The following is a 69,679-nucleotide window of genomic DNA, read 5'->3' as shown; positions in this document are numbered from 1 at the left end:
GTGAACCCTGTGACCATGAAGGTGGCAGAAGAGGGAGGTGGCTTTTCATACCTCCTGTGTCACTCTTCCACACTTTGAGGACTGCTTTCCCTGGCCAAGCAAATACCAAATTGTCAGATTAAACCCTTTTCTGACCAAAAGATGGGGCAACTGAGAGGTGTTTTAAACATTTTTATTCCATTTTCAGTCTCATGTGAAGAGTGAGACAATACAGATGTTATCATTCACACCATCACAATCAGAAGCCAACTAATTCTTAATTACAATATAAGTGTTTCTTGGCCTATCAGCTTTTGCCACACCATACTGCAAATGCCTTTAAGCCAGTCATCTAAAACTACCCCTGGTGGGTCCTACTACAGTGGATCTTTCATAATTCTGTTTCTCTAAAGTACTTAATCCTTTTTGCAAGGCCAAAGGAATTTAAGAATTTTCTACAGATCCATTTCCCACACCAAATTAAGCAATAACAGCACTGTCCAGCCTAGCAGTTGAGCAGCACTTGTCTCAGAGCAAGACCCCAGATGCCTTTGCAGGTTTTCCAGGTTGGCTGACTGCGAGGAAGCTGCAGCACCCTGCAACATGCGGTCAGAAAAGCACGTTGCCTTTCTCAAAAGGAAACTTGGCATCATCAGCAAACTTTTCCTGAATTCTGACATCCCCCCCAAGTTGTGGGTGAGACCCCAGGGCTGCCCAGGAAGGCTGGAGGCTGCTCATTGCTCAAGGCCATTGCAGCACAGCTGGGAACAGTGGTGAAGAAAGAGGAGCAGGCTCGGTTCTGGATCTGCTGGTGGGGCTTTGGGGTGTGCTCTGGAGCCTGGGGCTCCCACATGAGCTGGGAGGGGTGGGAAGAAACCCTCCAGAAGCCCTGATAAATTGAGAACGAGCTTGTGGATAAGGATGGGAGAGATGGGGATGATTCTCCAGCATTATCTGCTGGAGGAACGCTAAGCCTGGAGTGCCAGGATCATCCTGCACACCATCAGTCCACTCCTTTCACTCCTCAGAGGCCAGTGTCACCATCATCCCCTCCCACTGCACCCACCCCATCTCCTCCCAGTAGCTCTGCCATCTCCCCTTTGGAGGGCACAATGCTTCCCCCAGAAATCCAGGTGGGATCCTGCCCTTGTGCCTGGGGCAAGCAGCCAGGATGGAATTTGGGTCTCTGCTTAGAGACTGCTGAGGTGGGGTCAGGGAGAGAAACCTGGCCCCATCAGGACTGCTGCAAAGTGCTTTGTTCTCTTCTGGGCCCAGGTGAACATCTCTGAGAAAGGCAGGGATTTAATCTGCCGTTCATCTTCCAAGGGGCCACTGACCCGGGCCGTCTACCACAACGCCAAGGTCACCCTCTTCCCCATCCTGATGTTCTTCTGGAGAAGGTACCTATCCATCCCCTCTCTCCCAAGGCGGAGGAGGCCCTGGGGATGCCACCCTTTCTCTCCAGCCACTTGTTCCTTTGCCATGCTGAAAACGCAGACCAGACGCTCCCTAGGATCTCAGCTGGAATTGTCTCCTTGGAGCTTCGCTGTCCCCGGTGTTTCTCACGCAGGTTCTGCACCTGGAAGGTGATGAGGAGCTTTGGGGCCTACCGAGGTCAGGAGATCAGGAGCTCTGGGATCCATCAGGAGCTTTCAGCTCACCAAGGGGGACTGGAGCTCCTGGTTCCAACAGGAGGAGAGGAGCTCCTGGGGCCACAAGGAGGGCAGGGTTCCAGCCTCTTCACCCCCTCCAAAACACGCAAGATCCCCGGTCCCAAGAAGCTGGTGCCCATTCCCTCTACTACACATTATACTCTAGATTTGTTCTTCCAGTGCAGAAACACCCAGACCTGACATCTTTTAAATTCCTCTGAAAAGATCCCCTCCTTCACCCGTCTTTGAGGGTGTATGTGGTGCAGGCCTGCTGGGAAAATGGACTGGAATTTTTTTTTTTCCTGTCAGGATCAGTCAAAACTGTCCAGCAGGATTTTAGAAATTTTCTTTGGTGAAAAGGGAAATGAGCACAGAGACTTCCAAAGCAAAGAACTGTTGCATAATTCCTATTTATTTCAATAGCCAAGTTAAAAATACTCAAGCACACCCCCTGAAACAGAAATAAAAACCCCCAATCTTTCAGGCTGCAAGCCAAATGGGAGCAGGAAAAAGAGAGCAACTGTGCAGCCAAACACCAGGCACACTGGCATTCCATGGAGGGTTCTTTGAATATCTGGAATGGAGAATAAGCTCCATCAGGGTTTGAGATGACATCTCCAGGGAAAGAGATGTTTTTTCTTCCTCATCCCCTTGTTTAGTTTCAATACACTGAAAAACTCTAAACTGGAAAACACACAGTGATGCTGAGCGCTGTCAGCCTGCCTGACAGCCCGCTCCTTGGCTGAATATTCATTTGGAAATTGTCTAATTGATTTTTGATTAAAGGGGAAACCAAAATAGGCACATACTAATCTCGCTTTGACGGATGAGTGGGCGTCAGCAAGCTGCTGTTCTGCTCCCTCTCATTTATCACTGTCAAGTTCTGGCTAAAAAGCAGCAGAGTTCAAGGATTTGGATGCCTCCAGGCAGGTGCCTGAGCTCCTGCTCTGCAGCAGGGCTGAGGTGACAGAGCCCTGTGCCCCAGCAATGCCAAGCCATGCCTGTAGCTCAAACCACCTCACCCCTTGGCTATTCCCATGGGCAGCATCCAGCCTTCAGCTTGGCTCTCCACCTTGTTACAGAGCCTCACTGCTCTTCCAGGACCTCCTCAAACATAGTTGTTTTAATGCAAAAGTCACCAAAAAAAAAAAAAAAAAAAAGTCAAACAGAAAAACCTCATGTATCACACATGTATTCCAAGCTGGTGATAAGCCAGAAACCTTGTGTTACAGTGGAGTTATCCAGGACAAGGACAGTGTTTGCCAGGGTCTTCATGGAGCAGAGAGTGACATTTAAACCAATTCAGATTAGAGATAGGAAGCCGTTTTTTACACTAGAGGGTGGTAAAACACTGGTATAAGTTTTCCAAAGAAGCCGTGGCATCCCCATCCCTGGAAATATTCAGGATCAGGTTGGATGGGGCTCTGATCAGCCTGCTCTAGTGGAAGGTGTTGGGGGCTGCACTCGATGGCTTTGAAAGGTCCCTTCCAACACAAATTATTGTGTGTTTATATCAGTGCAAACTGCTGCAAGGTTTGGGAGAGTCCCAGGCAGCACAGCCTGTGTTTAACTGCACTCAGAGGGTGACTGCACTGGGAGTTGCTCTGGCCAGGTAGAAAAGACCCTGATCTCTCCAGAATGGACATTAAACCCACAGGCAGTGTCCCTGGGACAGCACTTCCCAATCCCCCACTGCTTGCTGCATCTCGCAGGGACAAGTGAGACATGGGGTCAGAAAAAACAAGAAAATTTTTAACAGGAGCCAGGCAGAAAAAAAAAAATCCCTCAGCTTACCTGGCATGTGGGGGAAAAGATGTGTGACCCAAAATAGCTGCTTCTGTCTGTGCTGATGTCCACACCAGCTCCCAAGACACTTTTCTGCACCTTATGCTTTCACCAATGACCTTTGTCTAAAGGTCTTGCTTTTTAAACCTTCAGGTAAAAACTTGCTTTTGAGCTGTCAAAAAAAAAAATTGTTTCGTTGCCTTTTAAAAAGCACTGAAATTGGCGAGGACAACACCTGTAAATGCAGAAAAAACCTCCTCTCCTACTGCTTTATTTTGAGGGATGTACAGACACGGTTTGAGAAGGGCTGGGTGGTGGCAGGCAGGGACCATCTGCCATCACCAGGCATCACTGTAGCACTGTCCACAGGGAACTCCTGGGACAAGCTGCCCAGGCAGGCACAAAGCCTGGCACACCTCATTTTTTCTAGAAAAAAAACAAAATTTCCACTTTGTTTTCTCAGTGATCCATGGATGTGGTGGAGAATGCTTCAGCTTGGCAGGTGAGAAATGCATAAGCTGAACTAGTAAAGAGTGTCCAAAGAAATTTGAGGACAAACCTCCTAATGAGCCTGTATTAAAAAAAAAAAATATATATATATATATATATCTCCCATTTCTGCCACCCTGCCTTGCCACAGAACCATAGTGGGACATGTCACCCCTACTCTGCAGCCCCCAAACTGTTTCAACATCGAGGAGATCTCAAGTCCTCGCTCAGCCATCCTTCCCTGTGCTCTGGGCAAGCCCCAAATGATTTTGGGGGTGGGCAGCACTGCTTTCCCCCATCATTTGCCATCAGTGCACTTCTCATGTCTCTTCCCTCACCAGTGTGAAAAACGCCAGTCACTTGGTTTTTAAAATTTTTAGAGTTTAATAAAAATAAAATGGTTATAAAAATAATAATACAATTAGAGTAATAAAGTTTAGAGTTAGGACAATTACAAAACAATAAAAAGCAAAGAATTACAGACGTCTGGATGCTCTTGGACACTAAGTCAAAGCATGACTTGTGAACATAGGAATCACCCTTAAACCAATACACTTGTTGCATATTCATATATCCTTCATGGTTATGCATACATTCTATTCTAAACAAGAAACTCTGTCTGTTGTATGTCAGCTGTTTCCTTTAATCCCCTGGTGTCTTCAGGTCTGAGCAAGGCCTGAAGAAATTTGCTTCTTTTGATAAGAAAACCATAAATTCCTCTCCTTTGGAAGATTTAGGTGTTCCTCAAAGCAAGTATCTCATTCCTAAAAAAACCCCAAAACTTCTCCCACATACATAATCTCTATTTTAACATTATATTGGAACCTAAAACTATATTCAACACACTACTTAAGAGAATTAATACAGCATAACTTTCTAACATTACACATATAATATTCATTGTAACATTTGCAAAAAGCCAATCATAAAATACGCATTTTTCACACCAGGTAAAAAGGCTGTCCTTATCTTCATGCTGAAAGAAGGCCTTGAGCTCCTGCTACCACAACTCCAGAAGAAAACTGAGTCTCCAGAGGAGCAAAAAGGTGGGAAAGCACAGAATGGAGCAGCCTCAGCCTCCTGAGGGCTGCAGGGATGGGAGCTGGGCTGGAGGGCTCCCTGCAGCAGCCGTGGTGGGAACTTTGTGTTTTCCCTCAGCTGCAGACCCCAGTGGGGAGAATAGGCTCTTGTTCAGTGTCTTGGTTTGAAAAGACAGGAGTCTGTGAAGGAAGGCAAGAGCCTCCTGTGCAATGGAAAAGGTAAACCCCCTCCCTCTGAATTACCAACATTTCAAAATTAAAAGGCTCTCGGGCAAAGATATGGGAATGGGAATAACAGTTCTTTACTAAGAAAAAAACAAACTAAATTTAAAAAATGTAATTAGTGCCAACAAAACTAGTGATGGAGTCAGAAACCTGACACCCTGTGGAGTCAGGGTGTTGGGAATAGTCCAGTTAAATGGTGGCTGCTCCTCCTGGAGTGGCAGATTAAATGCTGCTGAAGGGGTGATCTCTAGAAGGGTGGAGTTTTCTCTGAAGGTCTGGTGTGGAGTAGATGGACCTGGTCTTCCTCTGGGGATCCAGCAGGTAAGAAGCTGATTCTCTGGGAATCCAGCAAAGGGCTGCCCTGGTGTCTCAAAAATGCTGATTTTATGCAGGTAGGAATGCTTGGCTTGTCCATCTGGGTGGAGCATCTCACAATGGGATGGTGCAATTTTACCAATCATGCAGTGAGTCATTCAATGGTCTATCAGCAGAAGATACCTCCCCGGAGGGAGACTTTGTTCTGGAAGAGATAAGAAAACAGCCAAACCTCCAACAGATGGCAATAGAATACATGCTGATCTTACAAGCCAGGACACTCAGTGAGCTTGCCCCGCAGGGCAGGTAGGTGGTCCCAGAGGTGCTCACCTCCTCCAGACCCCACCAGCACAGCCTGTGGCTCCCTCCAGCCACAGGGGTTTGTGCAGGATGCTGGGCAGCCCCACCATCTCCATAACAGTCACAGAAACTCCTGCTGCATTTTCCATGCCCAGAACTCCTCCCTGAGAGCATCCCTGATCCCTCCCTGTGCCCAGAACTCCTCTCTGGGAGCATCTCTGATCCCTCTCCATGCCCAGAACTCCTCCTTGGAAGCATCCCTGATCCCTCTCCATGCTCAGAATTCCTCCCTGATCCTTCTCCATGCCCAGAACTCCTCCCTGGGCACACACAGCCCTGTGCTGTTCCCTAATCACCCTCACCCTACCTTCAGCAACAGCAGCCACTGATGCAGCAACTCTTCCTTCCCTGCAGGAACTAAGGGAAGCTCAGCCCTCCCAAAACAACACGCACACAGGTGTGATCCAAGGAAGCTGAGCAGCCTGGACACAGGGAATAGTTTGCACTCAGCAATAAGACCTAAAAATAAAGCAACTCACAGCATCCTTCAGTTTACCTGGTGACAGCACAGCAGCTCACAGCTCTCAGCCGTGGCAGGGACATGCTGTGACACAGGTTTCCAGCTGAAACACCACACAAATCTCCTTCCTCACATGGATCTGTAAAATGCACCTCAGCTCCTCACCTTCCCACACAAATGAAATACTTCCTGTGGGTAGCAAGGCTGAGAGAGCCCGTTTGGCTCACTTAGCTGGGTGCTGAAATGGGGCCTGTTTTGCCAAAGCCTTTCTGATTTTCCAGAAAAAATCAGCTCATGCCTGACTGGGGCTTCAGCATGCTTTTTTTTTTTTTGATGAGGTTTGGTTGTTTTGTTTGTTTGTTTTTTTTAAGCCAGTGTGTGTTTACAAAGCACTAACCAAATCATAGCAAGGGCCTTAATTTTCCCCAGGTGAAACTGGGTCACAGTGACTTTGCCAAGTCACCAGAAAGCTGCAGAAATCACAAATATTCTTTGGACCTCATGAAGAAAAGACCACAACCTTTATCAGTTTGTCAGAGGCAAGCTTTGTCATTTTGAGTTATTTTTATCCACCCTTAAATCCCAGATCCCATCCTGGGAATAACACCAGGTGCATTTTAAGGCAGAGGACATGTTTCATATTTGTCAGTTATGATTTGTCAGTTATGATCAACACTTTGCCTCTGGAAGATCAAAAATGCCCAAACCCAAGAACATTTATTTAACTGAAGGGCCTGGGAAGCTGATACCATTCCTATAACATGTAATATGACCAACTCTCAGAACTGCTGTGCTGGAAGTTGATTTTTCCCTGAAAGCTTTCCCGCACAAAGTCTTGCTGTGCTTTTGTGAGCTTTTCACCAACACTCCCGAGCCCAGCTGAGCCCAGGCTCTCTAAGGCCTCACAGATGTGCCTGAAGCTCAGCACAGCAAAAACAAAGCCTAAGAACAGCCTTCACTCCACTGCTTCTGTGGGCTGCTTTGTGGGTTTGTTTCTCAGAGCAGCAGATGAGCCACGGAGAGCTGGGAGCATCCCTGTGCACACAAGCATGTACATCCTCAGCATTCCAGAGCCAGGATAGGGAGCACCTCCTCCCATCACTCTGGGCTGAGCCAGCTGTCCTGGGGAGCCCCAGCAGAGGGAAAAGGCAGAGGCACAGCAAAAGCAGGCAGGACAGCAGGGCAATGAAGCATGTGGGGCCAAATCACACCCTTGGGTACTGTTCATGGGCTGCAAACCTGCCCGAGGCAAAGGCAGGCAGCACCTCCCAGGTGGACACTGATGTGGGGCATCCCACAGCACTAATTTTGGCAGCTGCTTCTGCCCTCAGCTCCCCAGGACACCTCCATGCTTGGGCTGTGCCCCAGACATTGCCACACCACCCAGCTGCAGCAGCACCCAGCAGTTTCCCATCCTGCCTGGCATCTCACAGCATGACCAGGTTGGAAGAGACCTTAAAGATCATCGAGTCCAACCCAGCCCCAACATCTCAATTCAACCCTGGCACCCAAAGCCACATCCAGGCTTTGTTAAACACACCAGGGATGGTGACTCCACCACCTCCCTGGGCAGCCATTCCAGAATTTTATCACCCTTTGTGTAAAATCTTCTTCCTAATATCCAACCTGTATTTCCCTTGGTGCAGCTTGAGGCTGTGTGCTCTGGTTCTGTCAGTGCTGCCTGGAGACCAACAGCCCTGCATTCCTTCCTCCCATGGGCCATGTGTGAAAGAGGCCACACGCCTCCTCTGGAGGGAAAAACCCTCCAGCCATAACCGCATTGTTAGGGTGAGGGAAAAGGCTTCTCCCAGCATGCCTTGCTGTGACATGCAGATTCAGTGTATCCCATTGGCCCTTCCACCCCTGTGCCCTCATGCCATTGGCCCTGGTGTTCTGCCCCGCCTCTCAAAATCCATATATAAACCCCTGCTGTGTGACTCTTTTTTCCCCGGATCCTTTTGAGGAAGAGGCTCAACAAAGCTCATTGGAACCCCACACAAAGAGCTGAGATCACCTGGCATGAGCACAGATCTGCCTGTGCCACCCAGGTGCATTTTTCAAGACGCTTTTTTGGGAAGGCCGCAGCATGGATGCTCCAGGAGCAGTTTGCTCTGCAGATGCTGTACATGGATCAGGTTTTGTTCGGAAGGATGGCTAAATATAATTGCCTGGCAAAAGATTCACAATAGTACAGCCAGGATGAAAACAATCCCCCCTACTGGCTGGACAATGCCCTTACCTACAGATAGTTCCAAAAGTCAAATGGACTATTCGATCTCACCCCAATGTATGGTTCATCCCACACCTGTAACCCTCCCCTGAAACATCAGGTGTCTGTGACCCCATTGGCCTAAGTCTTGTTCCAGGCCACCCTGAAGCCCCCTGATAAGGGGTCTCTGAGGGGCCAGACGCTCTCTTGGAACCCCCACCCTCTCCTGGAGCATCCTCTCTACCCCTTGTCTCTCCCCCCACCATCCCCTCAGGGCTTGCCACGTGCTGTGTCTGGCAGCTCCAAGCAAGACCTTTCACCATCCCTAATAAACCTGATATCCTAAGAGCAGCATTCAGAGATCTCTCATCTCTATTCATCTAAGCTGTCCTGGAGCCCAGCGTTCCTTACAAGGTTTCTTCTCTGACACCAGAACAGAGCACAGGAGCCATCTCTGGAAATTCTTCCCAGCAGCCAGAGAGGTAAGTCACAGCCTCACTGGGTTTAATCACTGCTCTGTTTTGGGTACACCTTTTGAGGCTGCTTGTTGTGTAACAGCAGGAACAACAGAAATCTTGTGCCAACTTTTAGTGCGTCCCCAGCCATAGAGCCCTTTTGCACCTGCCTGCTGCCACAGAAGGATTCTCCCCACAGTGGGGTGGGGACAGGGCTCAGGAATGGAATCACTTTAAAAATAGCTCAGGTGCTGTTCTTGAAGGATTTTATTTGGGATGGATTCTATGTAGGACCAAAATTAAGCGTAGATGTCCCACAAGGGAAAATTCTGATCAAAACAGAGCCCTGACATTATTTCTTCATACTGGGACAATATGCAGTGATGTTTAAAGCATGTTAATTAAATATTTGTATGGATCTCTTTTAAACACAGCATATTTTGTAGATGACGATGACAACCAGAAGTCATAATAGAAAACTCACTTCTCACCATTAAGGAAAGTGCCTCAGCCAAAGCGCAGGTTCATTCACTTATCCTGACCCAACCATTCACTGGAACAGCAGAGTGATGGAAGAAGTTGCAAAGGTCACAGAAAGACAGAAATGTGGCAGTTTACAGGAGGCTGGAGGAACCCAGCCCTTGGCCTCACTTCTCTTCATGCAAGAGCAGAAATGCAGCCATGGCACAGGGCATGCCATAGCCCCCTGCTCCCCCCACTGCTGAGACCTGAGCACAAATCTCTGGGTGTCCTCCTGCCATCCGGGCATGAGAAAGGCACAGTGAGCAAGAAAAAAAGAAAAAAAAAAAAAAAAAAAGAGCAGGGAGAAAAGCTAAAAAACCCAAAAATATTGGCAAAAGAGGAGCCAGCGATCTCCATGTTGCATTTTCACATCAACAGATCTGTAGTCAAACTTTTGTAATGTATTAGAAAGATTCCCAGGACCCTCAGAAGGACCCTTGCTCCATCAGGGGCACTGATGCAGGTAGTGCTTTGGCAGTGCTGCAGAACCTCTGTTCACGTGCAATGTGCCATTTGGATTTTTTGGAGACAACTGCCCATTGAAGGCAACAGGTCCCTGAACATGAACACTGGCCATTTTCCCTGTGAAACAAATCTCACCACCCCAGTTCCTGATAGCAGTTTGTAGAATGCACTTGGGACTGTCAGCACAACTTTAAAGCAGTGGCAGATTGGGTCTGGGACATATCCTGTGCCATTTGGATTTTTTGGAGGCTGCTGCTCACTCAGGGCCACAGGCCTCTGAACACAAAGATCTCCCCTTTACCCTGGGAAAGAAATCTTGCAGGGTGTGCTTGGAACTGTCACAGCACACCGAGTCCAAAGTGGTGGCAGGTTGGGTCTGGGAAACACCTTGCGTGTTTTGGAAGTTTTGCAGGCAACTATCCACTCAGGACCACAGGTCCCTGAACACAAACACCGACCCTTTTCCTTGTGGAAGAAAACTGGCCACCCCCAGTTCCTGATGTCAGTTTTCATGATGCTCATTGGACTCTCAGGGCAGCCCAAGTTCAAAGTAGTGGCAGGTTGGATCTGGCACACATCCTGCACTGTTTGGATTTTTTGGAGGCAATTACCATTCAAGGCCAGAGGCTCCTGAACACGAACACTGGCCCTTTTCCCTGTGAAACAAAGCTCAGCACCCCAGGTTTCTGATGGCAATTTGCAGGCTGTGCTTGAGACATGCTGGGCAGCCCAAGTTCAAAGTGGTGGCAGGTTGGTTCTAGGACACATCCTGCGCTGTTTGGATAATTAGGAGGTGGCTGCCCATTCAGGGCCACACAGGAAAAACACTGCCCCTTTTCCCTGTGAAACAAAGCCCAGCACCCCAGGTTTCTGATGGCAGTTTGCAGGGTGCGCTTGGACCTGTCAGGGCAGCCCAAGTTCAAAGTGGTGGCAGGTTGGGGCTGGGACAGATTCTAAGCCACTCTAATATTTAGATTCTGGCCGCCCATTCAGGCCCTCAGGCCACTCAATAAGAGCGCTGGCCATTTTCCCTGTGAAAGAAAGCTCACCATCCCATATTCCTGATGTCAGTGTGCAGGATGCACGAGGGACTCTCAGGGTTGCTGTGGTGTGCTTCTGTTGTTAGGAGTGAAAAGGGAAAAGGCTGTTGTTAGGGGGGTTGCTTAGGGCTGTGGTGAGGGGTGGTGCACCGATACACCAACTGGCCTCCTAAGCTGTACCCTGTAGCCCTGATCTCCACCTCCTTTGTGCAGCTTGGCTTTCTCCTCTCTGATCTTCCTCCTCAAATTCACCTTTGCCCCTCTGCTGTACAGGAATCTCAAGGCTTCCTCCTTCCCGTACCACGCAGTCTTCATGGAAGCTGTGAAGCCATTGATGTCTTGCTCATTAATGTCTGACCCACGTTCCAGGGGGAGCTTCAGGATCTCCCTGCTGTCCCTGCCTCACTAAATGCAGTGCCACCATTGTCCTTCCTGGTGTGCAGAGAAGCTCTGCTGCTCAGCAGAAGCCAGACCAGCTCCTCATCAATTCTCACTGCAGTCTGCAGTGGTGCCCAGCCACTGTCTACCTTGGAATTCACATCTGCCCCTTGCTCCAGCAGCTCCAGCACAGCTTCTTTATCTTGGAATTCACTGTCTACCTTGGAATTCACATCTGCCCCTTGCTCCAGCAGCTCCAGCACAGCTTCTTTATCCTTGTTGTATTTCAACCTCGAGTTAAGGACTTCTGCTGCCTTCGTTCCGGGAGGTGCAGAGCCCTTCTCCTGGCAGTGAGCTGGGAGCTCCACGGTGGTCAGAGGAGGGCTCTGGGTTCACCACCAGAACCCAGGGGTCCACAGAAGGATGGGAGAGGTGCAGTGCTCAGCACCTTCAGAGTGGGGGATGTGCCAGGCGTGGCCCATGAAACCCACTGGGGGCAATTTTAAGGGCCCTGTGGTCTTCACCTGATTAATGAACAGAAAATTCCATTTCATTAGCCTGTGAAACCTCACCATTTACACTCCATATGTCCTGTGCGAGGTGCAGCTGAGGACAGCAGTGCCAGTGCCAGCTGGGAGAGCCAAGGGCTGGGGAGAAGCACAGCTTTAACACTCATGGGCTCCTTGTTTCCTTGCCTGGCCCCAGCCCCTCCCACGGCCCAGGGAGGTGTCCCCGCTGCTTTTGCTGTAAATGTCACCTCAGACTCATCACAGCTTACCTGATAAGCCAGCAGTGTCAGGTGGAGATGGGCATTCCCCTTCAGTTTTGGATGACAGCCACACACAGTCCTGCCTGCCCCAGATCCAAAACCTGGAGTGAGACAAAGCCAACCTTAATCCCTCCTGCTTCTACGGGTCATGAGGAGACCCTGCCTGACAGGAAGCTTCTCCTAAGCTTTTCACCACGATAGGAGATTGATCAGGCAGGATTTAATTTGCCTTTATCTATCTGGTATCTAGAAAAAGTGGGGCTCCAATACCCATTTTCTGATCAGCACTTTTAGGAGTTACTGCCCGACAAGCTGAACTGGAAATAAATTACCTAAGTAAATCAGGAACGGGATAGAGAAGTCTTAAAGTATAAAAGCAATGTATAAATTTATACAAATTTACCCTCAGGAAAGCCAAAGATTGTTTTTTGGATGGTTAATTTCCCTGCTCAGCAGGAAATAAACACAATAGTTCATTGATTTTGATGCATTTCACTTCCTTGCATTAATTTCTATACCTTTTGCCAAACAGAAAAAAAAAAAAAGTTACTCTCGTGGCCAGAAAAGCAGCACAGCATCCCTTGGGCATGTTGGGGCTCAAGTTCCTCACCTCTGTCAGGAGAGCAGAACCCTGGGGAGGAGGAAGAGAGGGGCTGAGCACCTTCCTCCTCCTCCTCTGAGCAGCAGAGCCACAAGATCTGCACTCCAGGAAATATTTCTATCCCTGCCCCACTGACTTTTAATCATGCCCACATGTGCCACCCAACCCTGCCTGCTGCCACCCACGACGACACGGCCACCAAGGTGCCCCCAGATGTGTGGTGGCTCCTGCCAGCAGGGAAGGTTTTATCCACTGGCAGGAGGATGCTGGGGTCCTGGGGGAGTGCTGGGCAGCATTTTTTTCATCATGCAGCAGAGAAATCATGAGCAAAGTGCTCTCCCCATGCACCCAGACCCTGTTCAGAACCATCTGCTCAGCAGTGCTTCAGGAGCTGAAGTGTGGAGGCATTGAATGCATCAGGGCTGTGGACTGGGGGACATTTGGGGGTTCATTTTAAGCCTTTCCTGACCTTTTTAGTAAATCCATCCATGTGAGGGGACTAAATGCTGCTAAATTACACTTGGGGAATCGCTGAGCTACACGTTGTGGGTTCCTCCTGGCATCACCCTGGCACCCTGGCAGCTCTGTGTAAACATCCAGCCTGCTCCTCTAGTCCCTCCTTATCTGCCTGGAAAGCCTGTGCAGGAAATACACAGAAGGAGCCCAGGCTGTGATGTCCCACCCAGTTTCCTTCACTGCCCTGTGAGGTGAGATGAGCTCAGCAGAGCCTGTGCAGCTCCCCCAGCCATCTCCACTGCGCTGTGCCAGCAGCAGGATGCAGCTCACACCTGAAACGGGGCTGGAATTGTATCAGTCCAATAATTCCTGACTTGCCATGGTGCCTGGGCACGTGCACAAACTGGGAATCTGCGTGTGCACATGGAGGCATGGCCTGATACAGGCACAGAAAAGCCATTAAAGGGCGGGGTGGATGCAGCCCTGTGTGTGTTTTCCGTGGATATCCCAATCCTTTGCTCACATCTCCATGCCAGTCTCACTAAACTCTGCCTCTGCAGGAGTCACATCCCTGTACCTCATCGTGGTGTTGGGCATTCTGCTTCCCACAGCATCCACAGGCTCTGGGAACATCCCACGGTCTCTCATGGAATTCTGCAGGGTTTGTGCTGCCACAGGAGACCTTGACACAGCCCCAAAGGGACAGAGGCTGCAAAAACTCAGGGGCAATCTCCAGTCTGTCCCATGGCTGTCTGGATCTCATTTTAATTCACAGGAAATTTCTCTCCCAGTTTGACCAGGGCTGTAGCTGCAGCTGCTGGTGTTTAAGCACCCATTTGCAGGCTGCAAAACAGACAAACAACCAGAGGAAGGGCACATCTCAGCTTCAAAGCCAGTAAAGACATCCAAAAAAAGCCAAAAGACACATGCACAAAAAAAAAAGCCAATATAACAACATCACATCGCCCACCCACCCAAGTACAAGAGCCTTCTTTAGCTTGCTGGTTTAATTAAAGTCATTTATTATCTTATGGTGGGAAGATGAAAATCCCTAGGATGGTAGGAATCCCAGCCCTACAGTGGTGGGAACGAGGTGTTTGCAACCAGCAGGGCTGTGGCAGGAGTGTCCTGTGCCTGCATCCCAGTGAAGAAAGGTTTGCTGCTAGTGCTTTCCTGATCCAAACTGTTTCTCACAGAGCCATAAGTTTGAACTCTGAGTCCATCCAACAGGTAGTTTCCAGGGAATGAAAAGGTCTCAAAGGTTTTCCAAAGCATGGGAGTAACAGAGCTCTTCTCCACCACCATTTTGTAGTCTCTGGGTTATGGAGTTTGTGCTGTATTTGTGCATCTGCAGAGTCATTATTTGCCCTCACACACCCAGGGACTCAGGAGATGAGCTGCTGAGACACAGACAGCAGGGAAATCAAGGGCACAGCTAAGCAAATCTCCTTTTTCCTCCATTCTGATGGACTTACATCCATTTTTGCATCCCATCCCCTGAGATGACATCTCCCGAGAATCCTTGTCCTCCCAGCAGCCACAAATAAACACGGAGCAAAATGTGGCAACAAAAACTGCCTGCCAAGGGCAAAATCATTTTTTAAAGGAGCTATGAATAGTAGGATGAGGTTTTTCCTCTTCATGTTCCCTTCATGTGCTTTCTTATTATATTTCCAAGTGGGAATATCCCAGGCTTTATGTGCTTGGCCATGCTGATGTGACTTTCAGTGCTGGGACACAACCCTGGAAAATAGTCCACAGAAGGATGGCAGGTGATGCTACCCATGGAGGAGCATCAACCACTTCTCACAGAACCATTTAGGTTTGGAAAGACCTCCAAGGTCATTGAATCCAACCTCGAAGATCATTGAGTCCAACCATCACCCATCACTGCCAAGTGCAGCACTGAACCACATCCCACATATCTATGCCTTTTCTGGAGTATTTTTACACTTTTTAAACTTCATTTTCTAGTTTTTTAGACTGCTGCTCAATCCTCATCACCACTAAAAAAGGAATTTTTGCCAGCTGGAAAGGAGAGGTGAGGGCAACAAGGAGGTAGGCAGGGACGTCACCATGCAGGGCAGCGCATCCCAGTCCTGGGCAAAGAGAGCAGGGCAGATCCATTTAAAACAGCCCAGGGCAGCCAAAACAAGTCAGAAAAGGAGCTGGGCTGAGCACCTGAGCTTAGATGCCTTTCCCAAGAAGGGCTGGTGGATCTCCAGCAGGATTTTTCCCAGCTGTTTCTCATCCCCATCCTTCCCCAAGGCTGTGGCTGTGCCATGTCCCAGCTCCCCTCCAGCACAGGCAGCCCAGCCCTGGAGAGGCAGGAAGGCTGTTGGATTAAGCCCTTTTCTGACCCAAAGATGGGGCAACTGAGGGACATTTTAAAAACTTTTATTCTATTTTCACTCTCATGTGAAGGATGAGACAATACAGATGTTATAATTCACGCCATCACAATCAGAAGCCAATTATTTCTTAATTACAATGCATTATAAGCGTTTCTTGGCCTATCAGCTTTTTGCTACACCATGCTGTAAAAGCCTTAAAGCCAATAATTTAAAATTACCCCCTGTGGGTCCTATTACAGTGCATCTTTCATAGTTTTATTTCTCTAAAATATTTAGTCTTTTTTGCAAGGCCATCCTTTGAAATTTGTTTCTCCATTTCTCTCTCAGCAATGTCTGTCCCATTCCAGGGCATTTCTAAGCCAGCATTTCTTATCTCAAGGTTTGCATACAGATGTGAGCCTTCTGCCAGGTTTTGAGAATCCCCTACAAATCCATTCCCCACATTCACTGCAGACCCCAGCCCTGCCCTCGGTGCCCCAGCAGCAGCAGAAAGCTTGAAAATCACCTCTCATTCTTCCTCAGCTCCCGAGGCAGCCCAAGGGCACAAACCCTTGTGCGCAGCTGGAGTGGATTGGCAACCTTGGCATTCAGCTGCCTGTTCAGGGGAGGGCGAGCCAAGGGGGGGCACATCAGCTGTGAGTTCTGGCACCTCATTCAGGCAAAGGCCTTGAAGTGGGAGCTGCAGAGCGATGCCATCCAGCTGCTCCCTCCCTGCTGCTGGCCCGGGGGCTGGCAGGGTGCTGCAGGACGCGGGGCGAGGCGTTCGCCGTGTTTGAAATGGCTCCCTGCATCCTCTCTGCTGCTGAGCTTCCTCCAAAATATACCCAGACACCATTTTACAGCCTTCCTGCATGGCCTTTCTTGAAAAAGAGAAATAAATCATGGATGTATGTCAGAATCTGAGGTATTGATCCTGAGGTTGTAGAAAGTCTCTGTCTGTCAGCCCCACTGCCAAAGAAGAAGCCATCATTGGTCTGTGCTGGTTTCCAGGTTGTTTATTCTGTTTATCTCTCACATGTTCTGCTGCCCTGCCCAGCTCTGTCCTGCAGGGCAGCGTGTGGGGCTCTGCCCTCAGTGGGATGTGACAAACATTAAATACCAGAAACTCCCTGGGCTGGATTTACAAGAACGTGCCAATATCTGTCACCTACGTTGGACAGTGTGTCCCCAGCCTGAACCAACAGAAAAATGCCAACACCACAGTGAGACATGGAGGGCATGAAGAAGGAGAAAAAGGACAAGGCACACCCAATTTCCTCCATCTTGTCCCCTTTGGACCCCTCATCTAGAATCCTGAAATTTTACTTTTGCACCCGTGCCACACTTAATTATTACTCATATCAAACACTCAGAGCTTGTAATTCATGCTGTAAGATTGCAAACTCTTTTCCATGGACAGAGATCACAGCCAGTGTCTCTGGGGGCTCTGTCCAGGGGGGTTCCTGAGCCCTGCCAGGGTCCCAGACCTTCCAGGGCAGCCAGAGGGAAGCTCTGGATTCCCACAAATGTACACCCATGCAGCTGAGCTTCCTCCAAAAACATACCCAGATAATATTTTATAGCCTTCCTTCATGGCCTTTCTTGAAAAAGGGAAGTAAATGATGGATGTACACACATGCAGCTAAGCTTCTCCAGAAACATATCCAAACAACACCTTACAGTGTTCCTACACAGCCGTTCTTTAAAAAGAGAAGTAAATCAGGGATGTACACACATGCAGCTGGGCTTCCTGCAGAAACATATCCAGATGACATTTTATAATCTTCCTTCACGGCCCTTCTTTAAAAAGAGAAGTAAATCACGGATGTACACACATGTAGCCTGTTGTCAGATGGGTGTATCCATGGAAAAATTAAAAGCTCAGAATCCCTAATTTAAATATCTGCACATCTGCCTGCCTAAATCCTTGTCTGAGTGCACTCCTGCATCCATGTCCATGTCCTAAGACCACCCCAAAGCTGCCTGGTCCCACTGGAGCAGGGATCTTCTGGCTGCAGGAGTCCCTGAGCTGCTGCTGGGAATGCTCCAGCTCCCAGGGCACAGGGAAACAGCTTTTTTTTCCACCAAATAAATCCACCCCTCTCCATCCTGGCTCATGGAAACCTGGCCCAGGAGCAAGTTCATGTTCACAGCCTGTGGGGCAGGGCAGTGCCAGCCCCCACGGTGGCTTCCCAGAGCTCCAATCCCCTCAGCTGCTTCCAAATTTGCAGCCTCCTCCCTGGGAAACTTCAGCCTGGGTTTATTGGGAGTAACCACAGCTGGATGAGGGAAGCTTTGGCTCCTCTGTGTCAAATGTGGTTTTTTGGGTTGGGTTTTTTATTTTATTCCTCCCCGAGGCTTTAAGGTTTTGTTGTATGACCGCTGGGTTTTGGCAGCAGGCACAGCTGGATGCAGGGCTGGCTTTTAGTGATTGGGTTTTCTCTTTGGGAAGCATCTCAGAGGAAACTGGGCTGCAAATGGGATTGTCAGGATCAGCTGTGGGGTCTGAGAGCTGCCACCGAGGCTGAGGCTCAGCTTGGGCCATGCATGATGCAGCAAGAAGGCACACAGCCTCACATTTCCTTCTAAAGAAAGCTCAAAAAGGTTTTAATTCTATATTTTTACTTCTTCTTAATTTTGTTGTTGTCATTGTTTGCCTGTTTAATTTAATTTTTTAAATGGAGAATCAGTTTTAAATTAACTTCAAGGTGTGCAAGACAAAGTATTCATATTTTTCATTCAGAAGCTGCAGTTAAAAAAAAAAAAGTTAACAACAATGTTATTTTTGATTTTGGCTGCTTCTAGTCTGCTTTACTGCTCTTTCCTAACAAGTAATTGAAATATTTCCTGGATACTTTCCAGATCATTTCTTCCCTCTGACACTGACAAAGATCAGCTAGAGATGCAAACTGCTACGATCCCAAATCACCTGGCTTGTAAGACAACAGGGCCGTGCTTAATTTAAAAGGAGATGAAAGGTGAGGGGAAGCTCATCCTGCTTTTCCCTGGATATGTGGGCATGGAGCAGAATCCATGTGTTTTACAGTGCCTGCTGATCCTTGGGCCCTGCATGGCTGTGCCACAGGGCTCAGGGGCTTCTGCTGCAGCTGCAGCTGCCTCTAAAATGCATTTGAGTGGCAGGGGGTGGCTTGTGCTCGTAGTGACACCTTGGAATGTGCACATTCCAAGTTATTCCCTGTAATCCCAGCTCCTCCTTCTCGATCCCCTCGCACTCTCCTCTGCTGACGCAGGCCAGTTAATTTTGGCTTCTAGAACATGCAATAAATAGAAAGAAGGCAACGGAAATAAAACCATCTTTCAGTCGGGTTTTTATTCCAAGCACTTCTTCGAGCTGCACTGGGCTGCTCCTCTCCAGCCCTGGGTGCTTCCATGGAAAGCTCTTTCCATACAAAATTCCCCTTTTCCCCCAGAGCATTGAGGGAGCTGCTCAGACCTCACTGCACTCTGCACAGGAATAGGATTTTTTTTTAACCTCAGAGAGTTTCCTCCTTGTCAATTAATTCAATCATCAGGTGTGTCACTGGCAAAAATCAAGTATTTTTTATGTCAGTGACCCAAATGTAGGGTTTATTCCCTGAATCCTCTCAATTTTATGACATTTATGTTTTTAATAATACTGAGCAGATATTGGGAATTGCAGTCACGTAAAGGGCTCAGAAATTATGAGCAATACAAGCAGTACTGGTAGCTCCTATATTCAAAATTTCACTTCTGCTTTCATGCTTTCTATGAACCGTTCAGTTTTCTCTGATAACCCAAATACCACAAAGCTTTATGCCTCAAAATCTTCCCCCTTCCCCCTCTGCTCTTGACACTGTCACTTTTAAAGTGACTTGAAATGCCTCCCGACTCACCCAACACAAGCAGCTTTGCAAAGCATCCAGAATTAGAAGGTAAAATTTAACTGAAAGTCCACAACCAGAAAAATAAAGACCCAGCCCATGTTGCCAGGGTATTTTGCTGTTTACAGTTTATTTTGTAATGACAATGTTACGTCGGTAATGAGAACAGACCATTGTGCATCGCTCGCTTCAGTAACACAGCAAAGGTGGTTCCAGTTGTAAAATAAATAATAAATAAGAAAGCAGCTATCTCCTTATAAACACAGCCAGGACAACAGCCAGAGGCTCAGAGGTGGGACCAGGATGGGGGTGGTGGAAGAGGACTCGGAGTAACATCCCCAAACTGGTCTTTGGTCCCTTGCTCTGCTCAAGCAGCTGTGAAAAGCCCAAAGGATGCTGTGCTCTGGCTGTTGCTGAGACAGAGGGGCAAAAGAGAGTTCCCTTGGCAAGGAGTGAGTACCAGTGGGATAGGGATCTCCAGGTTTGGTCTTTGGGGATAAACAGAGCCCTGGAAAGCAGCCCTCAGCAGAGAGCAGTGCTGGTGGCACATCGCCCAGGACCCAGCACAGGCTCCACATCACCCACCCACCCACCATTGCTGCCAAGTGGGACCCACACCTCTCCAGGACCCCAAAATTCCTGCTGAGAGGGACTTTCTGAAGAGCTGCCCCCAGGTCTGGGCTGGTGATTTGTCCTGCCATGCCCTGAGTCACTGAATTTACGGGATGATTTCACTCACTCCACGCATTTCTGGTAAAGTGCTGTGTCCGCAGCCTGGTTTCACCATCCAAGCCCAATTATAAACCCAGGCAAAGCCCCAGGGTTTTCTCTCCCATGTGTGAAAATCAAAGTTTCCATAGAGTTGCTCACCAAAGTACCTGTTTGACCTTTCTGTTCCCTGCCTAGGACAAGGTGGTGAGATACCTTCCACATCTTTAAGGGAGAGAGGGAACAACATGGGCTGCAAAGCATCCTTGCCCTGCCATCTAAACTTTCTAGCAGCTCTCCCTGCTGCTACTGGTGTACCTTGCTCCAAAACCGTGCTCCAAATCTGTCTGGTCCTCTCAAATTATTACACAGAAAAGGTGGGAAGCATGCTAAGTGCTACAACAGCTAAAATAATTTAACTTACAAGCTCCCCGGAGCAAGGGATACACGTGTGTGCTTTCAGCAGTGCTCCTCTAATAAATATAGATATAATAATAATAACAATGATGAAATAAATAACAGCAACAGGGATAAAACGTCACGCACGTGACCTAAGATTAGGTGCAATCTGAAGGTCGCGGAGCTCGAGCGAGGGATCAAATCGTCACTGCACTGGAAGGAGGTGGAAAGCTTCGCTGCAGAGCATGCATAGGATACAGCTGGAGGGTCTTGGGACCAGGAGAAGGCAGGTGCAGGATCCCTCCAGCTGGAAATGCCACGTAGTGTCGGGGCTTTTGTCCTGGCCATTCCCCGCGAGCGGGAGCGGCAGGCTGCCGTGCTGGCCCTGCCGGTCAGGGCGCAGTGGGAGCTCTCGTTGTGGCTGCTCAGGGGAACCCCATCTCCTCCCGCTGCTCTCGCAGCTCAAACCCCATTTCTTTCCACTCCTGCAGTGCCAAAGCTCTCCGGCTGGGCTGCGAGGGGAGGCTCCGGGCTCCCACCGCCAGGCAGGGAGGAATGAGAGCCGTGTTGGCGGCTCCGGGAAGCGCTGGAGGTGCTGGGGATCCTGCTGAAAGCCCAGAACTTCAGCTGGAACCCCAGCACGCCGGCCTCGGCCTGCGCCCGGCCCCCGGGCCCCTCGCTCAGGTGTGCGGCCGCTTGCCGGAGCCGCGGCCGGCGGCCTGCCGGCTCATGTCCTGGTAGGAGGCGGATTTCAGGAAGCGGGGGTAGGAGTCCTTCTCCATCAGCGTGCGCGTCTTGGCCTGCGCCTCGTTGAAGCAGGCGGAGGTGGCCCCCGAGAGGTTCTTGCGGGTGATCTCCCTGGTTTCGTGGTCGATGTTCACCTGCAAGGCAGCAGCACCCAGAAACGTTACCGCCTCTCCTAAGCGAGGACAAAACCTGGTTTTAAAAGACTGACTGGCAAAATCTTGGCCTCAAGAGGAATTTTTCCTATGAAAACCGCTTGTATGGGGTTGTACAAGCGGTTTTTATAGCGGTACAAGGATGGAGGTGTGTAGGCATAGAGGAAAACCTCTGCTGAGGCTGACTCTTTGTTGCACACCCAGGGCCGACCCCAGGCTCAGCACTGTTCTTTCCTTGTGGCTAGATAGAATTTGATTGCAAAATAAATATTTTATTTTTTCATTTTAATGTGGCTGGACAAATTTTCATTTATAACAAACTCTTCAGATGCGGGTGAAGACACTCACAAACCTTTATATCCCTTCATGGTTAGACTCAATTTCTGTTCCAACATTATGTGATGGACCACACGATGTTAGAAATGAAAGCTCTCATGAACAAGAGCACATCTTCCCACTGATCCAGCAGCAATTTAATAAAATCTACCAGGATATTTTATTCCTTTCCCACCCTATTTGATGCGACAGAAAATGGTCTCACCTCCCTGGGCGCCTCACTTTGGACAAACTCCTCGAAGATCCTGTTGGCTTTGGAGGCCAGCTTGGTTTTCGACCGGGTCTTTTTGAAGTCCTCGCATGCCAGCCAGAAGTCGAGGTTCTCCTCACTGAATTCAGTCTTCAGGAAGGTGTGGAATGCATTTACCCCACCTATGGAGGGGAGAGAAGAGCAATTAATGGGGAAGGAGGCGGGGAGGAAGAGGACCAGCAGCAGACACTGCCTGGCGAGCGTTGCCCTGGGAGCTCAGACCGTGACATCCGCAGATTTCCTTTCCTTCCGGGCAAATTCCACCCTCTGAGACACCACTAATTGGCCTCTAGACTCCAATAAAATCCTTTCCCACAGACAAGTAATCCTCTGGTTTTATTTATCTGACCTTTCTGTAATGAGGCTTCAGAGTATTTTCTTTACAGCTTCGGAAAAGAGCTAATTCTACCTAAGGAGAAGCGCGCTGACGCATCGGAACACTGCAGGAGCCGAGCAGCAGAGCCTTGATTTTGATTTCTCAGCCCAGATCTGGGGGGAATGAGATGCTGAGGACAGGAGAGAAATTGCAGCAAGGATTTCAAAGCTGTGCTGGGAGGGTGGATTAAGTTACAAAGCTAGAGATGCTCATTAGCCATCACAGCACGTGAGGGAGACCAGGAAGAAAAATACAGTTGGCCCCAGACTAGCGCTGTGGAGGGACTTTGTCTGGCTGGGGAAGAGCTTTTAAGGTAGACAACTGCTTTTGGATTAAAATTTGACACTTCTGCCATCTGAATTTTGCAAAGCTCAATCAAGGTAATCTTTTTTTAAAGGTAAATAGATAATTACAAAGTCTTGTTTTGTCAGCAGTCTCGTTTTGGCTCTCATTATAATCTGAGTTATCATCTCTATAATTGTAAAAACTGTCTTTGGAGACTGCCATTGTGCAGAGCCCAGTGTAAGGAGGGGATGATGTGTGGGACTGAGAAAGAGGTCCCATCTCTGGGTCTGGAGGAGCTGCCTGCATGGGCAGAGGGAGACAGCATCTCACAGGAGCCCTGTGCATCGCAGACACACAGCTGATTCCAGAGTAGGGAAAGGGCAAGGTTATCCAGTCAAACTGCTGAATTCCTGCACCTGTGGAAGAGCCATCCCCGGAGGCACAGGACAGACAGACAGGGCAGCAATGCAGTTGTCTGAACAAGCCTGAGGGGAGGTGCCTGCATGGCTGTTTCCACCAGACACCGAGAGCAGACACTGCCTCTCCCCATTGTGGAGAATGGGGTGCTTTGGGAATACCACGATGTTTCCCCTCCTGTGACAGCAAGCAGCAAGACAACACTTCTGCCCCCCCAAAAAAACCCAGCCAGGAGGAAAGGGCACAGCTTCATGGGGCAGGCAATGAGCCCCGTGCCTCAGATCTGGGCAGGAAAGGGACTCTTTCTAGGTCCTATAACACCTCATTTGAGCAGGAGGTGAGATTTCATCTTACAGTGACTCCAGGCATACAGCTCACTATGAGTATATTTGTCCTACACACTCTCACCAAGAGAAGAAAACAAGATGCTACTCACTTTTGCTCTTGAGGAGCTGGTCAAAGGACTCCCTCCATTCCAGCACCTCTCGGGAGGAGTCTCTGGAAAAGACAAAAAGGATGTGAGGCTCACTGTCCAGCAGTGAGGGCTGGGAGCACTTCAGCTGTGCAGCTCCATCACCGGGAGACAGCAGCATTCAGCAGGAGACCAAAGCCAGGGGCCGATATCCATTACCTGTGGGCTCTCTTTCCTCTCTCTTCCCTTTCTTTCACCTTCCCTGATGGCTCACCCGACCTCATCTCCATGCTGCTCTAGGGGATGCTCAGAAGAGCCTTTTCCTGCTGGCCCAGCAGAGCCTCCCCTGCAGAAGACCCCCTGCCCTCAGCAGCAATATTTAGTGTTCCGTGTTTAATGCTGCCTGTATTCCCCGGGGATCCCAGCCGCTGGTGTGAGACACCAGGAAGTGCAGGAGCCCTGCGGGTTCCTTGCCTCTTGCCAAGGAACTTGCCTCTAGCTCTCTGTGCCTAATGCCAGAGCATCCGCTCCCCCGGCGGGTTTTATAGGCGCCAGAGCAGGGAAGCGATCCGCCTTCCCGGCCCGCCGGGGTGGGACCGCGCGGAGGGGAGCTGAGCTCCGCGCTGCGCAGCCGGCTGCAGCATCCTCGCCAAGGGCTGCTCCGTGGGGGCTCGGCCCGGGCTGCGGCCGGGGCAGAGCTTGGCTTGGCTTACCTGCGCCTAGAGCCCAGCTGCAGCTTGCCGGAGCTGCCCGCCTTGTGTCCCAGCTCGGCTTTATGAAGCAGGATGCCCAAGCGGCTCTTCAGATCCTTGGCTCTGGAAGGGAGGAAGGGAGAGAGGGAGGGGTGAGATGGGATCTCCGGACCATCGGTCTGCTGCCTCCGCCGGCAGGGGCTGCACCCCACGGGCTCGGGGGGTCAGCCCTCGCTCCCTAGCTCCAGCCACGTCTTTGCTCCCTGGTGTGTGAAATAAATGCTCCCCCATTGCTTTTCCTGCTCCCTGGCAACCGCGCATTAAGCCTGGGGGACCGGTTTCTCCTACTCGCTTCCCAGGCAGACACATGGAATACAAAGCACGACGAGCTCTTTTCTCTGGGGCAGGTAAAAGCTGCTGAGTGCCCAGCTGGAGCCCCCCCAGCTCCCCGGAGCTGGTTCCTTTTCCCACCCCGCTCTCCCCCAGTGCTCCCAAACCGCTGGAAAAACACAGCGGTTTCTTTCCTCCCGGCACAGCGGGAGCATCTCCTGCTGCTGCCAGGCTGCTGCTCCCCTGCTCTCTTTTTCGGGGTGCCCTTGGGCCCCCAGGAGCCTTTCACCAGGCCATGGAGAGGGCAGCGCTCCGCAGCGGCGCCATCCACCTACCCCATGGCTTTAGGAGGCAGGGGCAGCACGGATGCTCCTGTGCCAGAGGCTGGGATTCTCCTGTGCCAGGGGCTGGGATGCTCCTGTGCCAAAGGCAGCGATTCTCCTGTGCCAGGGGCTGGGATTCTCCTGTGCCAGGGGCTGGGGTGTTCCTGTGCCAGAGGCTGGGATGCTCCTATGCCAGAGGCTGGGATGCTCCTGTGCCAGGGGCTGGGATGCTCCTGTGCCAAAGGCAGGGATGCTCCTGTGCCAGGGGCTGGGATTCTCCTGTGCCAGAGGCTGGGATGCTCCTGTGCCAGAGGCTGGGATGCTCCTGTGCCAGGGGCTGGGATTCTCCTGTGCCAGAGGCTGGGATGCTCCTGTGCCAGAGGCTGGGGTGCTCCTGTGCCAGAGCTGGGATGCTCCTGTGCCAGGGGCTGGGATGCTCCTGTGCCAAAAGCTGGGATGCTCCTGTGCCAGAGGCTGGGATGCTCCTGTGCCAGAGGCTGGGATGCTCCTGTGCCAGAGGCTGGAGTGCTCCTGACTGTCCCCGCGGCTCCGCGGAGGAGGCACCTCCCTGCCGGGAGGAGAAGCGGCTCCTGCCTGTCCCCAGGGTGTCCCCGAGGCTGCGTGTGGCCCAGCTGCTATTTGCGTGCCCGCGGCTCGTTCAGGCGTCCCAAGGCGCCCGTACAAAAAGAAGGGTTTAAATGTCAAGCCGGCAGCGTGGGGCTTCGCGGGAGGAGCAACATGTCACTTAAAGAGTTCGGCCGTGCTGACAAAAATACTCCTGCAAGTTGTGCAGAGGCAGAGCCAGAAAAACCTGGTGTGTTTGTACAGCCCTGTCCAGCCTCCTCTCCCTCCGCTTGTTTCACCTCCGCGTTCCCCTCCTGCGGAGCAGAAGGGATGCAGCCACAACAAATGACTTGGCTGCGTGTTTTCTGCACCCCGGGTTCTACCCTACCATCACATCGGCAGCAGCAGAGGCCGGTCCGGGCGCGTCTCTTCCAGCGACCCCTCTGCCTCCCAGAAGCGCCTTACCTTTCCAGGCAAGTGATGGGGAGCGCGGCTAAGCCCCGGCACATGCTGAGAGCTGGGCACCCAGGCATCCAGCAACTCATCGGCTCCTCCCGGGGCTGGCAGGGGGTGCGACAGGAGGGCTGCGACACCAGCCGCCCCGCGGACCCGTGCTGGCGGCTGCGACGGCGGCGCGGAGCCGCGCTTTATATCGGGTGGGAGGCGGGAGAGCGGGGAGGGGGACCGGCATCACTCCAGCCTCCAGCCAACCAAGAGCTGCTCAGGCAGCGCCCGTGAAGAGGAGAGCTTAGGTAAGTTGGTGTGTGCTGCTAAGCGAGGGGGGAGTGGGAGGCCCAGGCTCGTCCTTGAGCATCACAGTCATAGCCGCTTCCCCGGGAACAGGAAAAAACAGGCTCGTGTCCAGCGACGTGTGGAGCCTGCTGATTAACCGGCGGGTGGGAGAGCGAGGGACAGGACAGACGCCGAGAGTCGTCAGCTCCATCCTCTGCTCCATCCCCTGCTCCATCCACTGCTCCATCCCCTGCTCCATCCACTGCTCCATCCCCTGCCCCATCCCCTGCTCCATCCTCTGCTCCATCCCTGCCTCCATCCCCTGCCCCATCCCCTGCCCCATCCCACTGATCCATCCCGCTGATCCATCCCCTGCTCCATCCCCTGCCCCATCCCCTGCCCCATCCCACTGCTCCATCCCCTGCCCCATCCCCTGCTCCATCCTCTGCTCCATCCCTGCCTCCATCCCCTGCCCCATCCCCTGCTCCATCTCCTGCTCCATCCCCTGCTCCATCCCCTGCTCCATCCTCTGCTCCATCCCTGCCTCCATCCCCTGCCCCATCCCCTGCTCCATCTCCTGCTCCATCCCCTGCTCCATCCTCTGCCCCATCCCCTGCTCCATCCCCTGCCCCATCCCCTGCCCCATCCCCTGCCCCATCCCCTGCCCCATCCCCTGCCCCATCCCGCTGCTCCATCTCCTGCTCCATCCCACTGATCCATCCCGCTGATCCATCCCCTGCTCCATCCCCTGCTCCATCCCTGCTCCATCCCTGCTCCATCCCCTGCTCCATCCTCTGCTCCATCCCGCTGCCCCAGGGCTTCCAAACCTCCCCGCACTTCCCCAGTGGTGGCAGCCCCCAGCGGGGTCAGGAGGGTTTGTGCTTCCTGGGGGGATACAGATGGAGCAGGAGGGTTTAATGTTTCCACTTCCCTCTTAATGGCACTGCCCGTTCACAGCTGGAATATATAAGGACAATGTGCTGGCTGAAGTTGCACTTCTTTGACACAAATCCCCTGCTGGGTGTGTGGTGAGAGGAGGGAGGGGAAGGGATGCACATCAAAAGAGCCAAAACCCGGGAAAGGATCTGATAATGGAGGATCCTGATGAAACCTGAAAATTGAAAGGAGATTAAAAGCCAGGGAGAGTTTGGAAACTGGAGGTGAAGGACTGAGCCAGCAAAAGAGAAAGATGAAGAGAAAGGGTTAAACCAGCACACACCAGCGAGCCCCAGGGTCTGGAGCTACAAGAACCAGAGGTCACTGAGAACCAACAGGCCCCGTGGTGAGCTCAGGCTCACAGGATCCCAGAGCTGCCCTCCCTGCAATTCCCAGCTCAGTGGCTCTGGAAGGGAGTGACCTTAACCCCCCTGCTCATGGCCAGCCAAGCACAAGGCCACAGCTGCCACTTCCACTCCTCATCCTCTCCCTTCCTCCCTGCTATTCCCAGCTCAGACATTTTTCCAGAGCTCAAGTTGTCTCCTACCCTTGCTGCCTGCATTCATCACACACAGCACATTGCCAGAGCATCTTTCCCAGGAGAGATGAACTGTGCCAGGAGAGTGGCAGCACAAAGTCATCTGGGCAGGAGAAAGGCTCCTCTCAAGCTGCCTTTGGGAGCAGGGGCATGAGGATATCTGGGTGGGAGACTGAGAGGGGCATGAGGCACCTCAGCCCCACCGAGCAGTAGAGTCCTGTCTTTCTCTCATCACTTACAAGAAGCCACAGAATGGTCTTGCTCATGGACAGACAGGAAGGATGCATCAGGACTAATGACTGAACACACACTTTTAGCTCCTCATGTAAGAGCAGCCTCTTTCCTGATGGCTCTGGGGATTTTCACTTGAATAATCATGTTTAAGCCTTCTTGGTTAGCAGATATTCAGCTACAAATAAATGGCTGGAGCTACACAAAGCTCTAATTCAAGTCTTCTCTGTGCCTTAAAACAAAAATTAGAGCTGTGATCTTTGCTGTGGATTTCAGGGAAGAAATAGAAGACTTGAGGAGAGAGGGCTGGAAGGTTGCCTTTGCCTGTACAGCTGCTGAGAGTGTCTGTGCACACCCAAGAATGTCTGTGCACACCCAAAAATGTCTGTGCACACCCAAAAATGTCTGTGCACACCCACAGCGTGTGTGCTTGGCATCACTTTTGGAAGTGCCACACCAGCCTGGAGCTCCACCCCAGCTCAGCACCACGCTGGGAGCACTGGGGTCACAGCAGCAGTGGCACCTGGGGGTGGGCACAGGCTGCTGGCACCCACACTCAACTGTTGCACAGAGTCAGGGCTGGAAAGGAGATCTGGAGATCATGCCAAAGCAGCTTGGCACTCACCTCCCTGCTGCAGCAGGTGACCAGAGGCTTTAGGGAGGCAATGCCCCTTCTCCTCATCCCCTACATCTACATCTCCTCGCTGGTTTTTCCACACAAATTCTGTGGAAATGTTCACCTCTGTCTCTTTCCCCTCTAGCACTGCAGCCCATCCTTGCAGCCGCAGATCTGCGAAGGCACAGGGTGCTCTGGTAACTCTCCCTGGTGTTGGAGGCACGCTCTGAGCAGGTCATACCAGGAGGAAAACCTCCAGGAGCCTGGCCACGTGTGGCAGGCACACGGGACAGATGATTCCTGGCTGCAACTCAGAGCCTGGCACAGCCACCGTGCTGGGAACCACGTGCTGCCTGGAGCAGCCAGGCAAATTAACTATGGCAAAAACACAGCTGGGATGGCAGCAACTGGGGGGTGTGAGCCAGAGCAGAGAAACTGTGCACATCTCTGCCCTGAGGCTGCAGCCTGCTGAGCCCCTCTCTTTGCTCCAGGCCCTGCTTCCCTGCTGCTTTTCCCCAGAGAAATGAAGTGCATTGGACAAGCGTGTGTGCGTGTGGTTTTACCTTGTCCCCTGTGGCAGCTTTTGAAGCTCTGGGCTCAGGTGAGGCCAAGCTGACAGTGAAGCAGAGCTGAGGAACTGCCCGTGGTGAGAGAACAACCCCAGGGAAGGCGTCAGTCAAAGGCTGTGGTTTTTTGGGGACCACAGCAGCTCAGCCAGAAGAGGCACAAAGGTGTTTGCCACAGAGCTGGCTCTGGGACACATAGAGTGCCAAATCTATGTGTGCAGGTCTGAGCCCAGGCACAGGAGTGGGATTGGGCTGTTCCAGCAATTTCCTCCTCACCAGGGCTGGGACAGGCCCTGTGGCCGCTGTGCCACAGCCACCAGCTGAGCCCTCTGCTCCCTGGGGCAGCTTTTCTGCCTGTCCCCTCCGATGGGGCTGCTCCAGGACAGGCAGCTGGGCAGCATGGGCTGCTCTAGGTGAGATATTTCATCTTGCACAGCTCTTCCCAGGGTTATGCAATAGCCTCCGAGCCCAGCCCGGCGTGTGTACTCAGATGTCTTCATGCTGCTCTGTATCTGATTGAATTACGTGCTTCCTGTCTCATTTAGCTTAGCAGCCTCCCGCGGCTCCGGCCCTGTGCCCTCCTTTATCAGCCCTTGTTTTGGAATACAAAAACCTCATCCGTGTCGCAATGCCCAGAGCCGTGCCACAGCCCTGCCAGCGCCAGCCCACCTCCCGGCCATCAGGATGGTCTCACCTCCATCCCAAAGCTCCTGGCAGCCCAGGCAGGTGCTGTGCTGCCTTCTGAGGCTGGGAGGTGGCTGGGCTGAGAAGGCACCCACAGCCACCCTCTGCCAGCTTTTGGGGGGCTACAGCCACTGGCTGGCTTCACCTTCATCAGCAGACACCCCCCCCCACACACACCCCCATCAGCCCCAGGGAGTGCTGTATTTGCAAAATGCCAGCAAAATTGGAAAACACAAAGTTTTCAGCCCCAAGCTACAGAAATGGGGTGGGGAATTGGTAAAACAAGGGTTTGGTGACATGGCTGGGCTAAGGCACCCACAGCCACCCTTTGCCAGCTTTTGGGGGGCTACAGCCACTGGCTGGCTTCACCCTCAGCAGCAAAATACACACACCCCATCAGCCCAGGGATTGCTGCTGCTGTTTCTGGGTTATTTGCAAAATGCCAGCACCTTTGGAAAACACAGAACCAAAGGTCTCAGCCCCAGAAATGGGGTGGGGAATGGGGAAACAAGGGTTTGGTGACAGGGTGCAAAGTGCCCTTGTGTATGTGCCCAGTGCACAGCTCTGAGGAGAGCTCCTGGCAGGAGTATTTTTGTGGTTTTATATTGTTCCAGTGGAATAAGGGGAAGATGCAGCAAGAGATTGGGATGGGGAGGCAGGGAGAAGGAAGAGGGGAAGAGCCAGGCTGAGCTGTGCTGTTGGGGTCTCACTGCAGGCAGGCTCCCCAAGGAATCCGTCCCAAATTTCTCCTAAACCATAGGGGAACCACAGAGGTGACAATCAGGGATGGCCAAACCTGAAGGCGCTCCTGCCCTGAAATCTGGGAGGTGCTGAATGCAAAGGAGCAGAAATGGGAGGTTTAAAGGCCCTGCTCATGTTGCATAGCCCTTTCCTCCTCCTGCAAGCTGTTGATAGGCTCTGGATGTGTTTAAGGAGGGAAGTAAGCCAAGGAGATGGGGATGGGATGGAGGCTGGTGCTGGGCAGGCAGGAATGTGGAACGGGGACAGGGTTTAGTGGTGGGCTTGGCAGTGCTGCATTAATGCTTAGACCTGATCATCTTAGAGGTCTTTCCCAACCTGAAAAATTCTATAATGGTGCCAGGGAGGAGCAGGGAATCTGCCAAGGCTGAGACAGCAGCCAAGCATTTGCCAGTGGTCCCTGAGTAGCCACACTGCAGCTGGGGCTCGGCCATGGGCACAGCTGGTGGGACAGGGACAGCCAGGGGTGGCTGTGGGACACCAGATCTGTGTGGCTGCAGGTGAGCCTGGCTCCACCTGTGCCTGCCTAGCCCATCCCACGACATCCCAGCTGCCCACAAAACATCCCTCACCCTCACCCATAGAGAGTTTGATGGATTCCCAACACTCCACGTTCACATGAGGCACGGGAGGAAATAGCTGCTCTGGAAATTTGTAGCAGTGCAGAAAGAGATTATTGAAGTAATAATAATAATTTTTTTTTTAAAAAGAATAATTAGAATTACAAATGAGGTTTTCAAGGGGCAGCTGTTATCCACTCTGCCCACGTGCTTGCTTTGCACAGCTGCACAGGGAGAGGTAGCTGACAGCAGGTACTTTTAATCTTCTCTTTCCGTTCCCGGCACCTGCTTTTTAAAGCCACTGAACAGCCAGGAAAAAAGCTAAAAGATGATGGCTAAATATATCCTGAGCAAGAGGAGAGACAGAGCAGCACTAATGGCAGATCTTTCCTTGGATGCATTCAAATTGGTTTGGCTCAGCAACAGGCTGAGGGAAGAGGCAGCAGAGGAAAAGGAAAAACAGTAGAAGAAGGGATTTAGGGGAAAAAATCAGGGGGATATCAAGAAGCCAGAGGGACTGATAAATTCCACCAGACCAATTTCCAGAGGAAAACAAGCCAAATTTTTGGGCTTAAATGCAACATGTGTGTGTGCAAACACAGAGCAACACTCACCTTGTTTTAGGGAGAGGGGGTTGTGCACCAGGCAAGGTGAGAGCCCTCGCTGTGCCCAGGGCCAGATGAGATCCAGGTCACTGCTTTTCCTGCTGGCCAGACCTGCTCAGGAGATGCTCAGTCCTTCCTCACTGAAGCCCCACATGGTTTCTGCAGTAAATCTCTCTCCTGGGTTGTAAGGTATGGTTTGGTGGTGTTTATTCTATTTGCCATCTGTCAGAGCTGGGCCAGTTCTCTTCTGTTAATTTGGGCAGTTTTCTTTGACTCTTCCACAACCCATCCTCCCTCCAGGGAGATATCTTCTGTTAATGGACCATCAATTATTAATTACCTTCTGTTCATGGCCACTGAGTGTCCCTGCATGGTTGAGAAAATTCCATCATCCCATAGGGAGATGCTCTGCCCAGGGAGGAGCCAAGCATTCCTACCTGGATCCAATCTGACCTGGGAACAGCACAGCAGCCTTTGCCCCCTGCATTCCCAGAGGAGCAGCTTTCTTCCCCTGCATTCCCAGAGGAGCAGCTTCCTTCCCCTGCATTCCCAGAGGAGCAGCTTTCTTCCCTCTGCATTCCCAGAGGAGCAGTTTTCTTCCCACTGCATTCCCAGAGGAGCAGCTTTCTTCCCTCTGCATTCCCAGAGGAGCCCAGGCCCATCTCCCCCAGCCCTGGAGCTCCAGAGGAAAACTCCCCCCTTGTGCAGGATCCTGCTCCAGCAGAAGCACAGCTGGCACTGCAGGAGGGCTGAGCCACCCTGGGATGGGGCTGAGCCACCTCCCTGACCTACAGGGGTCAGGGCCTGTTCTGACCCTAGCAGTGTTTTTTTTGTACTATTGCATTTGTATTTTAAATTTTCCTAGTAAAGAACTGTTATTCTTGCTCCCATATCTTTGCCTGAGAGCCCCTTAATTTCAAAATCATAATAATTTGGAGGGAGGGGGGTTGCATTTTCCATTTCAAGGGAGGCTCCTGCCTTCCTGAGCAGACACCTGTCTGTTCAAATCAAGACAAGCTCCCACCATGCAGTTTCCCACTAACACCAAACCTCACCTCAAGTGCCCCTGCTAATGCCTCCCCTTCCCCCTTGCAACTCAGGCTTGCCCTCAGCTCCTGCCTGACCCTTCCCCAGCAATCCCAGCCCCCTCCAGACTCCTCAGACTGGCCCATGACTGGCTGGTGACTCCCCCCTACTCCTGCTCATCCCTCCCTGGTTCATCCCAGCAGGATGGAGCAAGTTGAGGCTGGGTGTGAGCTGCCTGCTGGAGCACAGGTGACTTTTTATGGTCTGGAGCAAGCTCTTCGTTTGCTGTTTGCTCTTCGTGACCTCATTGTGCTCAATCCATGCACGCTGCTCCCTTTCCCAGGAGCTTGTGTGTCCCCCACCACTGCTCCTGGTGCAGGGAGCAGCTCAGCACTTGTTTCCACCTCTGGCCATGATGGTTGTGGGATTTGGGGCAGGGAGTCCATCATGGGCAGCAGTGAGGCGTACTCAGAGAAGGACAGCAATGTGCTGCTGGAAGGCTCTTGGGATTTTCCTTCCATTGCAGTCCTACTGACTCATTTTGGACTCATCCCCCCAAACTGGACCTCTGGGGAGCTTGGTTCTAAATTGCTCCAACTGAGCCATCAACAGCTTGGAGCCAACTGTCCCAGACTGCAAGGCAAGATGTATTCATTTACCATCTGTATGGCAGTTGTCTTCTGTTCAGTGGGCAGTTTTCCTGATCTCTTCCACAACCAATCCTCTCTCAGGGGAGACATCTGCTGATAATGGGCTATTGAATGTCACTGCATGACTGATAAGAACTGTAACATCCCATTGTGAGATGCCTCACCCAGAGGGAGGAGGCAAGCATTCCTAACTGGATATAATCTGGATTTTTGGGACACCAGATTCAGGCTTTTCCACTGGATTTCCATGAGGAGTGCAGCCATTCCAATTTGGACTGCTACCAACACTCTGACCAAAAGGGTGTCAGGTTGTATTCTGACTTTGTCAGTGGTTTTTCTTTTATTACATGTATTTTGTTTTCTCTTCCACTTTTCCTAATAAATAAGTTGTATTTCTGACTTACTAGTTTTGTTTTCAAACCAGAACACCAACCCATCCCCACTCTGCTGCCCCATCCAGTGTGCCTGCTGTGTCCAAGGGGGGGCTGTGGAGAAACAGCTTCTCCTCTCCTCTTCCTCCTCAGCAATTTGGCTGGGAGACACCCCTCCACCCCCAGGATTGCAGCTTTTCAGACACTCAGGCAGAGAACAAATAGTCTCAGGCTGTTTATTACGTCCTCAGGGTGTCTCTACAGCAGGGGTGTAACACTGCACAACGTGGTGACACGGCTCGGGGGGGATTGGTGGCGTGCCCCAGGAGCTCCTCCAGCCTCCCAGGGAAAAGGGGAGCCCAGCAAACGAGCAGCTAAAGAGGGGGAGCCCGGGGAGCCCAGCCCATGCCTTTCCTTGAAGGAAGGGATCAGACTGAGCAGCCTGTGTGCTGCCCCAACACCAGCAGCACCGGGGCACCGCAGGGTGGCAGCTGCAGCAGCAGCATCTCCTGGAAACAAAAGCGTTGCCCAGGGAAGCTCTTCTGAGCTGTTCTTTCTGCCTGGTGGCTCACTTCTGAGTTCACTGCGTGCAGCAGAGCCGTCCTCAGTCTCTTCTGAGCCACCCACGAGTTGATTGGCAGAGGAACCAGGTATCTTTTTTATTTCAAGCAGACTTTCTGGGTTGGGCTTGTAGTCAGCTCCTCAAGGGGACGCTGCCATCCCACCAAGGGGGAGGTGCCAAGGAGCTTAAGGACAAATCTGAGCTGTGATTTGGGTAACTCATAGAAGAGCTGGGGAGAGAGGTTGTGAGAAGATGACATCTTCAATCGTGGCTCTTAAGGAAGGGGGATCTACCCCAAGGTGTGTTCATACCCTGCTCTCTCTCTTGCCAGGAGTCCTACAGAGGTCTGCAGGAGCAAACACAGCAGCAGGTGCCTCCTTCCCCTCACTGCTTTTCAGCTGGTGGCTGCAGGCACTGCTAGAGCATCATGAAGACGTTTCTCCTGGGATAACGCTGTTACCTGCACTGGAAATGCAGAGCTGAGCAGCTCCTCATCCGTCACGCTTTAGAGCCAGCCTGGGGCACGCAGCACGTGAGGCAAACTGGGAGGTGTGGGGCCACTTGAGACAAATTATTCACAGCACAGCTGGTCCCCAGGGCTCCCTGGTCCCTCCAGAAGCAGGCACTGCCTTTTCTCCTGTGCCTTTTTGCCAGGAACGTTGGATGTTTTTGGTAACAAGCTCATCCCCCTCTGCCACCTCCCTCCCACGGCCTCAGCGGGAGTTCACCACGGCCTCAGATGAGGCACAGAGCACAACCACTGACTTTGCTGAGCAAACACAACCCACACACCTTTATTGAGACTGCTTTTATAAACCAGAGAGCCACGGGGGTGCCCAGCTGGGAGTGACCCCAGCATGGACACCCTCTACCCTAGCCAGCCCCTGCCACAAGCACTGCATGTGCAGCGTGCATGGAAGAAGGAGAAAAAGAAGGAAAACAAAAGACTTGGGGACAAGACAAGCCTCTGCAAAGCCCAAGGGGTGCGTGGTAGACAGAAGCATTCTGGTCTAGCAGCAAAATGAACTTTAATTCCAGTTCTGGGATATAATGCTACGATGCCAGAGAGAGCACAGCACCAAGGGAGGAGACAACTGCAGCAGCCCCAGGGATGAAAGATAATGCAGAAATTATGTGAAACGTTTTGTTCTTATATAATGAGCAAGGAGGAGCTCCTAGGAGCTTTACAGTGGCAGTAGGAGGCATGTAGGAGGGAGATGGCATGACCAGAGACGAGTGTCTGGGGAAGGGAAAGGCAAAGGGGAGAGGAGGGATGGACGGGGATGGAGGAGAGGTGAACAGGGCGAGGTTAGGGGAGTCCCAGGCTCAGACAGATGAGGACAAATAGTGCTGGTGGACAGGAAGGTTTGGAGTGCTTCGAGGAGGAGGGGAGACAACCAGGACAGGATAGAGAAAGAGGGAGGAGTGTGGAGGGAGAAGCCAGAGGCCCCCAGGGAGGGGAGAGCTTGCACTGACGGGTGAGAGGCACTCCAGGACTGGCATGAGGTATGCTTTGCTATTGCTCTGAATGCTGTAAACATTTTGGTTTTGTGTCTATCAGTGAACATTCAGTTCAGTTTGATACATGTGCTCTTAGGGGTAACTGGAAGCCTAGCAGAGTTTTACATCTCTTACTACTACTTGGACTTACACACGAGGCAAACACAACACAGGCTAAAGATCTCAGTTTATGTCATTTGTGCCTAATTCTCCTATTTTAACATGCACATCTATGTCTCAGAAAAGCTTCTGTAGTAGAGGACACTAAATAAGATATACAGATGAAGTCACATGCACTCTCATCCACCCACACCCCCAGACACACACAGCAATTTCCCCCTCCCCTTTGCCCTTCACACCTCCCCAGCATGAACAACAGGGACCCCTTAGTGCATTAATGAGTCCACTAAAAGTGATGGAAATCATCCCAAGCCTGGCTGATGGACCAAAGCAGGAGAAACTTTAGACAGATTAGAGTTCTGCATCTGATCCTGGAGTTAACACCACCTGAAGCTCATAGAAAAGGAAATTTGTAAACTCTTTTTCCCTTCTGCCATCAATCTGCCTGGGACCTGACTGGGTGTGGGCCAGCAAACAGAATAAGAAAGAACTGAATGAACCATTATTTTTCCCTTTCTCTTCATGTGATGGCACACTTTAACCCTGCTCCAAACAGGGGGGAAATTTTGGAGGTGTGTGCTTGTGGAGAGGGGAAATGGGTTTGTAGGTTGTGAGTATCCCTTTCACACCAGGAAGGGATGAGTCAAGGATAGGATATTTGTCCTTGGTGGGGATTAGTCACCACTCAGCTCTTTCCAAAGCTTTGGCTCAGTCATTATTTCCTTGATCAGCCCCTGGTTTAAGGGGTAGAGCTACAAGCTGCTTATTTCGGTTCAATTCAGAGCGACATTTGTCATAAAAGAAGCAGCTGGTGCCATTTTCTTGTTTAAGAAAAATAGAATTTTACTTTAAATAACAAGTCTGCTTTCCTTCCAGAGAGAAAAACTGCAAGAGCAACAACAAAAATAATGAGTGGTAGACTCAAATGCCTCAGACAATACTTTTGCTCCACTCTGTTCTAGGATGCTGTTCCCAATGGAGGGAACAATTTACTGGGGCTCTGTTTACTGGGGAAAACACGTCTCCTGTATCAGCCAGCCTGATTCCAGCTCCTGCCACCACTGCAGCAATGACATCTCCAGGTGTGCCCTGCTCCAAGTGATTCCCCAGGTGGATGGAGGAGAGAAGGGAGCTTGGATTTACAGGGTGTTGGCCACTTTGAAGTTTTCCCGTGAGTTCTGATGTGAAATGAAAGGACTTCCAGCACCAGCGCTGCTGGAGGATCTCATGGAGAAATGGAGTTACACCCTGGACACGACCAGGGAGTCACACTCTGGACACCAGGGGAGCCAGGGGATTGTCCACACTCACATTCCTGGACACAAGCCTCTTGTTCCTGCTGTGTGCCCTGGCCTGGCTGTCTCTGTGGCTCTCCCCAAGGTGCTGCAGAGCCTTGTCTGGGGTGTCTCAGAGGTCAGCACCACCCAAGCCCACTGAAGGTCTGTCTGGAGAGAAGTACCACAGGCAGCTGGCATGGCCTTCTGCCTTCTCTTTAAAAGCAGTGACTGCTTCAGCCTCCTTCTGCTGGCTCTCACATCCTGGGCAGCTCTGGGATGCTTTTTCTGCATGCACAGACAAGAGGAAGGTGGAAAGGAGGAGGGCAGGGCCAGACAAGGCCACTTGCAGCATTTGCTTGATGCCACAGTGCTGGGAAGCTGAGCTGCCCTTTGGCAGCAGTGGGATCACTAGGGAAAACTGGGACCACAGGCTTAAGATTTTAGCTTTTATATATTCCAAATCCTATATGGTATTAGTGCATAGCTCCACATAAATTGTAGTTAACTCTCTTCACATTTTTGCCAGACAAAACAATCCTTCTGGGCCTGTGATCCAAAGACACCCTACAGCCTCAGGCCCCAAAAAGGATAAACAAAAAGAGAATTGGGGGGGAGCAAACTGAGGGAATATGACTTTATTACCTGTAACTGGAGGATTAACCCCTGATATGTAAATGGACCAAACTTATAATTGTCTCAAAAACCATTGTCCATCTTGGGTGTAGCCCCTCTTGGAGGCTTTGACTGCCCAAGTTGTGCCTGTTGAAGGCCTTCAATAAATAACCATTTCATCCTCTTAGCTCTGTCAAGCCTCTGTTCTAGGCAGCCACTCCAAGGCATCAGTTTTTGGTGACCCAGAAGGGAGAGGAAACTGCAAAAGCAGCCTGTGCCCCTGGGAGATCCCAGTGTTACACAGGGGTGGCAGGCAGTGTTTCTGGGAAAGGGGAGCTCCCCCAGCTTCTGCTCACAGCCAGAGAGGGAAGGTTTCCATCCCCCCTCGCAGGTCCTGAGTGTGTCACTGCAGCGAGCTTGGGTTTGCTCTCCTCACTCCTGGCCCTGGGCAGGGGCTGTGGGGGTGATATGACTCCTTCTGTCTGAGGTTAGCAAATGTGGCTGGGGGTGTGTATTCAATTCCCATCTGTCAGAGCTGGGGCATTCTCTGCTGTTCATGGGGCAGTTTTTTCTTTCTCTCTCCCACAGCCCATCCTCCCTCCAGGAGATCTCTGCTGTTCATGGCCACTGAGTGTCCCTGCATGGCTGAGAAAATTCCATCATCCCATGGGGAGATGCTCTGCCCAGGGAGGAGCCAAGCATTCCTACCTGGATCCAATCTGACCTGGGAACAGCACAGCAGCCTTTGCCCCCTGCATTCCCAGAGGAGCAGCTTTCTTCCCCTGCATTCCCAGAGGAGCAGCTTTCTTCCCCCTGCATTCCCAGAGGAGCAGCTTTCTCCCCACTGCATTCCCAGAGGAGCAACTTTCTTCCCCCTGCATTCCCAGAGGAGCAGCTTTCTTCCCCCTGCATTCCCAGAGGAGCAGCTTTCTTCCCCTGCATTCCCAGAGGAGCAACTTTCTTCCCCCTGCATTCCCAGAGGAGCAACTTTCTTCCCCCTGCATTCCCAGAGGAGCAACTTTCTTCCCCCTGCATTCCCAGAGGAGCAGCTTTCTTCCCCCTGCATTCCCAAGGAGCAGCTTTCTTCCCCCTGCATTCCCAGGGGAGCCCAGGCCCATCTCCCCCAGCCCTGGAGCTCCAGAGGAAAACTCCCCCCTTGTGCAGGATCCTGCTCCAGCAGAAGCACAGCTGGCATTGCAGGAGGGCTGAGCCACCCTGGGATGGGACTGAGCCACCTCCCTGACCCACAGGCTGCCAGGGCCTGTTCTGGCTCTGGCAGTGGTTTTTTTTGTACTATTGCATTTGTATTTTAAATTTTCCTAGTAAAGAACTGTTATTCTTGCTCCCATATCTTTGCCTGAGAGCCCCTTAATTTCAAAATCATAATAATTCGAAGGGAGGGGGTTTGCATTTTCCATTTCAAGGGAGGCTCCTGCCTTCCTGAGCAGACACCTGTCTGTTCAAACCAAGACACCTTCCTACAGCCCAGGCTTCACCAGGGACAGCCACTGGATATGTGGCTCTGTGTCCTTTGCTTCCACCTCTGATTCCCTCCACGCCTTGCACAGGTTCACCAGACCTGTCTCACTGTGCCTTGCTTGCCATAAAGCTTTGGGATACTGAGCTCCTGCATTATTTGACTCCCTTGGAGAAATCATGGCAAATATCTGGAGCATTGGCCAGATGTCTCACTGCTCTCACTTTCAAGCAAATAACAAAAAGTTTGTGTCAAAATGCCTAGTCCAGACATCGAGCTTTCCTCAACAGTCTCAGGAGCTGTGTCACGGAGCCTGACATGGCTGCAGAATGTCACCTCTGTCACTACAGGCCAGCCCCAGCTCCTCCTGGGACAGCAGGGGCAGGGGACAGCCAGGAATGTTGGGTCACTGCTGCTTTCTGGCCATTCCTCAGAGAAATTTAACTGGAGATGAGATTTGCCTTCCAAAGACCTGGAGGATTCTGCTGCTGGCCAACCAGGCACTGAAAAACAGGTCACCCTACTGAAGATAAAGTTTGCACTTGTAATGTATTTAGACTTCAGTGTCTTGGAGACCACAGGAACACAACTCCAGAATAAACCCAGCATGGTTACCACCTCTGTCTTGACCTATTTGTCCAACTGTCCTGCACATCATTCTTGCAAAAAGCCTCAAAAAGCCATTTCCTACTTAATTAATGGGCAGTGATTTTTAATATCCAGCCAGACTTTTTCTCTTCTTTCACAAACATTATGCTTGGCTTCAGAATTCATTCTACCTCGTTTACACCACATTACACAAAGTCTATATCAGCAGTTTTCTGATGTATCAAACCCACCCACCACCCCTGGCTGGAGCAGAGGTTTACAGCCTCTGGTGTGGGGATGACTGAGAGAAGACAAAGATCCATGGGGTCACTTTCCAGGCCTTCATTAAATTAAGAAAAGAGACCTCTGGTCTGCAGGCTCAAATCCACAGACAGGCTGTCTGCTTCTCCCCTCCAAAATATTGCAAGAATCTGCCAAGCTGGAACAGCAATGCCATGGAAATGGGGCCATCAGATGGGAGGAATTATTGCCCAGCACAGAGGAGATGCTACACCCCTGACATCTGCACAGAGAATTCTCCTGCAGTGGCCATCCAGGCTATGGGAATAGGGCCAAAGAGCCCCTCACACCCCACTGCACACCCCAACACCCATCCTGCTCACCCCATGCTTTGTGTCCCACTGGGGACAAGCACCCTGCAGCAGGGTGTGTGTCCTGGGGAGCTCCTTGCAGAGCACTGAACCCACAGAGGACACTCAGTGAGTAGGAACAGTCAGTAATCAGGAAATAACAAAAATAGAAATGGGATTTTTCATGTAAAATCCCAGGTACCCCATGAAAAATGCCATCTGCTGTGGCAAATGGGCTTTGTGCTTTTCCTACACCTCAGCAAGGCTCAGAGGGGACATTCCTCCTCTCCACTCCTTCCCAACAGGTCGTTCCTGAGGAGCCACCAAGCCTGTGGCAGCCAGGAGCCCTTTGTGCTGGGTTTTGGTCCAGTGCCCAGCACAACAGAGCCTGGATGATGACTGAGACTGAACTACCACACAAATAAATAATAGCCACCAAAAACAATCATTCACATTAGAAGATTTGCCTGCCTAGGCCTAGTGAGAGCTTTTGGGATTACCTTCCTCACGAGGAAAGCTCAGCTCCTCAAGAATACTCTGAGCCTCCATCCCTGAAGGAAAAGGGGCAGAGACAAGGTAGCAGCCAAGTTATAAGGTGTGCAAAAAAAAAAAAAAAAAATAAAATTGGGAGGTGGGCCGAGTTTGCTGATGGTTCCCACTTCAAGAAATTGAATTAATCCTGTGCCTTTGTCTCCTCTCTCCCTCCCTTCAGTCTCTGGTCCAGACCCCAGCAGCCAACCTGTGAGAGACGGGCTGGATGTGGCTTCACAAGTGTCAGCACTGCCCTTGGGGCCTTTCCAAGCACCAGGGAGAGAGGTGAGAGACAGGGAGAAGTGTGGAAGGATGGAAAGGTGTTATTTACACACAAACCAACCCAGCCATTTTAAAGAGAACCTTTTCCAAAAGTGACCCACAAGGGGGTTGTGGGTTTGTGCTAGACAGAGGGAACGACTGCAAGGTGCTAGTGCTAACAAGAAAAAAAAAAAAAACACAGATAGTCAAAGAGTCTTAATACCACACCTGGATCACTCTCTGGAAGTTTCCTCTGTCCCTTCTCCCTCTTTTCCCATTCCCACTGCTTTTAACACCAAGGAGTTTCACATTTAGACATGGGTTTTGGCTGTCGTGGGAAGCACGTGGTTTCTGAGGGCCCCGCTGCTGTCCTAGCTGAGCCTCCTCTGGGTCTGAGACAGCAGGTCTGTGTAAATTTTGGATCTCAGGAACCTGGGGTACGAGTCTTTCTCCATCAGGCTGTGCACCTTCCCCTGAGCTTGGTCAAAGCACGAGAGGGAGGGCTCCTGCACATTTCTTCTTGTCAGCTCCCGTGTCTGGAAGTCTATGTTCACCTGGGGAAAGCAGCAGAAGAGAGTTTGGCACTGAGTGTGCAGCTGGCATCCTTCAAATGGCACATTCCCTCTTTGCCATGGCTGTGGAACAGCAGCAGAACCAAGATCCTACCCTCATGCCTGAACAACCCCCACAGCTCTGGGGAGTTCAGTGATTCAGGGCTGTGAATCCCTGCCCCAAGCCTGGAAAAGTTGGGTTTGTAGTGATCTGAGCACTTCTGAAATCACTTTACTTTTACTGAAATCACTTTTTAAATTACTTTTATTCAGACTTTTAGGCAGCACATCACCTAAAGCTGCTGACTCAGCCTAGCCTCTCTCCTGCTCCCTCTCTGCTTCACCACATGCCCAATAGGTGGATGAATAAACTTTCAACAGGGTTTAAACCATTAGTACATTCTTATTAAATGTCTCTAAACTCAGTTGATCTAAAATAAACTGTTTGATTTTTCCCATAGCAGCTTCATTTTATAATATCTGGAGGAGAGGCTTGAAAAAATAAACCACCCTATAATGTTATGACTGCCATTTGTTTGCAAAGCCAGCCAGTGGAGTTTTCCTGCTCTCCTTCCCCAGCAGAGTAATCAGCATTTTTTAGGGTTATTGTCTGGAAGAAAAAAAATGGCTGGAAAAATGTTATTTGTTGTTATTAATTCAGTATCCAAACTGGAAGGAGCCTGGAAATTAAAGCTGTCTGCCTCAGCGTGGATGTCAGCAGTATGAATTAGCTCTAATAATTCCATATTCTAAGCATGCCAAAATTATGTAACAGGGCTAAGAAAACATCACCACAGGACCAAATTGTAGGAAGTACCCCATCCTACCTGCATTCCCATTTCTAATAAAAAATCAGCCTTCCAGTCCTTAAAATCTCATCATTTCTGAATAAGAGCAGGAAAATGCTCAAGGAGAGCATTGAGACAGCCACACACCTGGGTGTGAATCTGGGCCCTTCCCAGTGGCCTTGCAATGGCCCTCCTAGCAGGGAGAGGGAGGAAAATGAGCCCTTTTTGGGGTCCCTGACAAGCACCCATGCAGGAGCAGGAGGGGCTGGGTGCAGTGAGAGCCCCCCTGGCTGGGCTGGGACTGTAGTGACACATGCCAGCGTGGTCACGAGGATGTGGCAGTGCCACCAGCCTGGCAAGTGCTTGAAAGAGGATTTAACAATCCCAGGCTCCTGGGTGTGACTGCATTTGCTGTTCAGCTCAGAGTTATTGTTTGCATCTCTCAGGAGGTCTGGGCGAGGTGGGAGTTAGTCAGAAACTCTGCTCCCTTGGGAGTCAACAAGTTACTCACAGAATTCACAGAATCACAGAATTCACAGCATGATCAGGTTGGAAAAGACCTTAAAGATCAACGAGTCCAACCCAGCCCCAACACCTCAACTCAACCCTGGCACCCAGAGACACATCCAGGCTTTGTTAAACACACCAGGGATGGGGACTCCACCACCTCCCTGGGCAGCCATTCCAGAACTTTATCACCCTTTGTGTAAAATCTTCTTCCTAATATCCAGCCTGTATTTCCCTTGGTGCAGCTCGAGGCTGTGTCCCTGGTTCTGTCAGCGCTGCCTGGAGACAGAGCCCAGCCCCAGCTGGCCACAGCCACCTTCCAGGAGCTGTGGAGAGTGACAAGGTCACCCCTGAGTCTCCTTTTCTCCAGGCTGAGCACCCCCAGCTCCCTCAGGGCTTGTGTTCCACTCATGGGTGGGATGGTCCTGTGCAAAGTGTCCTGCCAGGGGAGAGCCCAGCAGCCTGCTCAAGGCTGACAGTAAATGTCAGGAACACGGTGACATGCTCCTGGGGAGCTCGGGGAGGTTAGCAAATGCAGGCTGAGGCTGCCAGTGAACTCCCTGGCTGTGACTAATTCGGTATCAGCCAAGCAGCTGCCCTCATCAGGGATGAGTCAGGCTGAGCAGAGGCAGCCGGAGCAGGCAGGATGGCATCGCCACACTCCGAGAGGGAAGGGAGAGCCCCAGATGCAGGTGACAGCCCTGCTGGGTGCCCTGGGCGTGCTGTGCCACCCCATACCCACCTCCCGCGGGGCCTGCACGTCGATGAACTCCTCGAAGATGCGCTGGGCCTTGGAGGCCAGCTTGGCCGCCGAGCGCGTCTTCTTGAAGTCCTCGCAGGCCAGCCAGAACTCCAGGTTCTCCTCGCTGAACTCTGTCTTCAGGAAAGCACGGAAAGCTGCCAGCCCGTCTGCCAGAGACACACAGGGAGTCACACGGGGAGCAGGCAGCCATGCCTTAAGGAGCTGAACACAGGCTAGGCAGAGTTAACAGGAATAAAGTGTTGAAGTGACTTCAAAGGCCACACCCTGGCAGTATGGGAGTTGTGGCTCTGCCCAGATGGCTCCAAGATGGAAGCAAAGGAGGGTTTGTTCACGAGATCTCACTTTTCTATAAGTTCTGCTCCATTTGCATATCGGGGTTAATTATCCAGTTCCAGCTTTAGCCTATGAAGTCCCACCCTGCTTGTTTTTCTCTCTTCAGCCCACATTGTTTGTGCTCTTGGGCTGAGATCTGGATCATTTGTCCTTGGTTCCCAGCTAGAGCAGGAATTGTTTTGTCTCCCTGCTCTATGCAGAGAGCCACCATCCCCTAATGTGGCACCCAGACCCACACATTAAAGCAGCCCAGAATCTGAAAAATAGAAAAAGCTAAAACCTGAGGAATCAAGAAAAAGCAGGGAGCTGTTCCATTCTCAGACATCCTTCCATCCACCCCGGCCTACCAAAGACAACTTGATATTTCTCCCAAGTTCTGCCATCCCAGGATGCATCCATAACTTACACCACTGATGAGCTGGGCTCCTGTGAGCTGCCACAAAGCCAAACATCACTTGATGTATCTCTGAAAAAGTGTTTTTTCCAGCTAAGGTGGCAGAAGGCTTTCCTCAGGACTGGGACACCCACCTAAAGTTACTCATGGAATTACCAAGGTTCAACTCATGATAATGCTACACTTTATGAGGCCCTATCTGCCACTAAGAAAAACCTTCAATAAAGCATAGCTGATGTGGACTTGCCTCCTATGCTTTCTGTCATTTTGCTTTATTGCCTTGTGCCATTTTTAGTTCTTATTTAAACAGAGAAAAGCTCTCAGAGAGTCTGTTACAGCTCCAATAAAGGGGAGAGGGAAAGGACTTGGCCTAATTACGGCTTGTCTAGTCAGTGGTAAAAGTGTGCTTATCACTTGCTAATGCTCAGCAATTGTGACATTTCAGTAATGCAATCTGAGTCAGCCAGGGCAGATTAGAAATATGGAAAGATTTATTAGGCAATCTGTGTTAAACCCCTGCCTGGGCGTATTTATGGACACAGCCATTGTTTTTTATTTCCTTTCCCTGAATGGCACCAGGGGAGTTGATGTAGCTGAAGGCTTACACATCCCCTTTCTCCTCAGGATAAAGTTAGCTTCTCCTTTTTATATTTTTCCCAGTAGTGTGTTTCTAACTCTTCCTGCTCTTTTGCAATAGGGTCTAGGTTTTTGTAGTTCATGACTGGAAAGCTCTAGGCTACTTCCAAGCAATTGTCTAAAAATATTGATGCAACTGGGGACGAGCCTGGTGAGGTCAGACTCCTCAGAAGGATGAAGGGAGCAAGGGCAAGGTGTGTGCAGCCCCTCATCCACCAGCATCCTCAAATCCTTCTGGGCAGGGTTGCTCTTGATCTGTTCATCCCCCAGCCTGGATTGATTTTGGGGGTAATCCAGGGGCAGCACTCTGCACTTGGTCTTGTTAAACCTCATGAGTTTTCCATGGGCTCATTTCTCAAGCTTGTCCAGATCCCTGTGGATAGTCCTAGCATTTTCTCAAACAGACTACTCAGACAGTTCCTTCTATATGCTGTATGTGCTATATATATGCTGTATATGCTATATAAAAAATATGCTATATAATACATACTATATATATTATATATTTTATATATTTTATATATAATATATTAAAATATTATATATATTACAAATATATATATATTATAAGCTATTTCTATGCTCTCTATATGCTGTGTGTGCTATAGATCCATAGCAATGTAACACTGTCCTGCATCTCCCCTGCATGTCCTAAACTTCTTCCTGCTCCCCTTGTTTCTGGTAATAACTTAGATATTTTCCAGCTCCCTCTGAAACCTCAAGCCCTAAGCAGTGGCTGTGGGTATTAAACAGCACTAAAAAATCCTATTTCTGTCTGTGTGTCAGTCAGAGGAGATGTCTGACTGCCCAGATCCTCAGAGGGAAAGGCCAAAGATATATTAGACCAGATGAACCCAAAGTGCAAGCTAAGCCTCTCTCCTCTGCCTTCCTCAAAGCTCCTTCATTTGGGGTTTTTTTGCACTGACTGCTCCATCAGCAGTCTGCTATCAGCATAAAAATGGATCCATCCCATCTCAGCCATGCTCCCTCCTGCTGTCAGCCCCAGAAATAGCTGCATTATTCCAGCTCATCCTGACACTTCTTCCTTCAAGCAGTTTTAGGAGGAGATCGGGGTTTTGCACTGCTAGGGTAGACAAGAAAACAAGGCTCTCATCCATGCAACACTGCAGGCTGTGGGTCCAAGCTGGGGCAATATTGTGGCATCAGCCCCAGAGAAGAATGCCAAAGGAGCAGGCACCTGCCAGGATCCCCCTGCCCGTGGCTGCTTTGAGCATCTCCGTGGGTAGGGAAATATGGTGCAGGTGAGGGATGTTGTGGGGCTGCTCCCCTTCCTGAAATCTGGACACAGAAACATCTTCCAAAACCTGTGTCCCCCTTAGTGCCTCTAAAATTCACAGGGCCTGTGAGAACAAGGGAAGGACTGGAGAAGAGAGCAAGGAGTCTTTGCATGCTGGCAGCTTTCAGAAATAAGGAAATTAAACAGGGAAAAGGTTCCAGTCCCTCGAGATCGATGTCATTTTATCAAGCATCAGCTCCTAGGATGCTTGATGTTAAATATTCCAGCACCAAACACACTGCTATGTCTCTGCAGTGTTCCTGCTGAGGTCTTGCTCTCCTATCCCTGCCTTGCTCTTTTTTTTTTCCCTCCTTTTCCTCTACAACAGCCCAAGAGCTGCAGCACTGACAGAGGATCACTTGCAGAAATAGCAGTGTTGCATGAAAGTACCACATCTGCTAAAGGTCATTGATGCAGAATATGATGTCTGAAAAATAGGATGCCTGAGCAACAAAATACCTGAAAAATAAAATACCTGGAAAATGTAATATCTGAAAAATATAATACCTGAGAAATAAAATACCTGAGAAACGAATTGCCTGAAAATATAATACCTGAGAAATAAAATGCCTAAAAAATAAAATACCCGGAAAATATCATATCTGGAAAGTATAATACCTGAGAAATAAAATACCTGATAAATAAATTACCTGAAAAATATAATATCTGATAAATAAATTACCTGAAAAATATAATACCTGAGAAACAAACTACCTGAAAAATATCATATCTGGAAAATATCATATCTGAAAAATATAATACCTGAGAAATAAAATACCTGAGAAATAAAATGCCTGAGAAATAAAATACCTGAGAAATGCAATAACTGCTAAAAGAAGGGAAAGTCGTGAGTGACAAGGAGAGAAAGGCATTTGCTACAGCCCTGCCCCAGAGAGCATCTGCAGCAGGTTCCCCTGGGACCAGAAGGTTTCCATGAGTTCTGCCTCCTGCTCTAATGTCAATCAGCTCCTTTTGATCCTGAAATAAGTTTAGACAGTGAATGGATAAATAATAGTGTCTGGCTGTTCTCTGCTTTTTTGCTACACTCCTGTCATGCAGCCCTCGGAGCCTTGGAGGAGCTGCAGATGGTGAGGCTGAACCTGTGAGGACTTGGCCTGGGACACTTTGGGTGCAGGAGAGATCAGCCCTGGCTGCCTGGTTTTCCATAATTTTCATCTTTAACCCTTGACTGCCTGCCAGCCTTTCCAGCTGTGCCTGACAGCCAGGTTTGGGGAATCACTGCCAAAAGTTTGTCACGGAACAATGACAAGTCTGATTGAAAGGGCAGGAGGACAATTAGGCATGGGAGCTGCCACCACCTGAGCTGGGATTTGACCTGGATATTGCCTTCAATCTCCTCCTCTCCTTCATAGCACATGAAGGCTTTCAAGGAATGATCATTCACAAATTGATCAGCATTTCAAAGCTCATCCCACCCAACTGGACATCTTTTTTTTCCAGGACAACCACCACTGGAGTGCAGTGTGATATGAGCAGGAGAGAGATTTCACCTCCTGAAATATCCCAGTGTGCAGTTCCAGAGGTGTGCTTTACAGAGAAAGCACAGAAATTAACTGGACAACTTTTAACTTTCTAATTAATTGGACAACTGGACATCTCTTTTCCCAGAACAACCACCACTGGAGTGCAGTGTGATACAAGCAGGAGAGGGAGTTCACCTCCTGAAATATCCCAGCGTGCAATCACAGAGGGATGCTTTTTGGAGAAAGCACAGAAATTAAAAGCAGGATCAGAAGTCTGCAGAAGCAACAGCACAAGATAATCCCTAACCTGAGGCCCGAAGGCCACACAGAAGGACAGGATAATTCTGCTGTAGCTGCACAGCCCTTCAGGACAACTATTGGACAATTATTCAGGAATTTGCCTCAAGAGTCCTTTGCTTGAAGCCAAAGGAGGAAATTGATCCTGGTGGAGCAGATAAATTGAAGGCAAAGAAGCAGAGCTCTTTACTGGGTGTTGAGAGTCTGAGGGAGAAGCAGCAGACATTTGATATTTTACTTTTGTAGTATAAATCTAAGCTTCAAAATGCCCTGCTCTCCATTCAGACTGACTGAGGAAGGTGCAGAAGGGATTGTGCAAGTGCTCAGACATTACTCAGGATCCTGCAGTGTTGCAATCTGAAATGCAGGGAATCCTCAGAACCTTGGGCCTGTAAGCCAAAGCTTAGAATTAAACACAGGATTTGATCTGAGACCTTGGGAAAGGCTTCCAAACTCAGGTGCTAGAAGTGAGAATGTGGATTTATAGTTTAAAGCAGAGACACGTTGAGTTGAGGAAAGTTTAGAGTTTTAGAGTTTAAGATAAGGAAAAAACAAAAGTAATTACAAAGGTAAACAAGAAGTTTAAAATGCAGTACTGTATGTTTGTGTGCCGTAACATAATTGGCTAGGAGAGCTTACACTGTAGTATGAGTCCATAAAACAAAATATCTAAGGATTGGGTCAAAAACATAAATATCCTTGTTGGTAGTGTTTTATTGGTCAATAAATCCTTAAAAGGTCTTGTAACTGGGGTCTTGTGGCCTTCTGAACCATGCAGTGAAGATGTGAGCCAAACTCACCCTTCCTGCCTGTGTCGAAGATAAGAAAAATAAATCACATAATCTAAAAAACTCAGAGATCCTGTCTCTAACTCAAAACTCCTTCAACAATCCCCATAGTGCAGATCATCTGTGAGTCAGGCAGTGCCAGGCAGGGCATGTGAAGACAGGGACTCCTGAAATCCCATTCAGGAGATGGAAAGTGGATCCTACCCAGCCAGGAGGGACAGAGGTGGGGAGCAGAAAACACAAGACAGGTCTTAGCTAAGCTTTCTCAGCATGGGGAAGAGCTCAGATTAGTGGCCTAAATCATTCAGGCAGTTTAATAACCAAGCACCTGCCGCTGTAAGAGCAAGAAAGCAATCACCCATCATTTATTTAATGCACATGTTTCACCCCCTCAGCAACCAGAGTTCATGCAGGGAGTAAAAGTAGAGTCCCTGTGGTTGGGGGATGGATGGATTGGCTCCCTGGAATGCATTTGGTCCAGGGCTGGAGGGACAAGGTGACAATTGCACAGCACATGGATGTGCTCTCAGTGCTGCTGAGCAGTGCTTCCCTTCATCTCAGCTGCCTGTCAGCACCACAATGCTAATGCTCTTCTGCCTTGGAAAGAGCTGGGAGTAGGTTGGGATATTCCTGTGCTGTGTAGGAAGTGAAGGAATGTGTAGACAACAGAAGGAGGAGAACAACAATAAAGTTTGGGAGGAAGAGCACGGAGATCACAAAAAAAAAAAATCCAGAAAAAAATCACCTTTTCCTCCAAATTGCAAAAACTCTGGAGAAAAATCACCCTTGAGATAAAAGTGACTGTTTTTGGGGTTGGGTGAGAAGTTTACCATGGGCTGAGGACAGACTGTCCTGCTGGATGCTAGAGGAACAAAAATCTGTGTGTCCAGCCCCGTGGGGGACACAGAATGAGACATGCTATGGCTTGTATTTCCCTCCAGCAGGCTGTCAAAAGAAATCCTCATCTGGCCAGCCTCCTGGGCACGGGCACAGGGAGAGGATTATTCCTCAGTTACTCACAAGCATGCACTCACACTCTGGGGACCACGCTGAGCTCGCCTCCCTGGCACAAAATGGGAAAAGTTGCCAAAATCCAGCATGTTAAAACCATTGCTTTTTCTCCCTGGGCACCCAAGGAAATGCTGCAGACAGGTCTGCCTCTTACTCTGTCAATTCTCTGACAAAAGCAGCATCAGGCTCCCACTCCTGTTGCTTGCTCAGGAGCCCTGAGCCCAGGGAACACAGCAGTGAGCTCAGACAGGCTCCTGATGTAAAACAGGGATTGTCTGCCCCAGCCCAGGCTTTCTGAGTTGATTTGCCCTGCCCATTAACACAAACAATTAGGATATCATTGCACTGACCCATGGATGTGAAGTTGCTGCATCCTGCTGCTCAGCACTGCTCACTCCAGGAGGGATGAGGGAATTGAGTCCCAGGGCCAGCACAAAAGGGAGGTGGGGACAGCCCTCCCGCATTTCCTACTCACAGTCTCTTGTTAACTCTAATAACTTGTCAACTCAAATTATCCTTTGAATGGCTCGGGGAATAAATCCAAATCAGACCACTCTATGCAGGGGGGCATTACCCAGCCTGGGAATCACCCAAGAGACAACAACTGCTTCAAATCCCAAGGGATTTCAATCCTCCTCTCTCAACGGCAGCAAACATTACCTGCACGGTCATTCCTTCTTCAGAAGGGTGAGGGGAGATGAGGGGGGCTCCCCAGGGCCACCACACTTCAAGGGATGTCTGGCAAAGGTGATAATGCAATCACAGAATGGTTTGGGCTGGAAGGGACCTTAAACATCATCTCATTCCAACCCCTCTGCCATGGGTGGGCAGGGACACCTCTTACTAGAGCAGGTGGCTCAAATCCCCAGGGACTCTCCATGGAATCTGTGCAATGCATGACACTCCTCACATCACTTCCATTTAGAAACCTTTTGGAGACTCCTGAAAATAGGAAGGGCAAGAAATGTTTTTCCCATCTCCCAAATTACTGCAGCCCTATGAGCCTGCTCCATGTATGAGAGCAGCCTGCTCGGCAGGGCACTTTGGAGACCTCTTAGGGAGCTCTGATCCTCATTCTGGCTCCTTGGAGCAATTTTGCCACTTGTCCAACCCCTGGCAATATTGCCCACAAGGTCTGCCCCATTTTCAGCTGCTCCATCAGCTCCTGAGTCCCCCTCCAGCACTTGGGGGTTTGTTTTCCCTTGGGGAAGAGTTTGCTGCGAGGCACCGAATCCATCTGACTGCAGCAGAAAGCACCACACAACCCCTCGAAATCACAATCTCCTTCCCAAAATAAATGAACTGTCCATCTAGTGAAGACAGTTTCTGACAGATGTGTCAAGCAGAAGTGCTCTACCTGCTGATGCTGTGAGCCCCGGGGGGAATTCTCCTTAAGCCCAGCTGGTGCTTAGCCCATGCCCCCAAGCATGAATTCCAATTTTCCCTGGCTAATGCTGTTCACCTGAGCAGTCACGGGGAAATTAGGCTGGGACAGTTCTGTCCTCCTCTTGGCACTAAAAGCAGGATTTTTGATGGCAGCTGCCAGCAGGCCAGGCACGGCTTTATTTAATCCCAGATTTTGGCCAGTTAAGGCATAAGGTTCCCTTACCTGTGTAACATCAGCACATCCTAACAGCAAAAATGCAACTTGTACAATATAATTAATTCTATGAGTATGTGCTGTTCTCTCCTTTAAACAAGTGTAACTAAAATAACACTTCTGTTTCAACAGAACTTTTTGTATTTGCATCATTATAACCCTTGACTGCCAGGCTGGCAATTCCAGAAACTTCAGGTGCAGAACAGTTATAAAATATTCCTTTAGAAAGTAGTTTATTAAACAACAAATTTTTTTGTCACCAATCACCAGGCAATGTCACTGTGATTGCTGATAAAAATAGATTAATTTAAATTTTAAAGATCACCTTCTGTTGCCATTAGGAACTGAATATTTTTCATTAGAAACTGAGTATTTTTCATTAGTGCCAGCGTCTTATCAGAATTACTTTCCATTCTAAGAGATGGGAAAAGTCTTGATAATTCATTTATCACTGTACAAGACTAATTTATTAATAAAACCAGACACCCTTGTGGAGGCTGCTGGACGAAATAATTGAACTAATGTTTGATTTTGCATTTTTGCAATAACCAGCTGAAGAGGGAAGAATCTGTATAACATCAGGACATAGGTGGGTAAATTCACTGGGGTTTGTAATCCAAGCTCTTCTTCTGCACTCTAATGAAGAAAATTTCTACTTTTACACCAGTGAAGGAGAAATGGGTTTGAGTTCAGGATGATAACAGGGGTGTGAAAATCCTGCCCTCCCCTTTCTCCATTCCCCAGGTACCCTATAATCTCCTTGGTGTACTTTCCTTCTTTTTCTGAATTCCCACAAAAGAAATGTTCCTTTTTAGCCATACCCAGCTACACCATATATATTTTCCCCTATTGGCTGCAAGAGCAATGATCTCAACTAGATACTGCTGCTAAAATTACATCCTGCTTTTCCTGCCTTGGTCAGCCAGCCTGTTTAAAGTTGTCACTTAATTCCCTGCCAAAACTGTTGTCATCTCAGCATAAACCTAGCAAAATTACCTTAAAATTAGCTTAATAACATAATTTACACTTACATTTTAAAATGTAAGGAAAACCTGAGTCCCTAAGCAAGCCAGACATCTCCTTATTGCCATGAAACAGTTCAGCCCCCACGGTGACTTTTCCCCAACCTCAACTCATTTGGGTTTTTTCCTCCAAAAAAGCCCATGAATGAACCCATACTGGGAACTTCGCTTTGTTTATAATTTCTCAGTGTGAAAATGCTGCTGAATCAGAGAAATATTTGCAGAACAGAACTCATAGGATTGAACAGAGCAGGGGTTGCTGATTATAGGTTGGCATAAGGTCTCTGGATGTGAAATTTTCGGGTTTGCTGGGATAACTGTAGATCAGGCTCTGCTCAGGGGGACCAAGGGGGATTCCTCTGTGACAGGAAAAGGCAGCACCTTGGGCTGATGGCTTTTTGCAGTTGTGGTTTTCCTCGTGGTCAGGAGCAAGGACGTGAAGGGAACACACAAAACTCTTTTTTTTCCTGCCTGTAAAGGATGGTGGCTGCTGGGGATGAGCAGCTCTGAGGGACCACGCCCTTGGACAGGGGTTAAGGGAAGAGGAGGGGAAAAAAAGGTAGAATTTGATCTCTACTCACATTTATGGGACAAAAGGACATCAAAAGAGTCTGCCCATCTTGTAGCTTCTTCTGTTGACAGTCTTCTGTAAGGAAAGGAAGGGGGAAGTTATGGACAACCCACAGCTGCTCGTCCCCTCTGGAGCTGTTTGGTGAGGACACCGAGGAAGGCTGGAATTCCTCTCACCTGATTTTGGAGGTGTAGGGTGTAGAACTGAGTCAAGTGACCCTGGGCTTCCTTTAGAATCAGTGAAGAGATACCAAGGGAGCCTCAGGGACTCTGCTCAGCTCACGTCCCCAGGCAGGCAGGTAAAATAGGCCAGATGAATCATACCCAAAAAGGCACCAATTTTTCCTCATTGACTCTAAGCAGAGGCCCGGGAAACAAGCTCAGATGCAGACATTTACATTGTAAAAGCCAAAAGTCAGGCGAAATGAAACTCAGCCTGTAGAAGTGTTTATTTCTCTTGCTTGCCTTTCAGGGGAAGGACAAATCTTATCTCAGGTGTAAGCAGGGACTTGTGATCAGATGAGTCCCATCCCACACTTCTCAAATCAGGGCTCTGGAGGGTTTGAAGCGTCTCCCTCCAGCATTTTGCAAACCATCACCCAAATTTTGGCAGCGTTAAATACAAGGCTGAGCTGAAGATGACCTGAAATTTCTGGTCACCTCTTGCACCAAGCAAACTGCTCAGGCTTTGATCTGTGATGACAGAGGTGTAAATGACATCCCCAAATAGGTGCAGACGTGTCCCACACGCAGCAGTGGGGACTGTGAGCCTGCCCTGTCTCATGGCAGAGCTCGTGCCAAAGTTCCAGGAATTTCCTGAGGCTGCTCCTGCTGGATCAGTGCCGCTTTGTTTTCCTGGTGGAAGCAGTCTCAGCTCACACAAAGTACAACAAAAGGAAGACAATACTGGAGGGGGGTGGTGGATGGGGGGGGAAAGGGAAGGGCAGCAGTGGGGTTGGGGTGGGATGCTGCAGCTATACTCACTTCAAAGCCCGGTTGGGCTTGTCCGGAAGAATAGCTGTGAAATCATTATATGAGTCTGATTTGTGAGACAGGCAGCCCAGGCGAGTCCTCATCCCTCTGTTCCTGTGGTCAAGGTGGGGAAGCAGGGGTGTTAGCAGGGGAAAACCAAAGAACAGGATGATTATAAAGTCTAGCCAGCTTGGCAAAAGAAAAAGAACAAACCCAAAAATAAAAACCTCAGTGGCTTTGTGCCAGATCTGTGTCCTTGGTTCCCTCATGTGTGAGAGGGACCCTGGGACATCTCCAGGCTGATGTTAAGGGTGAACACAGCACCAGAGCAGCTGAAGGATCATTCACACCAGGCATTCAGCTGCCTTAGCTGGCAGAAAGCCTTTGAAAGGCTGAGCTTTGGGATGGTTTCTTGGAAAGTCCTGCTCTGGTCAGGTGTGGGAGGAGAGCAATGGGCAGCAGTACAAGAAATCGGTCACCACGTTCCAGCAGCACCAGAAACAAAACAAATACCAGAGGTGGAGGGCAGGAGAGGGCTGGAGGAAGGAGAGGGGTAATAAGGCACCTGCAAGGTGAGCCTGTGCTGCAGCACCAATCGTTCCCAGCCAGGATCAATCCCGAGCGGCTTCTTTAGACTCAGGATTACATAAGCAGGATCAAACTGCCTGTTTCCTGACACGCTTACCCAGGCAGAAAATGGCTTTATAGCTTTTTTTACTCTAAATTTCAGCCCAGCCCTAGAGCCTTCGATCCCATGCCAGCCCCTGGTGTCCTTGCCCAGCCCCTTCCCGGGACAGCAGCCGCAGCATCCTTCATTACATAACCCGGGCTGGGCAGGCACAGAGGGACAAGGAAAGGGAGCACACGCATGCATTGCACGGGCCTGGCATCACCATCTCCCCAAAAACATGTGGGGCTGCTTCATGGGTTTGCATGGGCTCTGTGACCTGCCTCTCCAGCCCTGGGGTGTCTCCTCTTGGAGATTTCCGGGACATCAAACTGGGCCATTTTCTCCTCTGGACCATGGGAGCAGCACTCAGCGACCCCATCTCCACTTCCCAGCTGCTGGACCTACTTTGGAGCTGTTGGAAGCCCTTCTCCAAGCCCTGCTCCCAGCCAGATGCCCAATACTTTCCATGGCTGCACAAGTACAGCGTTTTTCCCCCTTCCATCTGTAATTCTTGCAGAACACTTCAGCACCAGTGCCTGAGCCAATCTGTAGCGTGCCTGTTTCCCCCTTCTCCTCCCGCCCTTCAGAGAGCTTCTATTATTGCACATTTTAATGTAATCTTAAAGCAAATTAAATGTTAATTAAATGCACCGAGTGTCTCCCTGGTGCAGCACAGGCAGCTCACGGCGTTTAACAAGCACAAAACCCAGGAACTCCTCAGTCACAGGAATTGTTGCACAGCCTCCAACTACGGCCCCACGGCCGTGGGCACTGCACGAACTCCAGATGAGAGCACAGGGAGTGCCATGTTCCCAGCTGTGCTCCAGTGGACACCAAACCCACTACAGGATCCTCCTGGTACCTCTGCAGATGCCTCCTACCCCCCACCTTGCTGTGCCCTGCTCTGTTTGCTCACGAATTTCCCAGCAAGAGGTGTGACAGGCGTCACCGCAGCGCTGCTCACATTCCCCTGTGATGCCTGAGATCAAGGGACTGCAGCAGGGAATCAGAGCAGAGAGGGCAAGGCAGGGAGCTGCTTCCTCATGGAACACACTTCTCTTGGCGAGGACTTCCCAGACAGGGCACAGGGGAGAGAAAGGGGGAAATAAATTGGGTCTGCAGGAGGTGGAGAGGCAAGGGAAGGGCAGGAAGGGACACTGCAGTGGGCAGAAGGGCTTGCTGGACGAGGCAGACAGTGACAGGGTGGCAGGGTTGGGGGATGCACCGTGTTCTTTCCAGTTACCTCCGTGGGATCAGTAAGGCAGCCATGCAGGCATCCAGCTACGGTTAACCCTTTAACTGGCTGGCTTGGACCACAGTCAGGGCTGCTTGCAGGAGGCAGGAGTGCAGGAAGAAGGGATTTACTCTTTCATGTCCTGGCACTTAAAAATGCACCAAAGGATCCTCTTTGCCACAGCCAAGAAGGGCCAGTTGTCCTCAACCCATTTGATCCTTGCCTCCTAGAGTGGAAAGTCAATTGTTCAATGGAAGACGTTGAGAGTTGAGGGATGGCCACAGAGGAGAGACAGCATTTCCTTCTAAGACCAGGACTGCAGGTAAAGTCCAGCTTCAGGTCTAAAGCGGTTTGAGTTTGGTGTCCCAGCTCACCGGGGAGCAGCAGGAGTTGGCATTATCCCACTCATCCTTCAGCACCTCCGAAGGTCTCTCCTCGAGGGGCAGAGCTCTGGGCTGACCTCACCAAGAAGACCAAACTACCTCTTGTGCCTGTCCCTCCAGGTCATGGCTGATGTTACTGGCCAGGCATCAGGGAAAAGCTGGCGCTGCAAACAGAACAACAGGAGGACCTCACGCAGCTGCAGGTGCTGCTCCTTTCACCAGCACGGGCTCAAGCACTCACACAAAAATGACTCAAAGCAAGCAGGGCCTCGCTGGGGTGGTGGGAGCCTGAGGGGAGCCACCAAGGAGATGCACAGCCTGCAAAAGGGGAGGGAAGGAGGGAAGGAGAGAGAGGGAGACTGGAGATGTGGGTTCCTTGTGTGCCTTGGCACTCTGGGGATCAACTGGTTGATGACTCTCACATCAACAGAGAGTGAAGGTGAGATTCAGCAGGCAGAAGAGCCAGGGGACAGAAAACAGGACTCTACAACGAGCCAAGGCAAAGGTTTCTGGTTTGCCAAGCTCCAGGTACCCTCCATGTCATGGTGTCACTGGGACCAACCGAGGAGGAGCCCGAGGAGCTGATGAGAGCTGAGAGGGTGTTCAAGGAGCCAGGACCCTGCTCTGGTGGGGCCTGGGGAGACCCTGGAGCTTGGGCTGCCCAGTGCACCATCCCTCTTAAAACCTGATTACATTAAAAACGCACAAAGCCTCTTCCCCACTAAATTAATGGAGCCGGGATTGCACTGCATTGCCAGTGAGTGCATTTCCTTAATCCTCGCCCCGACCGGCTGCTTCTCTGACTGAAATCAATCCTTGTAATTCCTTAAGCCCCTCTAAATTTCCTCATTAACAGCCTCACCCCCATGTGGGGCCACAGCACATGACTTCCTAGAGTGCAGCAGCTCCTGCTTCTCTTTCCCACTGCTGCTCCGAGCTGGCAGCGGAGCCATCTGCCCTCTCTCCTTTGCAGCCTCCTCCAGCAGCCCAAATTTTGGGGTACTGTTATGAAGGAGCCTTCAGCTCGCCCCCACTGCCACCCACTCAGCCCCCACAGCAGGCACCTGCACCGCTGAGCAGCACCCAGCTTCCCTGAGATCCCAAAGTCTGTCTGACTTCAGGGGTGCTGGGACCCCGTGGAGGAAATCCTGCTGCTCGTGGATACCCGTGGATGTTGCCTCTGTTTGCAAATAAATCCAGTCAGTTTTGACTTTAAAATGAAATCTGTCGTGTCTGGCAAATTGCAATAAAGGTCTTGGCGAGAGGTTTTGCCTCCCCTGCTCCACCCTTCATCCTGCCTTCCCCTCCCATGGAAGGAACCTGGTCAAGGAGAACTACCAGCCTCATCATGGATGAGTTTTGGGGGTTTCTCCTTGACAGACAGGAAGGGAGGGGTGTGATTAGGGCATTCAGGTTATCAAACCACCTGGGCAGAGATAAAGAAGCCATCCCAATACAAAAGAAAAAAAAAACCAGCAGCACAAAGGTTAAAAAACCAACCAAACAAATAAACAGAACAGCAAACCATGAGATCTCTCAGGGGCTTCAGGAGATTAAGACCATCCATTCACATACAGAGAAAGCCAGGATAAAAAATAAAAATAAAAATAAAAATAAAAATAAAAATAAAAATAAAAATAAAAATAAAAATAAAAATAAAAATAAAAATAAAAATAAAAACGAGCACGGAGGCACTGCAGACAGACAGACACCGAGAGAAAGATACTCACTGCCTTTGAGCTGTCCTCTCTGCCGGTGGGTCTGTGCCGACAGCGTGGTCAGAGAGGCTCTGGGGAGAGAGCAGAGCGGGCTTCTTCAGAGCCAGCCCCTGCTCGGGCTGACAGCTCAGCTCCGCACCCCCCGTGCCCAGCTCGGCACCCTCCGTGCCCAGCTCCGCACCCTCCGTGCCCAGCTCCGCACCCCCCGTGCCCAGCTCCGCACCCTCCGTGCCCAGCTCCGCACCCTCCGTGCCCAGCTCGGCACCCTCCGTGCCCAGCTCCGCACCCTCCCTGCCCAGCTCCGCACCCCCCGTGCCCAGCTCCGCACCCTCCGTGCCCAGCTCCGCACCCCCCGTGCCCAGCTCCGCACCCTCCGTGCCCAGCTCGGCACCCCCCGTGCCCAGCTCCGCACCCTCCGTGCCCAGCTCCGCACCCTCCCTGCCCAGCTCGGCACCCTCCGTGCCCAGCTCCGCACCCTCCCTGCCCAGCTCCGCACCCTCCGTGCCCAGCTCTCCTCGGGCGCAGCAGCGCAGCTCAGAGCCGCTCTCGCATCAGCCCCAGCCCGGCTGCGCAGCCGGCTCCGAGCGCTCAGCGCCGGCTCTGCTCAGGAGCCCAGCGCCTCCCAGCTCACCCCAGCACCTCCCAGCACCTCCCAGCGTATCCCAGCTCACCCCAGCACCTCCCAGCTCACCCCAGCGCATCCCAGCGCGTCCCAGCGCTTCCCAGCGCATCCCAGCGCATCCCAGCGCCTCCCAGCTCACCCCAGCGCATCCCAGCGCATCCCAGCTCACCCCAGCTCATCCCAGCGCATCCCAGCGCATCCCAGCGCATCCCAGCTCACCCCAGCGCATCCCAGCGCATCCCAGCGCTTCCCAGCGCATCCCAGCTCACCCCAGCACCTCCCAGCGCATCCCAGCGCCTCCCAGCGCATCCCAGCTCACCCCAGCACCTCCCAGCGCACCCCAGCACCTCCCAGCGCATCCCAGCGCATCCCAGCTCACCCCAGCGCATCCCAGCTCACCCCAGCGCATCCCAGCACCTCCCAGCTCACCCCAGCGCATCCCAGCTCATCCCAGCGCCTCCCAGCTCATCCCAGCGCACCCCAGCGCTCCCCAGGCTCACCCACCTGGCAGCAGCAGCGCAGCCGCTCCCCCGAGCCCCGGGGCACCGCGGCGCACGGGCGGGGCTGCCCAAGGCTGCCAGAATAAAGCACCCGCCCGCCCGGCTGCGAGCGGCTCCCCGGGGCTTTAGGGAGGGTTGCTGCCCCCAGATCGCTCATTTGCCACAGACAGGAGGGATGGGGGAGTTTCACTGAAGAGCTCAGGTGTCAGCAGGGAGATTTTGGCGCAAAGCAAAGGAGGATCTCGTTGCTGGGCACGGGAGCGATGCACCCAGTGGTGTGGCAGACAGCCTGAACCCACCTGGGGCTGGACATGCCCGCAGGCTCCCTCGGTGCTCTCACCCCAGAGGATGGGCTGCTATCCCCCTTTTTTCCTCCTGCACCCACCAGAGAACTTGTGTGGGATAGCCAGGGCACCACGGTGACTGTAACAACAACCTCACCCATGGCACCAGCATCCCCCCAGCTGTGGGCTCAGCACAGCCAGCAGTGAAGTGACTACACCCCGTGCCACACAGGCACTGATGGGGGTCACAGCCTCGCTGAGAGCTCAAGCCATGGGATCTCCATTGCTTTTTTTTTTTTTTTTTTTTTGATCCTGACAAAGCTGATTGACTAAAACAAACAGAAAACCAGAAAGAAGAAGAACTGATAATAAAAAGAATTCATAATAAAAAAAGTCCTCTGCAGTTTAACAAGTCATTGCCTTTTCCCTGGAAACTTGTAGTCACCTTCCTGTCTGCTAAAACACTGCTGGCCCTGGCACCCTGGTGCTATGAGCAGGAAACATGCCTTGAGATAGCACATTATCACCAGGCCCCATCCCTGGGGAGAGGCAGAGTCCTGCAAAACCTCCTAGAAAAGCACAGGGATTGGCAGCAGTGCAGCAAAGATCCAGCTCTCCACCAGCCTGGATCCCCTCCTGCACAGCCTGGCTGGCATGGAGATGTTTGCCTTGTTCTCATCCTCCCTGGCAAAGCCCGGGTCGTCCTGGCTGGGATTAATCACATCCCAGTTATCAGAGGACAAGCATTGCAAAAATGCCCTGGCCAGTGAAATCTCTAAAGCACAGTCAAAGGTTGAGGTTCATCCTCTGCCTCTCTTACCACAGGCTGGTTTGTCCAAGTTAAATAACAGTCAGCTGCAGCCCTTGCCCCAAAACCTAAGCCAAATTTAACTTCTAACGTGTTGTGTTTGGTTTAATACATCATTTCCATGCCTCTAGGCTCCCTCTGGGCACTGCAAGGTTTTCATAACAGACCCAGGACATCCCTCAGCTCACCCACACACACTTCGTGGGCTGGAGGAGGCCACTAAAATGTTCAATCCACACAGCTCGGGGTGATTCTGCTCCATTATTCAGATTCTCTGAGACTTTGCTGCAGTCCCAAAAAGATCAGGCTCTGGTCCACCAACACTGGGTGGGACAAATCCCCAGATCATGAGAGTGCTCCCACTTCTCCTTCTGCTTTTATATATTTTTATATAAAAATATCATATATGTATTTATTTATTTTATATAATGTATATAAATAACTTATAGTTATTTACATAATTCATATATTTGTATATATATATAAATATAATTATAAATATATGAATACATGTAATCTCTTTATATAAATATCTGTTTTATGTATTTATATAAATATATATCTGTTTTATATATTTATATAAATATATATTTTTAGATATTGCCATCTCACAGCCATGAGAACCTCAATTCCTACTTCTCCAGTACCTCATTAGACCCTTTTTGTGAGCTCAGTGAGATCCTGAATAACACCCAAATTACTTTGATTGCCAACAATTTTTCCTTCTAGTTTCCTGAGGCAGGTGTGAGTTAATAGGGAGCAAGAATAAGTGAATTGTTCTGACACAGGCACTACGGGAAATGTAATTAAATTGCAGATAAAGAGAATTATGGGGTTTTTACAGGGTAATATTTTAGAAAGCCTCTGTGCAGTAGGTTTATAGTAAATTCCTTCTAAAACAGCCCCCCTGCTTCTGACCACTCTTTAGTTTCTATTTAAATGCTTTTAATAAAATAACTCATTTTGATATTAGGCTTCAATCCCATCCAAAAATTTAAATCTCTCCAAAAATGACTCTAGAGCAATTTCCTCCTAACCTGGCAGCAGCAACCACGCCTGCAGTGAACACGAGCAGCGTTGGGAGTGTTGGCTGCCACCGTGGAAGGGCAGAGGGGGATTTGCAGCCTCTTCCCTACACATTGATCTCCCTCTCCAGGGTCTTTTTTATTTTCAATGCCTCCCTGCCTATTCCAGGGGTTTTGATTACTGAAATGGGTTTTTTCCAAAAAACCTCATCCAGACCAAACAGCTCCACCAGCTTCAGTTGCTTTTACTTCGTGATTTTTCTTGGGTCCTTGGCAGCCTCTCTCCTGGCTGCTGCTGTGCTCCAAGGGCCTCGTTCAAGCTTTCACAACCTCTTGGTCCAAGAGGATTTTCCCTCCTGCCAAAAAAAGCACTCCTTCACTTTGCTGTGGTGCTGGGCAGCTACATCCCTGTAGGTGAAGTCATTCCCTGGTGTGTTTTCCTGAGACCCTGCTGCCTCTGAGATCTCAGAGGACACTCAGCAGCCACAAGAAGGTGCCCCTGCCCATGGCAGGAGGCTGGAACTAGATGAGCATTAAGGTTCCTTCCAGTCCAGACCCTTCTGGGATTTTGTGTGGGCTCTGTGGCTGCAAAATGTCAATCACAGGGGGTTGGCTGTCTCCCACACTAGTCCAGGCTCTGGGAATTCAGGTGAGCTGCCTTAGGCTCAGCCACAAACCTGTGGCCACACTGTTGTAACCCAGGGGGGATTTGGGCTTTTGCTGGACTACTGAAAGGAGCAAAATGTCATTTGCTCTCCTTCATAGCCATTCCAAATTTATCCAGACTCCAGAGTGGCACTGATATGGGCCCAACCCCAAGGGAATTCAGATTACTAATTAATTAATCACTCTCCAGAGATTGCTCTTCTCCACCACCATTTGCAATTCTTGGAACTTGCATCCGACTCTGCTCACTGTGCCAGGCTGCCCTGCTGTCTTGTCTGAAAGCACAAGGTGTCTGCCTTGGAAGGAAGGAATTATGATTGGTGTAGATCACTTGCTAAACTACAAAACAAACCACATACTTATCTTAATTGCAAATAGAACCTGTTCTTAAAAAAAAAAAAAAGGTAATGTGGAGAGCAGGAAATGTCCACAGATGAATGTTTTTAAGGAATTGATTTTTCTATTCATCTTAAACCTCCAGTCATTCTCCACGTCAGGCCTGGCAGGGTGGAAATCCTAAAAGGTGAAACAAGGAGAGCCAGAGTTTCAGGGACAGATGAGGAAACCAAGCAGGCACCTCACATATGCTCTACAAGGCAGGGCAGGAGATGGGAGACACCCACAGAGCCAAATTCCCCTTGAAAATGAAAGCATACGTCCAAAAGTAAAAATAAAAACGAGTTACATAAAGTGAGATCCGCAGATGTGTCTGTGGCTTAGCTCGAGAGCATGGCAGCTATTTAAATTGTCCCCTGTGTCAATGACAAAAGTGTCTCCTGGCCATGCTCGTGGCTCCTGGGCTCGGTGGTTGCTGCAGCAGAACAGATGCTTCCCCTGCTCCCTCCCCAGCTCCTCCGGGCAGGCAGGACACAAAACCAACAGCAAAGCAGGGCAGGAAGCTCCAGGCTGAGAAGGGCAGGCAGGAATCAAAGGGAAGAATTTCCCCTTTAAAGCACTTTATGACAATTTCGTAATTGTTCCCCGAGGAAAGGCGCTGGCGTGCCCAGGAGCAGCTCCGCGGAAGGGAGCTGGGGAGGATGCTGAGCGCGGAGCAGGGAGGCAGAAGGGATCGGAGCTGACACAGAGCCGCTCTGTGCAGCCTTGGAGCCCTCCCAGCTCTCGGCATCGCTCTGCTGTCAATATGGCAGCGGCTGGAACGCAGCTCTGAGCGCGGCTGGGAAGCCGGGACAGACCCACCCCGGCAGACAGAGCTCCACAAAGATCCCCTGCCACGGATTGCCCGCTCCCTCGCAGGGTTTGGTTGAGATCTGATGCTCAGCACAGGTCAGGGAGACAGATAAGGTTAATTTTCTGCCGGGAGATCATCCGAGGTGCTCGCAAGCAGCCTGCATTCCGTGAGCTGACTACTGCAAACGAGCTGTTTATTGAGTGTTAAAAATTCGGGGTTGCAGCCCCAAAGCCATTTATGATGGACAAGGTCTGCTTCTGCCCTGCTCTTATCGCCGTTCTTCCAAAGCCTGGGGCCTGCGGGGCACCCAGGTCCCAGAGCGAGGATTTCCCGGGGCCATTCACGCTCCGGGGATGCGCAGCTGTGCCACGGGGAGGTCACTCCAGCACAGCAAAACACCTGGGCATGTGCTTAACTTTAAACACCGGGGTGAGCTGGGATTTCTCTTTCATCCATCTCTGGAGGCTGCTGCTGTAGCCTGAGCTAAAATATAAATGAGGTGAGCGAGATGAGCTCGTCCTCTTCCTCCAGCAGACGGTGGCTCTTTCATAAAAATGCCTGATGCACCCAGCAGCAGTTTCTCCTCGGGAGAGTGGCTGCCAGCAGTGCCCGTGCCCTGCCAGGCTGGAGAGAGATGCCAAAGCCCAGATGGGCAATGTCCCCAGAGCCACATGGCAGGGGACAGGGGAACGGGGGGACGGGCCAGGCTGGTCCCAGCGCTGCTCTGGGGGCTGCAGGGATGGGAGATGAGAGAAGGGCGGCTCAGCAGGGCACAGGGAGCTCAGCCCCCTCATTTTGCAACCTGTGGGCTCCCCAGCTGGAATTCGACCGCATTCCGCTGGGATGGGGCACAGCAGCCGAGAAGATGCCAGCACAACGGGCCCCTTGTATTTGTCAGCTGTGCCAAATAACCAGTTTATTTCCCCCACCCATGGGAGAACCCTCACCACTGACCCTCACCGCTGTGGGGGTGTCGGAGCAGCCCCAGAGTCACGGCAGGAGGAACATAAACCCCCCAGACCAGCTGCTTCTTCCCCAAAGAGCCTCTGCTATGTGCAAGTTTTTGCTCCAGCCTCAGCTCAGCGCAGCTCTCTCCTCTCCAGCACGGAATCGTTTCGCTCCAATTGGTCTCGTTTTTAACCAGCTCAGCCCCAGCGCTCAGTCACAATGTCACAGACACCCAAATATTCAAAGCAAACGCAATCCACCATTTTAAAAAACCACCGCAGCAGCAAAGCAGGGCTGGGGGGAGATGCCGAGATGGGGAAGATCTCCGAGGTGCAGGCACAAGCACAGGCCGGTGTTTTCTCCCAGCATCAAAGGCCCAGCGCTAATCCCATCGCAACGGAGATCGCCCCAGAAGCAGCCCCGCTCCTCCCCAGCCCGGGCTGGGCTGAGCCGAAGAAAAGCTGCTCTTTCCCCGCCTGCTGACTAATTACCAGCCCTGCCTGTGTCCCTTTGACCATTCACAAGACGCCACGGGAAGATTAAGGCAGGGGGAGCAGCACCGCAGTGCCATTAATGGGGTGACATCCGAGCATCACCCTTCCCCTCCCACTTTGCAGAGTCGCCCTTCCCCGCAGGAAAATGGGACAGGAAAAAGTCGAAATCCCTCCTCCCGCAGGGAAGGCCTTTCATCACCGCCCTGGCTCTTACCTGTGCTGCAGCTACGTGGCTTTTGGTGCTTGATGGCCATGGCTGGTTGGGGCCCTGAGGAGATGCGGGGTCCCGGAGCATCGGGGCGGGTGTGGGACTGTCCCGGGCTCGGTTCTCTCCTCCAGAGCAGCAGCACCGTGCCCCTTCCTTCCCCCGCGGGAGGAACGGGAGCTCTGGAAGGAGAGGGAAGGGGGAGAAGGGAGAGCTGTGGCAGATGCACACACACTCACACGGAGCAGGGGCTGGGCTGGGGTGGCACTGCCTGCCCGGCTCTCATCACTGCCGGGGCTGGCTGCTGCCCTGGGGGAATGGGCAGCATCCGCGGCTGGCCCGGGCACCGGGAAAGGGACGGGAAAGGGACAGGGAAGGGACGGGAAAGAGTCAGGGAAGGGACAGGAAAGGGATGGGAAAGAGTCGGGAAAAGGACAGGAAGGGGACAGGAAAGGGACGGGAAAGAACCAGGCAAGGGACAGGAAAGGCAAAGGAAAGGGACGGGAAAGAGGGAAGGGACAGGATGGGAAAGGGTCAGGGAGAGGAAAGGGACGGGAAAGAGTCAGGGAAGGGACAGGAAAGGGAGAGGAAAGGGATGGGGAAAAGGGAAGGGACAGGAAAGGGAAAGGAAAGGGGTGGGAAAGAGTCAGGGAAGGGACGAGAAAGAGTCAGGGAAGGGACGGGAAAGGGACAGAGAAGGGACGGGAAAGAGTCGGGGAAGGAATGGGAAAGAGTCAGGGAAGCGATGGGAAAGAGTCAGGAAAAGGACAGAAAGGGGACGGGAAAGAACCAGGGAAGGGAGAGGAAAGGGACAGGAAAGGGATGGGAAAGAGTCAGAAGGGACAGGAAAGAGAGGGGAAAGGGACGGGAAAGAATCAGGGAAGGGACAGGAAAGGGACAGGAAAGAATCAGGAAAAGGACAGGAAAGAGACAGGAAGGAATCAGGAAAGGGAGACAGGAAGGAATCAGGAAAGGGAGCAGAAAGGGACGGGGAAAAGTCGGGGAAAGGGATGGGAAAGAGAAAGGAAAGGAAGAAGAAATGGATGGGAAAGAGTCAGGGAAGGGACGGGAAAGAGTCGGGAAAAGGACAGGAAAGGGATGGGAAAGAGAAAGGAAAGGGAGAGGAAAGAGTCAGGGAAGGGACAGGAAAAAAGAAAGGGAGAGGAAGGAGACAGGAAAGGGACAGGGCCAGGAAAGGCACAGGAAAAGGACAGGAAAGGGACAGGAAAGGCACAGGAAAGGGACAGGAAAGGGTTCAGGGCCTCATGTGCCATCAGAGCGAGGAAAGGACTCAGTTATTTTAGAAACTCACTCCTCCACATTCCTACTCCTATATTATCTACAAACAACAAAACAAAACTCTCCTTTATTTTATTTATTTTTAACTAACAAAAACAACAAAAAAAAAATTCCCTAAATGATAGGGTTTTTTTTTTCTTTTCTTTAAACCCATTGAAACCTACTCTAAACTAAACACCCAAAAAACCACCAAAAACTCACACCTATAGCCCACCAAAACCTAAGCCACAACATTTCCAACACCAAAAAACTAATAAAAAAACTAAATAAATCAAATTACAACCCAGTAAAAATTTTCTTAATTTATCATCTCTTTTAAAACAACAAAATTTTTTCTTATTTAATGTTATTAATTTTTTATACTAATCAATACTTTACCTATTAAATAAACAATTTTTTCCACTTTTCTCCAAAAAAATATTTTTCCTAAACCAATTAAAAAAAAATACTTAAATTTACTTGTCTAAAAAAAAAAAAAAAACAAACAAAAACCTTTAAAAATTTTTCTCTCAAAATTACCCTAAACCAAAACAAATACAATTTTTGGGCATGGGGGAATCCATGGTCTTTGTTTGCTGTCACCTGGGTGTAGAAAATAGATTTGTTGAGAAATCTTAAAGTTTGACAGAAGGATTATATAGTATATATTTGCATATAAATTCTGAAGTAAGAAATTTTGGCTTAAAAATGTAATGGAAGAAGACAGATATTGTTGAGAGAGAAATGGAATTAGGAATAAGTTTTAAAAGACAGTTTTGTAAATATTTTAGAGAAATAGAACTATGAAAGATGTATCATAGTAGAACTTACAAGGGGTAATTTTAGATAATTGGTTTTAAGGTATTTATAGTATAGTTTAGTAAAAGTTGATAGGTTAAGAAATGCTTATAATGTTTTGTAATTAGGAAATAATTGACTTTTGACTGTGATGATGTGAATTATAATATTTGTATTGTCTCACCCTTCACATGAGACTGAAAATGGAATAAAAGTTTTTTAAATGCTTCTTGTTCTATTTTTGGGTTAAAAAAGAGTTAATCTGACAAAATCGGTGTTTTGTGTGAGGAATAAAATATTGGTTAATTCTGTGTTGTAAAATTGTATGAAGACATGAAAGCCTTCTCAATATATTATGTAGTATACAGTATATATTGTTTTTCTATAATATATAAATAATAATAGTAATAATAATCATAATAATAAATCAAACTTTAAAATTCCTCTACAAATCTATTTCAGGAAGAAATTTCTCTACAATTTCTGTAAAATAATAATAATAGTAGAAGTAATAATAATAATAATAATAATCATCATCATCCTCATCATCATCATCATCCTCATCATCCTCATCATCATCATCATCATCATCATCATCATAGTGATCGTAACAATAATAACAATAATCATAATAAATCAAACTTTAAAATTTCTCTACAAATCTATTTCAGAAAGAAATTTCTCTAAAATTTCTCTACAATAATAATAATAGTGATAGTAATAATAATAACAATAATCATAATAATAAATCAAACTTCAAATTTTCTCTACAAATCTATTTCAGGAAGAAATTTCTCTACAATTTCTCTACAATTTCTCTGCAATAATAATAACAGTAATAATAATAATAGTGATAGTAATAATAACAATAATCGTAATAATAAATCAAAAATTTCTCTACAAATCTATTTCAGGAAGAAATTTCTCTATAATTTCTCTGAAAATTCTCTACAATAATAATAGTGATCGTAATAATAATGATAATGATAATAATGATAATAATGATAATAATGATAATGATAATGATAATGATAATGATAATGATGATAATAATGATAATAATGATAATGATAATGATAATGATAATGATAATAATAATAATAATAATAATAATAATAATAAAAAAACTTTAAAATTTCTCTGTTTCAGAAAGGAATTTCTCTACAATTTCTCTACAAATCTATCTCAAACCTACGCAGGAAGGGATTGCAGTGATAGTTCAGCTTTTCGTGGGTGGCACCCCCAAGGCCGGTGCTGCCCAGGGACACTGGGGGGTGGCAGGGGGTGGCAGGGGGCACATCCCAGAGCAGCAGCTCAGCCTCCCCTCTCATGCCCGCTGCCTGGGCTGTCCTGATGCAGATGCAAAGGGCTGGCAGGGCTGTTTGGGGGGCTGAAAGTCTCCAGCCGTGCCACCTCCCCTTTGGATGGTGTCAGGAAGCCGCTGGCACAGCCACCTGCAGTCCCTGGCACTGCCCAAAATGGGGAGAGCCAGAGATCCAGCCAGAATCCTTCCCAAAGGGGCACCAATTCCTCCCTCCACAGATTTTATTTCTCACAAACACTGCATGCTTAGAAGCGTGTCATCCTCTGGAAGGAAGGGAGAGCTTTGTACCTTAGGCCTTTTTCAGCTTTTTTTGGAAGCTCCCAGATCTCTTCCTCTCCTCTGCTCCAGTGTTTTGCCACTCAGATCTCACCTGGGAGAGCTCAGTTTGGTCAGAAGGATGAAAATGGAAGTCAAGTCAGATGTTTGAGGTATCCTACCCTCCCCAAAAGCCCCACTCACCCGTTTTACTCCAAGGTTTCCCACTGGTGTTTGCAGACACATGGATCTCTAGCCACAGGGCTGCTGCTATTAGAAATCAATGGGTGATGCATGGAATTACAAGTGCAGAATTTCCAAGTCAATACCCTGCCCAGCAGTTAACCTGGGAGCACACCAGGCCCATCCCCATCTCTGGGTGGCTGTGTTCAGTCACACGCCTTCAAGACTCACCTAAAATGATGAACATTCCCACAGCAGAGGATAGAATCCATCCTGCCATCCAAAATCCAGTACTCAGCCTGCTCCACGGACCTCAGCATGTTGGCACCCAGCTCCAGGAAAGTTCCCCTCACAGGTCAGAACATATTTCCAGTCTCAGCATTCCATCAGCCCTGCAAGAGAAAAGGTCTCGCTGTGGGTCTGTGGCTGTGAATGGATTCTCTGCCTAGAGCAGCACATCCAAGGCCCAAGGGATGATCACTTCAGGGCCTTTAACCAGGTATTGGTGCCTCAAGTTTTAGCTTTTCTATTTTTCAGACTCTGGGCTGCTTTAGTGTGTGGGTCTGGGCTTCATATGAGGAGATGGTGGCTCTCTGCACAGAGCAGGGAGACAAAACAATTCCTTCTCCAGCTGGGCACCAAGGACAAATGATCCAAATCTCAGGTATAAACAAGCATAAGCAATGTGGGCTGAAGAGAGAAAAACAAGCAGAATGGGACTGCATGGGCTAAAGCTGGAACTGGACAAATAACTCCAATATGCAAATGGAGCAGAATTTATAAACGTGAGAGGCCTCATGACTGGGTGTCCATTTTTTGTGACCATTTTGATTCATCTTGGGTGCAGCCCTGGCTGGGCTCTTGTGCTGCCCAAGGTAGAGCCACTGAGACCTTTTAATAAAT

The 69,679-nt window shown here is 50.1% G+C and overlaps 3 protein-coding genes across 20 annotated transcripts in view; 1 reads left to right on the top strand and 2 right to left on the bottom strand.

Annotated features, from left to right (window-relative positions):
* RGSL1 (regulator of G protein signaling like 1) overlaps positions 1-1,832 on the top strand; it is a 14,583-nt gene extending 12,751 nt beyond the window's left edge. The window contains 3 exon segments of the mRNA XM_077785516.1: positions 537-675; positions 1,255-1,379; positions 1,550-1,832. Coding sequence (XP_077641642.1) covers positions 537-675; positions 1,255-1,379; positions 1,550-1,832 — 547 coding nt within the window.
* Positions 1,833-19,498: 17,666 nt separating this feature from the next.
* Positions 19,499-26,021, bottom strand: LOC110478950 (regulator of G-protein signaling 16). Of its 2 annotated transcripts, XM_021545889.3 has the most exons (5): positions 25,853-26,021; positions 24,192-24,293; positions 23,503-23,564; positions 21,944-22,110; positions 19,499-21,384 (listed from the first exon to the last, which is right to left on the bottom strand). In XM_021545889.3, the coding sequence occupies exons 1-5, from the start codon at positions 25,930-25,932 to the stop codon at positions 21,184-21,186; spliced, it is 612 nt and encodes a 203-aa protein (XP_021401564.1). In that variant the 5' UTR covers positions 25,933-26,021; the 3' UTR covers positions 19,499-21,183. The 2 variants fall into 2 exon arrangements, with proteins under 2 accessions (XP_021401564.1, XP_077641407.1); XM_077785281.1 differs by lacking the exons at positions 24,192-24,293; positions 25,853-26,021 and adding an exon at positions 23,698-24,010.
* Positions 26,022-33,883: 7,862 nt separating this feature from the next.
* LOC110478894 (regulator of G-protein signaling 8) lies at positions 33,884-69,073 on the bottom strand. 17 transcript variants are annotated; one of them, XM_077785267.1, is made up of 7 exons: positions 69,008-69,073; positions 64,948-65,120; positions 58,210-58,268; positions 54,205-54,306; positions 53,232-53,296; positions 43,768-43,934; positions 33,884-41,733 (listed from the first exon to the last, which is right to left on the bottom strand). In XM_077785267.1, the coding sequence occupies exons 1-7, from the start codon at positions 69,054-69,056 to the stop codon at positions 41,551-41,553; spliced, it is 798 nt and encodes a 265-aa protein (XP_077641393.1). In that variant the 5' UTR covers positions 69,057-69,073; the 3' UTR covers positions 33,884-41,550. The 17 variants fall into 17 exon arrangements, with proteins under 17 accessions (XP_077641393.1, XP_021401466.1, XP_077641401.1 ...); XM_021545791.3 differs by lacking the exons at positions 64,948-65,120; positions 69,008-69,073 and adding exons at positions 56,106-56,643; positions 59,324-59,367; XM_077785275.1 differs by lacking the exons at positions 64,948-65,120; positions 69,008-69,073 and adding exons at positions 56,106-56,643; positions 59,249-59,313.
* Between the last annotated feature and the right edge of the window lie 606 nt (positions 69,074-69,679).

Source organism: Lonchura striata, chromosome 9, assembly GCF_046129695.1.
Source record: "Lonchura striata isolate bLonStr1 chromosome 9, bLonStr1.mat, whole genome shotgun sequence".
NCBI lineage: Eukaryota > Metazoa > Chordata > Aves > Passeriformes > Estrildidae > Lonchura > Lonchura striata.
The sequence above is the reverse complement of the archived record's forward strand: the minus strand, read 5'-3'. Positions and strand labels throughout refer to the sequence as shown.

Excerpts from the sequence above, each read along its gene's own strand:
- LOC110478950 (XM_021545889.3), bottom strand. The coding sequence starts at position 25,932 with ATGAGTTGCTGGATGCCTGGGTGCCCAGCTCTCAGCATGTGCCGGGGC. Across the intron at positions 23,565-24,191 it reads CAGCTGGGCTCTAGGCGCAG|AGACTCCTCCCGAGAGGTGC; the intron begins GTAAGCCAAGCC and ends TGTCTTTTCCAG. Across the intron at positions 21,385-21,943 it reads AAAGTGAGGCGCCCAGGGAG|GTGAACATCGACCACGAAAC; the intron begins GTGAGACCATTT and ends GCTGCCTTGCAG.
- LOC110478894 (XM_077785267.1), bottom strand. The coding sequence starts at position 69,056 with ATGGCAGGATGGATTCTATCCTCTGCTGTGGGAATGTTCATCATTTTA. Across the intron at positions 54,307-58,209 it reads GAGAGGACAGCTCAAAGGCA|GAACAGAGGGATGAGGACTC; the intron begins GTGAGTATCTTT and ends CCTTGACCACAG. Across the intron at positions 43,935-53,231 it reads TGTCCTTTTGTCCCATAAAT|ACGGGCTGGCAGCTTTCCGT; the intron begins GTGAGTAGAGAT and ends TGTCTCTGGCAG.